Below are 60948 nucleotides of genomic sequence, written 5' to 3'. Positions count from 1 at the left end.
TAACACATAAGGAGATAACTACCCGATGTCTTGTCTTGCTGCTCCATATGCTCTGTTTTCCTCTGTTGTAGTTATGTGTGTGCCTTTTCAGTGTAGCCATTGAAGAGCAAAGAAAAATAAGGTACAATCTGGGGAAACTGGTTTCCTGTTTCTGTGTACTGCCTCATTCCTCCTAATGTAACTCACCCTTCTTTTCTGTAATGTTCCAGTCCTCCCCGTTCACAGGTTGGTTTTTGTGCCAGAGGCACCCTTGGGTTCTTTGTTGCAGAGCTGCCTCTCACTTACCTCGTCCTTGGTTTCTATTTATGAGTTAAGCCAAACCCTCACTTCATGTGGCTGGCTTTTTTTTTTTTCTAGCATTTTCTCCAGTTAACGCATAAGTTCCTTAAATGTGAACATAGGTGTGTTTGTCAGAAAAATTACTCAAATATTCTGCCTGCTGACAGTTTGGTATATGTATGGAGCTGAGAGGGTACAAGCTGAGGAGCTGTACAGGAACATCAGAGAAAAATAAAAATATAAATCAGATTTCCAGCTATTTTAAAAGCTACAGAGCAAAGGTAAAATATTTGTAATGAGGCAGGGAGTTTTTTCATGTTTTGCTTACCAAAACAAATCTATATGAAGAGAGATGTCCCTTAACATAGCACTGGGAAACTGTAGATTTGGGCTGCAATAACAATTAGCAGAATTACACCCATAAGTAGCATGGAAAGTTCTTGCTGGTTGTTCCTGAGAATGAGGTAACTGAGCAGCTGCACCAACATGCACTCAGCAGAGGCACTTTTCTTGGAGTTTTAAAGATTTACTAAGAGCTAAAATAAGCTTTTGGATCTAGTTGAAGTGTGGCTTGGTGAGGCTGAATGGAAGACAGAGCATGAAGAATGTGCTGATCTGCTCAAGATGTGTCAGTTGTTTGTTAACTTCCAGTGTGTGATTTCACTAAGACAAACTGTTACTTGTGAGTAGATGCATGTTTTCACGATGTGCATGTAGCCGAATATGTTCTTCCTGCTCAGAGATAATACTTTTTTTTTTTTTATAACAAACAATGTGTTTTTCTGTTATCTTTTTTTTTTTTTTTTTCCCTTGACCTCCAATCATTTCCTTGTCTTTCACTGTAGCATTTAATGTTTTCTTCCCAGCTTAGTAGCTGCTGTGTTGTCATTTTCTGAAGTTTTCTACCCTTTTAAAGAAGGTGTAGAGCGTGTGCTGTGATTTTATCCTCATGGCGGATAGGGCTCTGGCTACCCTTAGACTGGTTAAGAAGCCTAGGGTTTCCAGATAATCTTAGAAAAATAATTTATAACTGCTCTCAGCTGAACTGATCTATGCATGAACTATTTTGCCTGCTATTAAAATGGGGAAAGTCTCCAGAGTTAATATTTCTGCCTATATGGCATCAGATGCTGATAGCACGTACGACTGAAGGAGAAAAATTCTAATATTACAGAGGGAATTTTTAGGCAAATAGAACACACGTTTTTCCAGAAAGATTGGCCAAGGTGTGAGAGTTCATGTCACTGTTCTCATTACTTTTCATATGAAAATTCGTATGGTGTTATTAATAAATGATGATGTTTGCTTTGCTTTTTTCTCATTCAAAATGTGACACTTGAAGTTTTTCTGTACTTTGCTGACTTCCGTAGACATCGTATCATCCCTGACTTAAAGGATTGTAAATTGTTGTCTCTGCTGCTGTTTCCCATAGCATCTGTGTGTGTTTGTTTTACTTCCCATGTGATAACAATCGAGATTTAACTTGTGTTTGTTTCTCAGCACTAACAAGCTTGCTGCATGAGAAGTTATAGCCCAAAACGTCATCTGTTACGTGAATCAAAATTGTGCATGCTGGAGATGGAAAATTTACTATTAGAGGATTTATCCATCCCCTGTGTTAGTGTATGTGCTCTCATCGTTCTCCACTCTTATTTAAAGCTAGCCGCAGAATAATGCCACTAGTGATATTCCTGCCATTGGTGGTATTCCCAACACTTTCTAATGAGACAGGTTGCCTGAGGAGCACTGTGCTTCAGAGCACCACTCTGCTAGTCACAGCTGATCTTTGAGCTAAGGTATTGTTGCCCATAGCTTCTCCCAAACTCTGTTCCTGCTACTGTAATCACATTCAAGAGCAAGGAAAAATAAGCAATTTTTGCCTGATCGGTACCAGTGTGCAGTTTGTTCATGTGCAGAGGTATCCTGCAGCGTTGCCCATGTTTTCTTCCATGAGCAAGGAGACAAAGTGGTTACTCTACAGCAGTCTGGTGTGGGAACAAGATTGTTTAAATTGTGCTTGTCAGACCAACGTATGTCTCATGTGATTTTTGGTCTATCAGTCAGACTGAGAAGGCTGAAGACTCTTCCAGCATCACACCCTGACACCGCTCCAGACTCAGAAATGGGCCTTCTCAGATGGGATCCTCACTGTTTGTCCTGCTTTGTGCCTGAGGACTCATTAAAGCAATTCATGTAAAAGATTTATTATACCAATATCTGTACACAGATTTTTCTGTCTTCATACCTTTGGCTGTAAATTGCCCCAAATGTGAAGTTAAGCAGAAAAGTGTTTCTGTGAGGTGAAGCTCAGGCCTGACTCTGACACTTTGAAAAGCCATCAATTCAAGGTCTTATTAGAATAAAACTTGATGTGCGTTGCATGGGGGTGTATTTTGAAATGTGTGTGTGTGCCTCTTTCACACACTTCCTTATGTTCATATTCACAGAACCATAGAGTGGCTTGGGTTGGAAGGGACCTCAAAGATCATCTAGTTCCACCCCCCCATATGATATATAGTGTGTATATATTGTGCATGGTACTGCTCTCAGTTGCATTTAGGTGATTTAATGCTGATTCGAAACAGCCCATTAAAGTATATGTCCATACATACCATATATAATATATATATATCTCCTGTATTAGAGATTTTCTTTCATTACTGCTGGGAATTATAGTAACATACCATTGTATATACAGTAATTATACAGTATAATTATTAAAAATAAAAACCAGCAGCTTTGGGATTAAAATTGTTAGTTTTACAAGGCTCATGGTTTCAGCTGTAAGCCTTCCAAGACAAATAATGGTCTTGGTGACAGTTTTTGGTGTCATATTGTGTGTATTGTCCAGTAGAAGAGCACATATGGCATTAACTATCCTAATAGGTTTCTCTTGAAACATAAGCTTGTGTGAATGAAAGGAAATAGCCTGCCTTGCCTTTTCATGCCTGATTAGTTTTTGCAAACAAGTCTTGTGTATTGAGGAAAAGAAAACAAATTGACGTTAATAGCAGCCCTAGAACATCAGATAAATAGAGGCAATCTTCTGGATAGCTTGTTCTGTAGGTACAGGATTTGGTTTCTAAAACGTTATCTGCCTTTCTATTAGAAAGCAATTTGGTAAGACTGACATCTTGCAAATTAACAGTGCAGACTCCTTTTTTTGTGAGTTATTGTCTTTTTTTATTAAAAAAAAAAAAAAAAGCTACTCAGGCTCTGAGCACTAAAAGAACAGGACGGAAAGGTATTTCTGTTTAAGTACAGCTCCTCATTTCACTAAAACCCAGACATGAACCTCAGGGGCATTATAAACCAAATTAGTTTTTCACAGCTTGAATAAGGCTCTTCCATAAACACAAAAGCCGAAATGATGACAACAGTGAAAGAGCTCAAAATACATTTTCTGAAAGTTTATCACCAAGCTTTCTAGGTGAGGACAGATCAGTCTCTACAGCCCTGCTGCCTGCTTTTCTGGCTGCCTCTCTGTCGAGGAGTGCTCCAGTGCTGGGCTGCAGCTTTCCCAAGCAGAGCATTTGCCAACACCTTCCCAGGCTGTGACATCCCCAGCAGGGACCTACACTGGATGGCCTTGGTGCTTCCCCTCCAGGTGTGTGCAGGAAGCTTTGCTCTCTGTCTTGTGCCTGGGCACTGCTGGCTGTCATCAGCATCAGCATCGTAGTTTTCTCCAGAGGGATCCAAAGAGCATTAGTTTGGTACCTCCCTACTTCACCAGACCATCTCCAGCTAATCCAAAGAGGATTTAGGGATCCCTCTCACCCAAGTATAGAATCCAGTGTGCAGCATCAGTAAAAGAAGGCGAGAGCAATCATTTCCCCAGCTGACTGCAGCAGTCTGGGGAAAAAAACATCCTGTTCCCACATGTTGGTGGCAGCTCTGCGGCAGTGTCCTTTCTCAGGGCAAGATTTTCCTGAAGGTGGAAAAATTAATATACCAGATATGGGAAAAATGTCAGCTGAAGGCCACTTTGAGTAAAAAGCCTTTTCAGCATTTCCCAACAGTTATTGTCGTATCTTAATATTTATTCAGAGATATAATGATATATGATTAAGTGCCTGATCCAGAGAAATGCATTTCTGATTTATTGAACTGATAGAAATGACTCAAAGTGATTGGAGTATCATGTAGTTAAAAATTTAACTGTAAACAAGAAAGTTAAATAAAATATTTAGTCACCTTTAATGACACCTTAACAATCTTAAAAGGAAGAGATAAATGCCATGTAATTAGAAATCAGTTAATGTGTAAGTAATGGTGTAAACAAACAAAAACCTTCCACAACCATTCCCTACCCACCATGTGTTAAAAAAAAATAAAATATAGGAAATAAATATGAGGTAAGCATGGGGGAATTACTAGCATCAGAGAATTCTGCTGCTATCTTATGCTCCCCGCGTGTCCTCAGCAGCCCTTCAACGCCAAAACTTCATGAGTTTGTTGCAGAAGTTTTGTGCAACTGCAGTTGTTGGGCAGTAGGCATTGAGTATGTTATTAAGTATGTTATTAATGTTGCTCTTAATTGATATCATAGGGAATTTCCCTACCCCCTTTCCCTCTCCCCTCCCCCCCCCAAAAAAAAAAAAAAAAAATTGAAAAGGTGTTAAAGATGTGCAGAGCAGAGTATCCAGATTGATTCAGGTCCATTGTAGGTAGATATCTGGAAAAAGAGTGAAGCACATATTGCAATCTGCATAGTAAGCCTCTTGTCTTAACGTGGTGGCATCAATTAGAAGTCAGGTCGTTGGGTTTTGTTGTTGTTGTTTAGTTTGTTTTATTATTTATTTGCTTTATTTCTGGTGTAAGTCCCTAAATGAACTTTGAGGTGAGTGGTAACCATTTGTAGCACTGCTGGTGAGGTTATTGGGAAGTTGAATGCGTGCCTAGTTTTTATAAATACCCATAACCATCAAAATTTCTGTCTTCCACAAAGAAAATGTCAGTGGAGCAGTCTACCAATCTTACAAGGAAAGCGTTAACTTTGGCTTTATCTGAAGATTGGACAGAGCCACCTTTAAGCAGAGAAGAAAGTTGAGGCTATAGATCAGCAGCCTTGAGATGCTCAATGGAGTTATTTTTATTTAGGAACACAGGGCTGGAGGGGACCTCTTGGGTCATTTTGAAACAAGTCAAAGTCATAATCGTGCAATTCTTGATAAATAACCTCAGCTGAAGTCAAAACAAGCTGTTCCTTTCCAGTTAAATAGCTGACCCAGGGTGCAGAATGGGACAGCTCTTCATTGGAAAAAAATACTAGATTAGAAATAACCTTTGAATCCTAAGAGCTGTACAGAATTAAAGAGCATTTACTTCCTCTGTATTTAAGAACGTGGCGTTTAGCTGGCTGCCACACCACTGACTGAAGTGCCTACCATGGTATGCAGCTGCTGGGGGGTAAAAAAGGCAAAAGGAGGCTGAAAAAGTGCTATTCCCTACACTATGCAGTTGACACTTGTGCAGCTGTCAGCATCTTTGGTGCTCCTATCAAATTCTGTGTCCTCTTTGAATGTGCTCCACTGTGTGTGGTGACGTGTAGGAAATGAGATAAGGGGCTGGCAAGCCTGTGCTGGGGGGACAGACAGACGAACAACGTTGTTCAGTGGGGAAGGGAGGGTCTGGCCTCAGCAAATATTTAACCTTACACGTCTGGTGGTCCATTGTACGTGCTCTGTGACAATGTTTTTCTCTGTTCTTTAACATTTTTCTTTTTTTTCCCCTCTCCCATCCTTTGCTGCTCTTCCTGTGCCCTTTCTGTTCTTCTTTGGTTGTAGTTCTTCACGGCTAGCAAAGTTGTAGTTCTTCACGGCTAGCAAATGTGACGCCCATCTACAAGAAGGGCCGGAGGACAGACCCGGGAAACTACAGGCCTGTCAGTTTGACCTCAGTGCCAGGAAAGCTCATGGAGCAGATCCTCCTGAGAGTCATCATGCAGCAATTGCAGGGGAAGCAGGCGATCAGGCCCAGTCAGCATGGCTTTATGAAAGGCAGGTCATGCCTGACGAACCTGATCTCCTTCTATGACAGAGTGACGCGCTGGGTGGATGAGGGAAAGGCTGTGGATGTGGTCTACCTTGACTTCAGCAAGGCTTTTGACACCGTCTCCCACAGCATTCTCCTCAAGAAACTGGCTGCTCTTGGCTTGGACTGGCGCACGCTTCGCTGGGTTAGAAACTGGCTGGATAGCCGGGCCCAAAGAGTCGTGGTGAATGGAGCCAAGTCCAGTTGGAGGCCAGTCACTAGTGGCGTCCCCCAGGGCTCGGTGCTGGGGCCGGTCCTCTTTAATATCTTCATCGATGATCTGGACGAGGGCATCGAGTGCACCCTCAGTAAGTTCGCAGATGACACCAAGTTAGGTGCGTGTGTCGATCTGCTTGAGGGTAGGAAAGCTCTGCAGGAGGATCTGGATAGGCTGCACCGATGGGCTGAGGTCAACTGCATGAAGTTCAACAAGGCCAAGTGCCGGGTCCTGCACCTGGGGCGCAATAACCCCAAGCAGAGCTACAGACTGGGAGAGGAATGGTTGGAGAGCTGCCAGGCAGAGAAGGACCTGGGAGTGATGGTGGATAGTCAGCTGAATATGAGCCAGCAGTGTGCTCAGGTGGCCAAGAAGGCCAACGGCATCCTGGCTTGTATCAGGAACAGCGTGACCAGCAGGGCGAGGGAGGTGATCGTCCCCCTGTACTCAGCTCTGGTGAGGCCGCACCTCGAGTACTGTGTTCAGTTTTGGGCCCCTCGCTACAAGAAGGACATCGAGGTGCTTGAGCGGGTGCAGAGAAGGGCGACGAAGCTGGTGAGGGGCCTGGAGAACAAGTCCTACGAGGAGCGGCTGAGGGAGCTGGGCTTGTTCAGCCTGGAGAAGAGGAGGCTCAGGGGTGACCTTATCGCTCTCTATAGGTACCTCAAGGGAGGCTGTAGCGAGGTGGGGGTTGGCCTGTTCTCCCACGTGCCTGGTGACAGGACGAGGGGGAATGGGCTTAAGTTGAGCCAGGGGAGTTTTAGGTTAGATGTTAGGAAGAACTTCTTCACTGAAAGGGTTGTTAGACATTGGAACAGGCTGCCCAGGGAAGTGGTGGAGTCACCATCCCTGGAAGTCTTCAAAAGACGTTTAGATGTAGAGCTTAGGGATATGGTTTAGTGGAGGGCTGTTAGCGTTAGGTTGGAGGTTGGACTCGATGACCTTGAGGTCTCTTCCAACCTAGAAATTCTGTGATTCTTTTCTTCTGTTGTTTTTGTTTATTAAAGGTGTGGCAGTTGGAGAAAAAGGATCAGAAAATAAGAAAATTAAAGGAAGAGGTTAAGATATATAAACGTAGCAAAAGCCTACAAATAATTAATGCTTGGTACAATCTTAAGGATAAATAAGAAATGCAGTAAAACTATCCTAGTGAGCTATGTAAATAGGGTGAATGTAGGAAAATATTAAAACTGTCCTGGAGCTCGGTGAATAGGGTAAATGTAGCAAACATCCACAGTTCCATTACCTTTCAGTCTAAGCATTAACGGATTTTCTCCAGCTGTGCCTAGGCTGCTTTATATTTGTTCTTCATAAAATTCGTCTGCACGAATGTTCTCCAAGTGACTTTGAAAGCTGTGTATGTTTCTGTTCACAAGAAAACAGAGTTTAAATTCCTTTGTGTGAATAAATCTGCTCTGGGAGTGTGTCCTGGCATTCATATGCAGACTGGCACAAGTTTCTCAGGCTCAGGTAGTGAGTGGCATCTACAGAGAATGTATATGTATGTATTTCAACTTTGCATTGATCCAAAAAGAAAATTCTTGTGTTAAGCACATTTCTGTAATGCCAAACAGCTAAGAATTTGTTGAATCCCATGCTTATTTACAGTGGTATTTAGATTTGAGCCAACTCCTTTGGGATAAACTACACAAAATCCTTTCGTGCAGTTCTGAAAGGAATTGCGAAGTCATCTTAATGTGCAGCTGTTTTAACTTTTGTGGTGTAGAGGAGCAGGAAGCAGCAGGGGTGAGAGCCCAGGCTGGGCACAGGTGCTGCGTGCTCCTGCTGTGGGCACTGTCAGCGTGCCTGCGTTTTCGTCTGAATTCATTGCCTGATCAAAACAAAGCATTTTGAGAATATAAAAGACATAAAATATAAATAATATAAAATATATAAAATATATTAAATTATATATAATTATGTAAATCATATATAATTATAAATTATATAAAGAATATAATATAAAATAATATAAAATATAAAAAGTTTTTGAGTATAAAAGAATATTTATAAAAGGTTTAGAATGCAAGCAAGCAGAGCTGGGTGTGCGGGGAGTCTACACTCCACCAACACACACACACGAACATCAAACATTCTAAATATACAGAACATTGCTTTTACATACTAAACCTGAATATGCTTATACAATCAGAAAAGGTAAGAAACAATCCTTTAAGTTCCATGACTTAACAGTCTCCATTTTCCATTCCTTTTGAACAATATGTCTTGCTTTAAGTTGTCAAGCAACTCAGTCTTTGGGCCTTATGTATCCCATTCTTCCCGAACTGAAGAAAACCATATCCATCTCCTTTTCAAGGCCAACAGGGCCTGGGTCAAAAGGCACATCCAGGTCAGCAGGGGGCGTAACAGCAAAAGCCTTCGATGGCTGTAGCAGCGGAGGGGCCCATGGCGTAGCAGTCAGATCAGTAGAGGAGCCCGCAGCTCCCTCGCTGTCTGGCAAACCACACGTTTGTGATTGTGGTCCCACATGGCTCTTTAAGGCCTCAGAGATTGCTCGCCAGGTGCCGAGCAGTCCCGCTGCTACCTTGTCGTTTTTAGTAGCAGAGTCCCACACCTTGACCTCAATTTGGTCCCGTATTTCAGGATCATAAACTGTCTGACTGTTAATAAGGAGAATAAGCTGTAAGGTTACCAGGACGGTCTTTATTCCTAAGGACGTATGATTCCCCATAATGTGCAGCTGCTTACCAGCGAGGGGCAGTTGTATGCACAGGTCTGCTTCTCTCAGTTCGAGCTTCTTCCCAGCTCCAGTGAGCCTATTTCCAGAGACTTTCTGTAGAGCTTCTCTGAGCGGTTTGCTGAGTTTGGCCGAACCCATATTCATGAGGTGATCAATGTGCCTGTTCCCGTCCTGGTCTCCGTCCTGCTAGCCTGTTCCTTTTCATTCCTTCTTCCTACTTCTTTATTGATGACATAACTTCATCGTGTTGCCTTTTTTTGTTTGTTTGTTTGTTTGTTTGTTTTCTATCTTGAGGGCAGGCTCCCCTCTTATACCCGTCACCCCATAGCAGTTCTTTTCAAAACAACTTTTCACTGGTCAAACAACTTTGCATATAACAACAACAGCAAACACCCAGAAACTTCCATGCCTTAAAGGCTAGAGAACAAGCAACCCTGAGACTGCAGGGAATCTCCTGAATCACCCTTCTTTGTTCCCTCTAAACTCTTTTACATTCCTGATGGCCTCATCGATGTTATCATCAACCACGGGGCTTTCTGACCCCCGTGGCCACACTCCCACATCTCCCCCTTCTTTATTAATATCAACCATTTTCTCGACACGAGTTACCACTCCATATATAACAACGGTGATGCCCAGGTACATCAGACCTGCAAGTCACGCAGCTTGACCCCAAAGAGACAAGTGTGAATGCACCTGGTGCTCCTCGGAGCAGCAATGCTTCCTTGCTCACATCACCTTCATTTCATGCTGTAGCTATACCATTATTCAGCAAGTTTGTTTAAAAAAGGTCTTTGCAGTGGCAGGAGCAGTGGGCGGAGGGGGCAGTGAGGGCTTTGCTGTCTGCTCCCACATATGGTCAGCAGCAGCTGGCCATATGCAGGGCAGTTGATAGGCTGCCATGGATTTCTGTGCTCTCTTCCCTTGCAGGAGGCACCATGTGGCAAGGTGCAGGATTAACCTGGCACTTTCTCAGTAGCTTCATCCACTCCTTTTACTGCTGGCTGAGCAGGCACGGTAAGGGAGATGCTCTCAGGAGCAGTTGCTTTCTTTGCAGGGCTCTTGAAAATAGCAGCTGAAGTAAGGGATAGGTAATTTATCCTCCCACGTCAGAGTCTAACACGTTAATGTCAGAGGCAGTCACTGCTCTGCGAGCTGCCAGGGTAACTGAGGCTTCCTTAGGTATAGGCAGAATTGGTTGCCACCTTCACCCCACTGTTGCCTTCTGTGAACCCACAGCAAAGCACATTTATTCGGTGCTTGATTGAGCATCATCTGACAAAGGGTGCAAACAACAGAGCTCTTTCATGAGCTTTTCTTTCCACCCTGCTTTCTTTAGCAGGAGCTTTTATGCATGGATAAGGTGTGTTATAACAGCAGCCAGGACTGCAAGTGGGGATCAGGCCTTACAGTGCTAAAGGTTGAAGAGAGGGATAATTTGGGACTTAATGCTACACTAGAAAGCTTGAGGAAAGATGAACACAAGAGTGAACTAAGGTAGGGTTGGGAAGGGAGGAGGACATGGTTCCCCAGGTAAAGTATGTGCAGAGTCTGCAATCTGTACTGTCCATGGCATGGATGCACTTGGAAAACAGCATCAGGGTGTAAGCCAGTGAAGTTTTCTAACCTCAGCATAAATCTGTTAGGATGTCATACTAAGTGCTTATTACGCACGCACAGTGAGAAAGCAGGTGATTATTTAACTTACCAGTTTACCTATTAATTCAGTGGCTATGACAGGCACAATACTCCCTGAAGGGAGCGTGAAGTCAAGGAGACGGTTTTCACAGGTCCTGCTATGGGAGGGTTGGGTGGCCTGTTGTTGTGTTTGCCAGGCAGCTCCCATAATGGCATTGTTTTCAGCTGCTGGTAGCCTCATTAAGTGTTTGCTGTTCACGTGTGTGTGTTAGCAGGCAGGGATCTCTGAAAATAACAGCAAGTGATCACATAACCAAATACCTAATCTGTATTTGCTTAGCCTGATATGTCATCAAATTCTTCACAAGTATGCTAACATACACCGAAAATGCTAACTGGGGTCTCAGACCCTATTGAAGCTTGCCTGGGAAGTTGGGTCAGGGACCTAGGCTGAGGACCAAGTACCCAGCTCTTGCTGTACGTGCATTAAAAATAGCTAGGGCTTTCCATTTGGAGACTGTTGAATCCTCTGAAAGATTGTGTGTGTATTTCCACTTTATTACAACATACTTAATAAATCAGGGTTATAGTTATCTCATCTGACTTTTCTGGAACTTCCTCTTCCATCCTTAATAACCAAAATTTGAAATACAATTTTCATCCCTCCAGGAGGGGCAGCAAAATATATTGTTCAGATCCAAAATAAGAATCCCTGCCTTGCCAAGACTCTACAAAAGTGCTGCGGAGGTACTTCTGAATCGCATAGGATCCCTCTGCAGTGTATCATGTGCTTATTGCAAACTCCACCAAACTGCATTACTTGTGATCGCCAGCAAAACTTCAAGCAAAATCACTGGCACTTTATCAGTGTGCTATTAATTCAGGCAGCTGTCGTGGATTGTCATGGGATATTCTATAACCCCAGCATTTGAATGTAACATATTAAACCTGTAATAAATCCATCTTTGAGGCCCCTAGTGTTGGATGCAAAGTGTGGTTGCTGCTCGGTACTTGCTGTGCTTGTTCAGATGAGTTTGTCAGGGTAATGTTGCAATGGGAGGCTTTGTTGCCAAACCAGGATATAATCTATCTGTGACACTCTGGCTTTATGCTAGATTGGATATCTGCTTTTCTTGTGGCTATGTTAGAAGCAAATACCTACGAAAGTGTTGAATTTTGTTTCCCATCTGCATAGACAGGGAGACAGGGATGTGGTTGTTGCTTGCATCAAATTGTGCTGTTTTTTTTTCATGCCCTGGTCATTTACTGATCCAGAATGAAGAATCGTGTAATGACACAGCCTTCACTGTCAGACAGTTGCTGCTTGGAGCTATGCAGACAGGGATGCAGAATTGACCCTATTAGTTAAAAAATCAAGAATGAGTCATTCGTTCAAGTCAGCTCAGTCCAAAAGTAAAGTACACCCTGCAAAATTGTGTCATATGGATGGATTCAGCAATTAAGATGTATGGTCTGCTCACAAATCTGCAGTGCATGCTGGAAGGCAAATACAGAATGTGGGCATCAAGTAGCAAGTCCATGGACGTGTCCTCTGTATCATGCGCCTGGAATCCTCTAACTTCTGATTGCATACTTTTTCAGCTTCCCTAATGGACTTTTAACAAAAATTTTGTGAATAATGCTATACTTCCTTGCCTACACACATACTTCCTTATCTTACTACATTAACCCATGTGGTTTACCTTCCTTCCTCTATTTGTTCATATGCTGCCTCAAGGCAAAGCAAGTTTTGTTTAAGTCAGATTTTGTTTCAGAACATAGTGGCGAAGAAGGATGTGGGTATGCACTGGTTTGTGTAGTGCTGTTTGTTTGCCTTGAAGCAAATAGGTAAAGTCAAAAAATGGACTTTACACTTCAAGGAAAAAGCCACAAGGCTTGTGAGGAGGCCAGTGATGTCCTCTGGATCATGTGGGCATCTGCAAAGGCTGCTTAGAAAGCTATGTCAGCTACATAGGCAAATTTGGCTACACGTTGGAAAGTTGTGTCAGAAAACTATCCTGTCTCCACTCTGAAACTTTCAATGATCTTTTACATACCGGAGTCCTAGCAATTGAACACCTCGAAGATGTGGTTTGAAATCTTAAACTCATTTGGATCTCCTTTGCTTTGTGTGTTTTGTTCTTATCAGTTGTGGGAATGAACTTGTAAAGACTGCATCCAGCTGGGATCCTTTACAGTCACTTAGGAGCATGCATGAGGTACCAGGTTTGGAGCTGCTTACAAAAGCTCTGATAGTTACAGCTGTGAATTTGTTTGATCTTTCTGAGCTGCTGTGACCATTGCTATGTGATCCAAACTGTGACTATGTCAGATGTCCCATTTGAGATGTGACCTATTCTTTCTAAAAAGAGTGTAGCACTTTATTAATATCAATCATCTTCTCGACACGAATTACCACGAGGAAGCTGCGCTTCCTAGCCAGGCAGTGTGATTTCACAGCTCTGTACCTTGACACCTCTCTACCTGCTTTTCTTCCCTTTCTGCAGATGGCGAACAGCCCACAGGCTGGGCCACCCCAGCAAGCAGTGTCAGGAGGAGCCAGCCCCCAGCCCTGAGGAGGGGAACAGGAGCGTGGCCGCACAGCGCCATGGCCCCGCGCAGTGGCCCACCTGATGGCGGTTGGGGCTGGATGATCGTTGCCGGCTGCTTCCTGGTCACCATCTGTACTAGGGCCGTGACGAGGTAAAGGGGCTGCTGCTTGTCTCTCCGGCCTGCTGCGGCACTATCCCTTTCTTTTATGCCCTCAGAAATATTTCTCAACAATGGAAAGAAGAGGAATAGGCCACTGCCTTGCACAAAAATGATGTGTGTCTTTGGGGTGAGATGGCTTCCGCAGCTGCTGCTGGGCCGCTTTGCGGTCAGCTGGAGGCAGAGGAGCCTACTCCCTGTGAACATGGATGTTAAGCTATGTTAAGCTGAGACAGGCACCCTGGGGAGGGAGAGACACTGAGACAGCATCTTCTTGGACAGTCAGTATAATATAAATGGAGTGTTTCCCACTAAATATATATATGTATATATATATATATATATTTTTTTTTTTTCAATAATTTTTTTTTTTCAATAAAACTGCCAGGTTTAAGGATCTGAAGTCTAGGATCTTGGGATAAATAGCACAGAAGTGGCATGCAAACATCGACACAGTGTAATCTCTCTCAATTAGTTAAATCTATCTGAATTAGGTTCTAGATCAGCCTGATTCCCCTGTTAGGATCATAGCTGGGCGCCATTTTGTGATTCCATTGTTGCCAGTGCAAAGCAAGGGTTCTTCCCTAGCTGAATCACACTAACCAAAGTGCTTTATATAAAGTACTGTTGGGACTACTAAACTTGCATGTGCCATATGACGTTTTGTCTCATGTATTAATTATCTTCATTTCCAAAACCCTTTTGCAACTGTTTAAAAATGTCCATCCAGCTGGGATCAATACAAACCAGATTTAATTTTCCTGGGAGCTGGAGAAGACCTTCAAGAAGGTTCTCTTTACTGCTGAAGAATGAGACTGCTTTCTGTGAGGCACATATCCCAGGTTTAACAGATTGTTGTTCATGTTATCTTTCCTAGGTGCATCTCAATTTTTTTTGTGGAGTTCCAGGCATATTTTGGGCAGGATTATGCCAGAACAGCTTGGATCCACTCCATTGTTGACTGTGCCACGATGCTCTGTGGTGTGTATTACACTTTAACGACAAGTATGACTGCTTTTTCTTCAGCTCCATCTCGTTTTGGCACACCCGTCAGCCAGTGGAGTAGGCTGGGAAACATGGTTGCTGTGGACTCTCTGGGGTCTGGTATAACTGAGCCGCTTCCCTCAGCATAGTTGGGCAGGAAGGGAGTGTCTTCATACTACTGAAAAGAAACACAATTTTGTTTTGTCAAGTGATCTAAGTTTCCAGAAATGTACTTTTGTCAAGGTCTAGTGGGACAAGTTGTGTTTGAGAGCTGCTAACTGAGCATGTGTTTCTTTTGCCTATTGATTGGAATCATATTTGAGAGCTAGCACAGTCTGTACTTCTAGCCTTCGAATCATGTCACATCATCATCATTTTAGCAGACTTGTATTTACAAATATTCTTTTCCCTTAAAAGGAACTTCTGTGCTACTAAGAATAATATGCATCAATTCAGCAGCTGCACTAAAGTTTCTCATGGGTTTACTTCAAAATTATACAATTTAGGTGAAAATTCAGGCTTTAATCCTGACATGGAGGAGTTAATCCATGAGAATATCCATGAGGGTTTAGGAACACAGCCGAATTGAGACATAGCAACTCTCCTGCATCAGCCAGGTTATGTCTTGAAAAAAGATAGATGAGGATAAGCTTGTCCTGGCATTACAGGTAGCAGAGAGGGAGAGGGCTGGAGATGACATCCCCTGGTAGAGGCAGGGTGACCTGGGAACTGTCACTGTAGGAGAAGGTCCGGACAGGTTTGGTGGCTCTGGAGATGGTCCTCTGGAGACCTCTCACACCTAAGTCTGGCACAGAGCCTGCAGGAAGGACGCCTGAAGTTTCTGAAGTCTGAAGAGCAGATTGCGTGTTGGGGAAGGCCTCTGCAGTTGTAAGAATGGAGTAAAGAACAGCGTGGGCTGTATCCGGTTGTTGCTGTGGCCTCTCTTGACCCTGAAAACTTCAGAGTAGCTGTGTCCCATAGTGACTTTGATCTGCTGAAAAAGCTACTGTAAACTTTAGCTTTATCCTGACTTTCGGGAAAATAATTTTAGAAGGTTTTTGATTCTCACACCATTCTGATAGGAAGGGTTGCTGAAAGACCACCCTGCGTAGCTGTGATCACCGCTTTCCCCTGCTTTCCTGCTGTGTCCTTTCCCTTGATGTTAGTTGCAATGAACTATTTTTGAGGACTTGCTATTAACTACCAGCTTTATTTGTTTCGTTGAAGCCCCACTTGGGAGTTTAATAAGTAATCATGTATCCTGCCAAGTTGGTATCATGCTAGGAGGGCTGCTTGCATCTACTGGACTAATATTGAGCTCCTTCGCCGCCAGCCTGGAACATCTCTACTTATCATTAGGAGTCCTTACAGGTAGGAGGCACTCAGCTCCTTTGGTCTAGTCAGGAAAGCAACACGGGAATGATAAAAAATTACAGCCTTTCCTTTAAAGAGGGGTGATCTCTTCTCCATGTCATATTGCCACATCCGTGGTCAGTAGAGATACTGAGGCTTGTTCTCCTCATTGTGAAAAAAGGGGTTCTGGCTGAAGTCAATGGGTGAACAGCCCAAATATTGCATGCTGCTACAGCATCTCTTTAACGTTAGAGAGAAGACTATGGAAAAAGCTGTGAAATTATGGGAGCTCAAGAAGGACTTCCGCTACCAGTGATACACATAAAATTTTCTCTTTCACCTGTGATTTGTGAGGATTTTGTTGTGGTAGTGGTTCTAGAGTGCCCCCAGATATTTGCATATTAAAAAATGAAATTTAAATCAAAACAAAAGAACTAAGCGGGCAGGGTAGCCCTGGGTGAATACGTAGTACTTCAGCTGTGCACTTTATCTGCATTATATTCCCTTTGAAAAGCAAACACATCCCTGGCTGATAGTATTGCTGTAGCAGCAACTCCATTTGCATTCAGGTATGTAGATAGCAGATATTTTTGCTCTGTCCAATTTTCCCATGTTTTCAGTGAACTGAGGAACATTAGTGGTGCCCATAGTCACACTGACATTCCTTCATTATTAATACTGACCTGGTAGCCACGGTGATATAAGCCCTTGTACTTGGTCCCCTGCTGTTTAGTAAGGAGGTGGTGGAATTACTGCAGTTCACATGCTGCCAACAGCTTATTTAAAAAAAAAATAAATCCGTGTTGTAGTGCATGTAGCTCCTTCATTACAGTGTTAATCTGTTGACAAATGTGTTCATAACAAATAAAAAGGTTCCTTGTAACTCAAAAGGGCTGTGCCACATACAACGCTAATGCCACGGAGGCTTCCTTAGTGAAAACCACAATTAATATTGGGGTGGAAAAGCAATTGCACTTCATAGATGGGGCTGTAAAGAGTCCATTCTGCAAGCAGTTAACTTCTAGTCTGTAGGGAGTGATTAATGTAGAGATAACTGTTGGTAAATGCTAGTGGTGATGCTCCAATCCAGAGAGGAGGCAGGAACATAACTGACAAAGGTCCATAAAAATGCAGGACTTGAAACTGTGAAAAGTGAGACAGAGATGAGAAAGGGGACTGACAACAGGTAGCAGAGCTCACTCTAAGAGACATGGAAATATTTTCAGTCACAAACTTTGCATTTCTACTTTTCACTGGACATTTTTGGCTTTTGGGGACCTATTTCCTCTGCCAACTCATTCGAAATAGAGTATGCTTGTCACAGCTGCTCTGCCATCTCCTTCCCTTGCCCCCTCTAATCCACTTAGCTCAGCACTTGCCCAGCACAGAGGAGGCCTTTGAGGAGAACCTTGCAAGCCGGTTATGGCACAGATGATTACCTCCCTGGCTGGCAAGTTCTGCCGGAAGCCATGGGGACCCTTTTAACCTGAACGTAGGATGTGTTCCAAAACCCTAGTCAGTAACACATTTCAGTGTCTGATTCAGAAGTGCATGTTTAGTATTGGGGCGAGTAATTGATGGTTAAAATTGCTCTGGTTTCTGCAACAGAGACCACAGTCTTTTCCAAGAGATGGATTTTATTTGTCTGCTGACTTGGGCATGGCTTTTTCTTCTGAGGCTTTTTTCCCCTCCTTACTTGTACAAAGAGATTTACAAATGCTCAGGACTCCAACCAGCTGCTGCATTGAGTTAGTTTAGCTGACTAAAACACGTTTAGTGCAGGATATCAGTGACAGAGTCTAACTCCTTGTGCTGCCTTTGAGACCTGAAAATGAATAGCTGGGTTTGCACCAGACTGAAACACAAAGCATTGCCTCACCAGACCAGTGTGCCCCACACTGGTGTCTGTGTGGGCTCTGGGATGAGACCTCATGTGGTATCCAGGAGACCTCATCTGGTATCCAGGAAAAACTGACATGCTATTTTTCTGATGTTCATTGATAGTCCTTGTTCTCGTTATTAAACGCACCCCATCACTCCTGTCTGAGCCTTGTTATCATAGATTTATAATGATCCATTAGATTTGTCGAGTCAGTGACCCTGATGGTGGAAGAAGGGAATCATCCTGGTTTCTTTTCACACTATGACTGGGCTGCATGTCAGGAAGAGCTTCCTATTCATTCGTGCTGATGGAAGTAGGCTGTGTGGTTTAATTTAATGTGTTCCTTATGTTCGTGCTCAGAATTAAGCCATCTGCACTGTGCTTTCTCTTCCAGGACTTGGGTTTGCACTCTGTTATTCCCCAGCCATCGCAATGGTGGGCAAATATTTCAACAAGAGGAAAGCATTGGCTTATGGAATAGCCATGTCTGGAAGTGGAATTGGTACCTTCATCCTGGCCCCTGTGGTCCAACTCCTAATTGAGCAGTTTTCCTGGCGTGGGGCATTACTCATCCTGGGAGGTTTTGTTCTAAACCTCTGCGTCTGTGGTGCCTTGATGCGGCCCATCGCCCTTAAGGAGGACCGTAAAACTGCTCCGGGGCTTCTTGAACAGGAGTATGTCCCTGAAGCACAGAAACAAGACTTAAAGCGAATGTCCATCTGTTCACCTTTAATCAAAGCATGGTCGCACGAGTGTTTATGCTACTGTTCATGGAAGGAATATGACTTTTTGCTCATGCCAGGCTTCATGGTGCTAGCAGTGTCGGTCTTATTTATGGCGTATGGCTGCAGCCCTCTCTTTGTCTACTTAGTGCCTTATGCCTTGAGCGTTGGAGTGAGCCATCACCAGGCTGCCTTCCTCATGTCCATACTTGGTGTCGTTGATATCATTGGTAACATCACCTTTGGATGGCTAACAGACAGAAGGTAATGGCGTACGGCTAAGGAAATTCAAGCTTTAGCCAGTGGGAGGCTAGATGCAAATGGGGTGTAATGCACATAAAAGGTAACATTATGTATGTTGTCTGTAGCACCTGTAATGTTTCTAGAAAACCAATGAACAAACTTTCAGAAATGCTTGCTGTTTAATGGTTTTGTCTCTTTGGAGTTCATTGGCATCTACTGGACCCCGCCCAACCCCAAGAAACGATGTGTTTCTGAAAAGCTAAAAGCTCTTCCATTTGACCATGGAAATGTAACCTCTTTCCTAAGGTATATCAAGCATGAACTTCTGTACCTCATCCCTAGAGGATGATGCTACTTGTGCCTTTCCATCTCTTTTGTGCTGCTGGAGGGATGCAGAAGTGATGGAAAAGGACCAAGTACATGCCTACCACTGTCAGGCATGTACTTCAGGGCTGACCTAAAACTGTTATACATCTCCCAGTATAAGAGAACTCACCATGCTTTATTAACTCAGCCATTCGAGACATCTGTGTGCAGCATCTGGCTAAACTAAGAGATGTTTTGGTTCTAAGGAGCACATTATTCTTTGTGCTTACTCAGTTTGTAGGAAAAATCAGTCATTGGTTTTGTGGGGCAGGGAGAGAGGAATTGCCATCTCACTTGGCTAAACTAACTCCAGTGGGGTGCTGCTCTCCAGGTGTTTCTGCAACTGTAGCGGGGTATCTTTCCTCAGCCAAGCACCTCACTGGTTGAGCTTTTCATCTTGAAGATGGAGTAATAAGTTGGACTTAAATTTGAGCAACATGAAAGAGAGACTGAAGTGCTGCACAGTGACTGCGGTGCTGTGTCCAGTGATACCCTTTCCTGTTTTGAATTTGCAGGTGTCTGAAGAAGCATCGGCACTTTTGCTACCTCTTTGCTGTGGGAATGGATGGCCTCTGCTGCCTTTTCTTGCCAGTTCTCCAGACCTTCCCCTTGCTTGTGCCTTTCTCCTTTACCTTTGGCTACTTTGATGGAGCTTATGTAACGCTGATCCCTGTTGTGACGGCAGATGTCGTGGGAACTTCTTCCTTATCTTCAGCACTGGGTGTTGTGTATTTTCTGCATGCCATACCGTATCTAGTGAGCCCGCCTGTTGCAGGTCAGTTCACAAATGACTTTCCTATAATCTCATCATTACTTTGATTTCAACTGTTGACCAAAGCATTTAGTCTAGAGCTTGAACAAAAATAGATATCAATGTGATAGTAAACATTTTACTGTCACTTTCAATTACCATTTTACAATTTGATGGAAGATTTCTTTGAAAAAAAATTTTTTTTTTCTTTTTCCTGGAAGCTTTTGAGCATCTCATGTTTTACCCTCTGACAGAGCATTCTCTTTCTGTGGAACTGTGCACTGAAGGGTGAAGCACAGGCATGCACCCTGTGGTGTCCAGGTGAGGAGGGCCTGGCTCCTGGCTCTGGGCTGCTTTCCTGCAGCTTGTTTCTCTGTCGCTAGTGACTAAAAGCTGTGGTACAGTATTTACTCTAATTTTCAAGCTATAGGTTTTTCAGCATTTTGAGTATATTAGTAACAGTCCCCATTTTTCCCTTTGAATTGGTCAAAATGATATTCCTCTGGTGTGTTTATTGGACTGGTGGGAAAAAGGTGCAAAGTGCCTTGTCATCTCCTTTTCGGATTCCCAGGAAGAAATGCAGGTGGGCTTTGGTGGGATGTAATAGGAAAGGATAGGAAATACACACTGAATGGGAAGGTAGCCCCTGGGCAGAGAAGCAACACACACAGACCTTCATAAGACTTGAGATCCACTTAAGCTCTGTCTTGATGGAATGATTTCTACATATAGAGTAAGCTGAAATTAAAAAACAAAACAAAACAAAGAACAGACAAAAACACTATGAAATTGGGTTTCTAAGAGCTGTTACATTATCACTTCACATAGGTTAGAAATTGTGTAAGTAGATGGAAGAAAAGATTTCTCTGAAATCATACAGTTTTGAAAATGATAGCTAAAGAGATTCATTGCAAGTTGTTGTTTTTTTTTATTTTTTTGATCTAGAGGACTTAATCTTTTTATCTCTGAACTGCTTTGAACAGTGGGTGAGTCAGCTTCACTGCTGTTGGTCACAGACTCACAAACTCATCCCTGTGGTATCAAACCATCTTTTCCCCTATCAGTTTCATTGCAGTGAAGTAATGATGAGAGCTGTACTCCTGTTATTCTTTAGAAAGATGTTGACACAGTTTTGAATATTATAGAAGGTCAGAAATCTTTTTCAAATGTATAAATATGTCTTGCACATCTCCGCTATTCACATCAATTTCCAATTGGACTCTATTTCTGAGGCTTTTAATTTAATTTTCTGTAGCAAAAGATACTGCAAAAAGGAATACTCTGAAGTGATGCGCGAGCCTAGGGCATAGCTCACTAGCTTCAGTCAGAGGATCTCATATACACTGTATTTAATCCTGTGGCTCTTCTAAGCATGTCTAAAGACTTCCAGTTAAATCCACATGGTTGAAAGATGTCTGTGCAGTATTGTGGTGATGACTGCTGTGCTTTTTCTCATGGGTTTGACTTCCAAACAAAGGCACATAATAAAATTATCTGCCTGCTGATGTTGTGGACAAATTTCCCCCAGCCCCAGGAGGTAAAGGTATAGTGATGGCAATGTAAACCTGTCTTGTTTGATGGCGTTTGTCTGTGATACAACTTCAGAAGTGCTGCTGATCACAGGACTTGCAAATTACAAGAATTCTGTCAAGCCTGAAAAAAAAAAAAATGACTTGTCTTCCTACAGGTTGGCTTGTGGATACAACGGGCAGTTACACCGCGTCATTCCTCCTGTGTGGATTTTCTATGATATTTAGTTCAACGTTACTGTGTTTTGCAAGACTGGCAAAGAAAATCAACAGAACGCATTTAAGGTCACTCACCAATGACACCCACAGCAAACATCACATCTGGACAAATGGAGCAATAGCTTACTCTGTCACCGGAGAATTAGACCAAAAGGATGCTGAACTTTTGTCTGTGGATACAAGCAGCTATAGCAACAGATGACAAGCACTGTCAAAATTCAGCGCTGTGCAGCCATGACTGAGACAGAGGGGGCTGCATTGTGTTGCACTGCTGAAGATGCTACTTCTGTGAAACAAGGCATCTCCGTTAGATTTTTATGTCAGGTTTTGGTAGGCTAAAATCTACACAGAAAGTTAATGCAGTAATAGAACAAAGCTAGACTGAAAGTGAAGAGAGTTGGTAGATACAAGTGTCGACAGATTTATTTCTAAGGAAATATGTTGACTCCAAAGGTAATCTCAAAAAACATAATTGGATATAATGAAAAGAAAAATACAAAGTAATCAGTCAACAAAGCTGAACAATAATGTTTAAATTATTTCAAAAATAGTATTAATGAAATAATTTTTTTGGTGTTCCAATCAATTGTTTCAATGGAGTAACACATGCCACTGAGAAACCTCTCCATTTATCAGTCTTCATTAAACTCTTTGTCAAATGCCAAAGCTATTTGTTATAAAATCTGCCAGGAAGCTGTGATTAATGCTGAAAGCATCTCTGAAGCAGCTTTAATTTTTACAGCATGCCTGAATCTTGTACATACATTGCAACTTCATTTCAAATGTGGTTTTAGAGCTACTTTCCTAGTCCTCCTACAGCAAAGTTTTGAGGTGGCTGCTGTTTTGTTTTTTTTTTTTTTTTTTCTTTTTTTTTTTTTTTCTTTTTTTTTTTTTTCTTTTTTTTTTCTTTCTCTTGGAAATCTCTAAAGGATGAATTTCTAAACAATGACATTCCAGGTATGATACTCCAGCTGATCTTTTCTGGGTGGATGGAAGAGTTGCTGTGGCTGCTCAGCCATATGAAAAGGAGTGAATCTGTACCAGGAGACTAGGTGTGCTGGTAGACAAACCTGCTCTAGCTTCATTAGTTGGAAGAAGTCCAAAGGCAGCCCAGGAGACTGGGAGGAGAAGCTCTTGTTTTTCCAAATGCAGAGTCTCTTCCTCCTGCAAAATCACTAGTTGCTGAAAAAAAATAATTTTTGTGAGCAGATGACTGAGAAACTCCCACCCCAGATGCTCTACCTAAAGAAGATCTCGGCAGACAAGTTGCTCATCCTGCATATTGCAATGGCAAGCCTGTCCCTTTTTGGATCCAGGAGACATATCTTCAGGTGGTGCAAATTACTCATTTATACTAACTGGAGAGCTGATCGGGTCACTTGTCCTGGCTGGCCAGACAGCAGCGGCTGTGATTTGCTGATGATTTCCTGCTAGTTGTGCTAGGGGTGTACTACAGCTGGCTGATTTGTTGAACTTAGAGACTGAATGTAGCTCATGGCAGTAAATTACTGATGTGATGGTTTATTGAATAATGAGATGCTTCTACATTTCCAAAGTGAAACTGTTAGAGATGGAGGAACTTCACATTCTGAAGTGCAAATATTTTCTGTTTGATGCTGTATAAAACTGTATTCTGTTCACTAGCAAATTGATCAGAGTCCAGATAAGTTTTATTAATGCTATGCTAGTAATTTTGTTAATCACTTGCGGTATATTTGATGTTTGCTATTGGTGTCCTATTCCATTCTGTGCCTCAGAAGGGAAAGCAACACAGGCTGCTGTTCACAAATTTGAATTAGATCAGGAGTACACCCACAGGGTCATAATGTATTTTTATATATATATGAATAGTATGTGTATCAATTTCTTCTATTTTTCATGCATATTTCAAATATAACATATTAAAATTGTTTGACTTCAGTTGTCTGCACTCAAAGCATTTACCACTACCATGCTCCAGAAGTACATTTAGAAGTACAGTTAAAGATTGTTTTATTAAGGGATGATAATGTTCAGGCTGTTCTCCATACAGGGTAGGCTGGCATAGCACAGTGCAGCAGTAGGCACAGACACCTCAGAAATCTGTGAACAATTTGCCAGGATAACGTGGTGCTTTCAGTGCAGCAGTAGGCACAGACACCTCAGAAATCTGTGAACAATTTGCCAGAATAACGTGGTGCTTTCCCACCAGCCCACTGAGCACTGATGGATGCAAGCTTGGATAGAGCACTCAGATGAATCCTGTCCGTGCTAATGCTCTGCTCCAGGTGTTCCATGCAGTGCATGAAAATACACTGTAAGTGCAGAATATGATCTTTAATTGGTTTTATTTTTTTTTCTAGGCCTTTGGACAGCTCTGCCATTTCAGCTTTGTGCTTAGTCTTGCATTGTACCTTTGGAAAGTTGAATTTTCATGTTAGCAAAAAGTACATGTGGGCAACTAACACACCCCTAGGTGGATTTAGCACTTACTCCCCCATGGAGTGAATGAGTAGGTCCTGAAGAGCAGGGTATTTAGGGATCCAGTGAATGGGGCCCAAACAAACGAAAAAGTGCATAGGAGCAATTGCATTAAATGAAGTGTCCACAAACAAGCCCCAGTTTTGCAAAGGTGAGCTAAGCGAAACCACCCTGAGGCTTTTTGTTACTCTATGGAAACCTCCCACTGCTGGGATGTCACTTGCTACAAACCCCAGCTGCCCAACAGCTCCGGGTCTGAATTTAACCCCAAACTCCCAGTGTTGAGCAGCGCTCAGCTGGTGGGGCCTGCAGAGCTACTCTGTCCTGGGTGGCAGCCGGACACTTGCTTGCGCAGATGCAGGATGCTGTCAGGGCTTCTTAAAGAGTAATGAATGACAGTGGACTGGAAAGGCAGTGGGGGACTCAACTGCTGGAAGCACAGCATTTGTTTCTGTCCCAGGAGGTTTGAAATGGAGCAATCGTCATTCTTTTGGAAGTCACAGAATCACAGAATTTCTAGGTTGGAAGAGACCTCAAGATCATCAAGTCCAACCTCTGACCTAACACTAACAGTCCCCACTAAACCATATCCCTAAGCTCTACATCTAAACGTCTTTTGAAGACCTCCAGGGATGGTGACTCCACCACTTCCCTGGGCAGCCTGTTCCAATGTCCAACAACCCTTTTGGTAAAGAAGTTCTTCCTAATATCCAACCTAAAACACCCCTGGTGCAACTTGAGCCCATTCCCCCTCGTCCTGTCACCAGGCATGTGGGAGAATAGACCAACCCCCACCTCGCTACAGCCTCCTTTAATGTACTTATAAAGAGCGATAAGGTCACCCCTGAGCCTCCTCTTCTCCAGGCTGAACAAACCCAGCTCCCTCAGCCGCTCCTCGTAGGACTTGTTCTCCAGACCCCTCACCAGCTTCGTCGACCTTCTCAGGTCTTTTGAGCACCTCAATGTCCTTCTTGTAGCGAGGGGCCCAAAACTTAACTCAGTACTCGAGGTGCGGCCTCACCAGAGCCGAGTACAGGGGGACAATCACTTCCCTAGACCTGCTGGCCACACTGCTTCTTATACAAGCCTGGATGCTGTTGGCCTTCTTGGCCACCTGAGCACACTGCTGGCTCATATTCAGCCGACTATCCACCAGTACTCCCAGGTCCTTCTCCACCTGGCAGCTTTCCAACCACTCATCTCCCAGCCTGTAGCTCTGCTCAGGGTTATTGCGCCACAGGTGCAGGACCCGGCACTTGGCCTTGTTGAACTTCATACAGTTGGCCTCAGCCCATCGGTGCAGCCTATCCAGATCCTCCTGCAGAGCTTTCCTACCCTCAAGCAGATCAACACACGCACCTAACGTGATGTCATCTGCGAACTCACTGAGGGTGCACTCGATCCCCTCATCAAGACCATCAATAAAGATATTAAAGAGGACCGGCCCCAGTACTGAGCCCTGGGGGACTCCACTAGTGACTGGCCTCCAACTGCATTTGACTCCATTCACCACAACTCTTTGGGCCCGGCTATCCAGCCAGTTTTTAACCCAACAAAGCGTACACCAGTCCAAGCCACGAGCAGACAGTTCCTTGAGGAGAATGCTGTGGGAAACGGTGTCAAAAGCCTTGCTGAAGTCAGGTAGACCACATCCACAGCCTTTCCCTCATCCACCGAGCACATCACTTTGTCATAGAAGGAGATCAGGTTCATCAAGCAGGACCTGCCTTTCATAAACCCATGCTGACTGGGCCTGATCACCTGGTTGCCCTGTAAGTGCCGCGTGATGACACTCAAGATAATCTGCTCCATGAGTTTCTCTGGCACTGAGGTCAAACTGACAGGCCTATAGTTTCCCAGGTCTGCCCTCCAGCCCTTCTTGTAGATGGAGGTCACGTTTGCTAGCCGCCAGTCAACTGGGACCTCCCCCGATAGCCAGGACTGCTGATAAATGATGGTAAGCAGCTCGGCCAGCTCCTCCGCCAGATCTCGCAGTATCCTCGGGTGGATGCCTTCTGGCCCCATCGACTTGCGTATATCCAAGTGCCGTAGCAGGTTGCCAACCATTTCCTCATGGATAGTGAGGGCCACATTCTGCTCCCCATCCCCTTCCACCAGTTCAGGGTACTGGGTATCCAGAGAGCAACTGGTTTTGCCGCTAAAGACTGAGGCAAAGAAGGCATTAAGCACCTCTGCCTTTTCCTCATCTTTTGTAACTAAGTTCCCCCCGCATCCAGTAAAGGCTGGAGATTCTCCTTAGTCCTCTGTTTTTCACTGATGTATTTGTAAAAACATTTTCTGTTGTCTTTGACGGCAGTAGCCAGACTGAGCTCCAGATGAGCTTTGGCCTTTCTACTTTTGTCCCTGCACTGCCTCGCAACATCCTTATAGTCCTCCCGAGTGGCCCGCCCTCTTTTCCAAAGATTGTAAACCCTCTTTTTCCTCCTAAGCTCAAACCATAATTCTCTGTTCAGCCAGGCCATTCTTCTTCCCCACCAGCTTGTCTTTGGGCACATGGGAACAGACCGCTCCTGTGCCATTAAGACTTCCTTCTTGAAGAGCACCCAGCCTTCCTGAAAACTCCTCTGCCCTTCAGAACCGCCTCCCAAGGGACTCTGCCAACAAGTGTCCCGAACAGTTCAAAGTCGGCCCACCAGAAGTCCAATACAGCAGTTTTACTGGTCCCCTTCCTGGCTTCTCCAAGAATGGAGAACTCTACCATTTCATGGTCACTCTGCCCAAGACAGTTTCCAACCACCATATCTCCCACCAGCCCTTCTCTGTTTGTGAAGAGAAGGTCTAGCAGGGCACTTCCCCTGGTAGGCTCACTAACCAGCTGCGTCAGGAAGCTATCTTCCACGCTCTCCAGAAACCTCCTAGACTGTTTTCTCTGGGCTGTGTTGTGCTTCCAGGATGTATCTGGGAAGTTGAAGTCCCCCACGAGAACAAGCGCTGATGACTTCGCAACTTTTGTCAGCTGCCTCTAGAATTCCTCATCAGTCTCCTCATCCTGGTTTGGTGGTCTATGACAGACCCCCACCAGGATGCTTCCCTTGTTGGCCTTCGCGCTGATCCTAACCCATAGGGACTCCACCTTGTCATTCCCAGCCTCAAGTTCCACGACATCAAAATTCTCTCTGATACAGAGAGCCACACCACCACCCCTTCCATGCTGCCTGTCCCTTCTGAAGAGCCTATAGCCAGACATTGCAGCACTTCAGTCATGAGAGTGGTCCCACCATGTTTCCGTGATGGCAACCAAGTCATAGCCTGCCTGCCGAATGATGGCTTCCAGCTCCTCCTGTTTGTTACCCATGCTGTGTGCATTACTGTAGATGCACTTCAGTTGGGCCACTGCCTTCTCTCCCTGCCTTGCCATTGTTCCCCCGGCACAGCTCTAACAAGCCTTGTTTCAGCCCCATCCCCCCTCTTACCTAGTTTAAAGCCCTCTCAGTGAGCCCCGCCAGCTCCTGGCCTAGGATCCGTTTTCCCCTTAGAGATAGGAACCCATCTGCGGCCATCAGGCTGGGTGCTGAGTAAAGTGCCCCATGGTCAGAAAAAAAAAAAAAAATTCTGTGTTGGCACCAGCCTCTGAGCCATGTGTTTATCAGGTGGGCTTTTCTTGTCCTCTCTGTACCCCTCCCTGCCACCGTAGGGATGGATGAAAACACCACCTGTACTCCCGCTCCATCCACTAACCGTCCCAGTCCCCTAAAGTCCCGTTTGATGGTCTTCAGGCTTCTCTCTTCAGTGTCATCACTGCCAGCCTGGACTATTAAAAGAGGACAATAGTCAGAGGGGTGAACCAGGTTGGGAAGCTTTCTGGCAATGTCCCTGACCCTGGCCCCAAGGAGGCAGCAGACTTCCCTACGGGTAGGGTCAGGCTGACAAATAGGTCCCTCTGTTCCCCTGAGAAGGGAGTCGCCCACAACAATCACCCTTCTTTCTGTCCTGGTGGAGGCAGTCCTGAGGCGTGGAGTCAACTTCCTCGCCCTAGGCATCCTCCTGGGTAGACTTCCTACCTCTTCCTCAGCTACCAGTCTCTCAAGCTCCAGGGCCTCAAACCTGTTGTGTAAGGGCACCTGGGAAGGTGGGGCCGGTGGGGGGGGCATCGCCTGCGATGTCGAGCAGGGACCTGTTTCCATTCCTCCTCAACTCCTAGGCCCCCTGCCTCTGCCCGACAGCAGCAGGGCAGGGGGTCCACCCCCATCTGGGGGGTCTCACCTTGGTACCTGCCCTTCAGGCCACTCAGGGAGTTGCTCCACAAGTCTATCTCCTGCTCACACTCCCCGATATCCCTCAGCCTCTCGACCTCCTCCTTGAGTTCTGCCACGAGGCGGACCAGGTCATCCACCTGCTCGCACCTCACGCACACAGTCTCTTTGCCCCCCACAGGTGGTAGCAACAGGCTCAAGCACTCCCTGCACCCGGAGACCTGAACTGCCGCAGTTTCGAGCGGGCAGTTGGTCTGGGTGTGTGCAGACTTCCTGGAGAGCGCACTGTGCCTGGTGTACACCACTGCAGCTGAGCTAGCGGCAGACCGCCGTTAGAGGAGGTGTTCGTATGGGCGGGGGGGAACGCTCTACCCTGCCTGCCCTAACTGCCGCGCCACGCCCTAACTGCCGCGCCTCACCCTTGTGACGCGCCACGCTCTGTTTGCCCATCCTGTTCGCTGCGCACGCTCCAGGTCACTCGTATTCCCTAGGGGCAGCTTTTGAACGGCCGGGGAGGGGGCGCTGCTGGCTCCGCCTACGCCTCCTTCTCGCCTCGTTCACCTCCCTCGCGAGGGCTGCCGGGTCCTGGTGGTTCCCTCGAGTGGGCTCGGTGCCGGAAAAATTAGCCCTGCCTGTCCGATCCTCCGCTCCGCTGCAGAACGCGTCTGCCCCGGAGCCGATCACCTCGGCAAGTGGCCTCAATAAATAATGCCTTCTGCTAAGGGACTTATGGTGTATTCCAGTGCAGTCTCCTAGATGATCTAGGAGGTGATTTGGCCTCATAAACGAATGCCTCGTGCAGGGTTATCCCCCCTCCTTTTTCCTGCAGCGAGGCCGTTGCGTTCACGCGCGGATCAGCCGGCCTCGCTCCGGCGCCGCTCCGCTTCTGCCCGCTGGGCTCGGGCGGCGCGGGTGGCGGTGCCGCAGCACCACCCAGCGGGACGCGACGCAGATCGCTCACGGTGATGAAGACCGCGCCTTTCAGGCTTGCGTTTTTTCCCTAAATAGCTGGCTGGCTCTCCGTGTCTCCCGGGAAAGGGGCGGCAGGGTGTGGAGGGGAGCAGGGGTGTGCAACCGGGCCTTCGGCAGCCTGTGCCACCCGTCCCTTCGTCTCTTCCCTGCTGCCCTCAGGAAGGCTTGGATGGAAATTGCGCTGAGGTGAGAAACCTCAAGACTGAGCAGGGTAGTGGGGTCACCTCTTGTACCGTTATGCCCCACAGCTGAGCCCAACACCACAGGTAATCACCAGTTCCTGACTTCAGCCCTGCTGTTGTACCTACAAGCTCTGAGCACCGTGTCTCAGTCCCGCTCCCATCCTTCCCATTCTCCTCCCTCCCCTTTCCCTAGGTAGGGCCACTGCTGTTTGTAAGAGGAAAAGCTGGCAGGTGGCTAGAAAACATGGCCAGATTTGGTTAAGTTTGTGAAGTTAGCAGTCCCAGGTGTGGTTGAGTGTGCAGTGCACACTGTTATGCTCCTGGCTGCTTTTGCTCATGCTATAAAAGATTCTTAGAGAGCTGAGAGGGGACAGGTTCCTTGATGCATCATTGCCTGGCACCATGTTTTACGCTCCTGTAGGACACCGTCCTGTCTGCGCATGGGGCCTGCTGCTGCTCAGGGGGCAGGAAGGCTGCCGGGGGCTGGGAACAGAAATGCCCACCCTCCCACCCTCTCAGGGGCACGTGTATGGTCTGTTTAAGTGCTGGCAGCTGGATAGCGTTGCTGCCATATGTATGGCTGAAGCTCTGACATCTTCTGAAGCTTGTCAGACTTCAGTGTGCACCTTAACCTGGTGTGTGGGCTCTGTCACCGGCTGGCTTCGTTCTACATGACTGACTAGGGCTCAGGAGTGTTCTGGAAGTGCAGTCTTAATTTTCCCCAAGCACCATCATCTATTATGCCAAGGTACGTAATGTGGTATTAGACTGGCAAGCTGTGAATACCTTTAGTGATCTGAAGACAATCACTTCCTTAACCTAGTCACTGTCCTTTCAACCCTTTCTTCCCTTCTTGCGTGCTTTTTGTTCACCCAGCCCTTCTCCCACCTGCACCTTGCACTCGGGTTTCCATTTCTCTGGTTCTCCAGCTTCACTCCGTGCCCCAATTCCGGTTCAGTACATTGCTCGTGTTTTCTGTCCCTTGTTTCACCACATAGCCACAGACAACCGTCTCTCTGGCATCTCAGACACTGCCTTTCCTTCCACTCCAGACGTTTGCTCTAATGGCTCCCAAGAGTGCCAGTTTGGGTAAACTATATGGATGCTATTTTCTGCACAAATTGATTCTCTGGAGGAGCATCTGTGAACCCAGCCTCTCCGAGAGTCTGGGAAAATAAATGGGGCTATCTCCTGACCTTTCCATATCCCGCCCAAACTTTATCCCTTTTACTCTTTTGAATGGATGTTTCCCTTTCTTTCATCTACTAACATGAGCATTAGTCAGCGAAGAAATACTAGAAGCAGCAATTGGACGGTGCAATGCTCTTTGATAGTTCACAACAATGATACATGTTTTCAGTTCCAAGTAAACTAGACAAACAGTGGTTGTTTAAACAGTGGTCATTTATGTTAAACAGCATACAAGGTGGTAATCTGAACAACTGTTCAGCACAAATTTATTCTAAATGACACGAAAAGAATCTTTCCTTAATATTTGAAAATGCACCAACAATCTATATTAACCATCAGCATGCCTTTTAAATTGATAGATAAAATGTTACAATATCATAATTCGCTGATCTTTTTCTCAGTAGAAGGTAAGATCTGGTTCCAGCTGTGTCCTACAGATCATCACTCAAAGACAACCTCTATACTAGTATTAGTACGTAAGGCTAAGATAGCTTAGCTATTTTTCTTTCTAAGCATGCCCTTTAATAGTGAACAAGCAAGCAAATGCACAATCATCATCCAGTCACCATCTGCAGTTTCTGCATCATCACCAGAAGGTGGTGGTGGTACCAGGTTTTTCATCAGGTTATAACTTCAACCTTAAAATGTGCTTTTTTGTGTGTGTACTTTTTTTTTTTTTTTTTTTTGAGAGAGAGAGAGGGATTTTTGGGAGCTTCAGCTTGAGAGGGAAAGTCGTAGCTCACATAATGCACTCAGATATTCTTCATTGTCAGGGTTACGTTCAATGGCTTTCTCATAGCACTCAATTGCTTCACGGTTCTTACCATCTAGCTGGTAAATGAGTCCAAGTGTACCAAAATCTGCTTCATCTTCTAAACCTTTCTGAATTCTCTCTCCCAACAATTTTTTGAGGGCAGTTTTGCACATTTGTCTTCCGTAAGAATCTTCTTCAATTTTCAGCCCTTCTTTGTAATATCTAATGGCTTCAGATTCTGATCTCTTACAATACTGATGAAAATATCCATACCGGTAGCATAGGACTTGTTTGTCATCGTTACTCAGAGTCTTTATCTGAAATGCTTTCTGATATGTCTCTTCTGCTTCTTTATACTTCTTTGCTTTTGCATACATGACTGCTAAGTCAGTATAGGCAGAACAAAATTTTGTTTTTTGGTCAATCACTGCTTTAAAATGAAAAATGCATTCTTGAATGAGTTTTTCCACTTGATCTTGAGGTGGATTTCCTGTCCTTTCCAACTGCTTCAGCTTTGCTCTGTTGCTGACTCCCATCTGGTGATGCAAAAACGTAGATTTTGGTGTCACTGTTAAGGCTTCTCTCAAAATCTCCAGTGCCTTGTCCACTTCCCCTTTCTTTCTATAAAATATAGCAGCATATCGCAGGAAATAAGGAAGATTGGGGGTTTTCTTCATTGCTTCTTCAATGTATCTCTCCCCTTCATCATCTTGATGTAACTGCTGAAGTTTTAATGCAAGTAGTGCCATAAGAACAGTGTCCATTTGATTCAGTTCCACTGCACGCTTCAGGATCTCCACAGCTGAGTTTGCTTCTTCATTTTTTCCATTACTGTGTTCTTCCAAACGATACACTGCTATTGCATAGCCAGCATTAAATTTCGGGTTGTTGGGTTCTTTGCTCAGAGCCTTTTCAAAGCACTCCTTTGCTCTGCCATAGTACTTTTTCCCAAACTTTAATAGTGCCCACCCTTGCTCAGCATAGATTTCTGGAAGCTGAATCTTCAACTGAGCAGTACCTGAAAGTTTTTTGCAGCTGTTTTCCACTTGGCTTACATAAGCTTGAGCTTCTTTGTATCTGTGCATGTGGTAATAGATCCAAGCATAGTTTCCCCAGGTAACAAGACTTTTCTTGTCGATTTCATTTGGATGACATTTTTGAACAAATTCTTCAGCTTTCTGGAGATTTTCCAGGGCTTCCTTGTTCAAGTGCTTTAGGTGATATACATAAGAGAGTAGATTGTAATTTGTGAGATTTTCATAAAATCCAATGTCAATCAGATCAATTATTGATTTTTCTAGGTTATCAAGATCTACATCCTCCTTCAGCAAAGTCCATGTAAAATGACATTCTAGCTGCAGCAGGGACTTCTTCAAGGAATTCTTGGAAATGGTACTAGAAGAAATCAAAGAAAAGATTACTTACACTCAATTTACTTTTTTGCTACTCGTGTTTTTAAACTGGGCATGATGTACTTCAAAATCAGCCAATACCTCACTTGGTGCCACTCGTCAACAGTAGTTCAAGTAAGCCAAAGCTGTGGTGCGCTGTAAGTCTAGAGAGCTCTGCAGTTCTTTCACTAATTCTCTTTGCCAGTGGAAATGGGGGCACCTCTTACACAGCCAAAGAGCTGGTGGGCTAGATGCCATAAAGGAGGGCTGGTCTCTACTGTAAGGTTGGCACTCCCCTGGGCCTCAGAAATGTATTACCCTTCTTGGAAAGTTTGCTGAAGCCCACCTAAAAGAGGTAATCATACAAAAGTGGGATGCCCCCAGCTGCACTGGTGTCCCTGGGCTTCTCTGTGTGTGAGGATACAATATCAGGACCTTAGATAAGTCATGCAGCAGCTGAGGCAGGGTATTTGTCAAGTCCCCTTCCTACCACCATCTACCTGTCCCCATTTGTGGGTGTGCAGACAAGCTTTTATCATGTAGCCTATCAATGATACACGTTTACTCCATATTAGGCCCTTCCTTAAAGAAGTACTGGCTCCTTGGTCAGATCCTCCTTTGTTAGAAAAGACAGCTCTGCTCTCCATTTTGTAAAACCAGGAGGATCTACAAACCTGCACAGTGCTACATGCACTGCTGTGCCACTGCAACGTCCCATAAAAAAAAAAAAAAAGGAAAATTCTGAGGAGACAAGTGAAGGAGGAATTGGGAAGCAGGTATTGCTGGTTTTGGAACAACATGCAGGATGCTGGGGAAAACAAAACAATATAAATTCCTACCCAAACCACCTGGAGTACTACAGATACTGGAGAAAATAGGTATTTATAAATGCTGTTAATGTCTAAGTTTGTCTTACTGACCTCCTTGCCCTTATCAAGTAACCTTCTCCAACTAACTGATTCTTTACTGGTATCAACAACAGTTCTTAATTAGAAAACTCCATGTAGGAAATTACATTTTTTTCTAGGATGAAGGGGAAGTGAGAGCAAGTTCCTGCTGTGATCACTACCTTGTTATAAACCTTTGTCCCCTGGGCAACACCAAGGAAGAACAGATACTGGCTGCCAAATCAGCAAAAATAGTCCAGGAATAGCTTGAAACATTTAAGTAGTCCCCTTCAAATCAAAATTGAAATGTATTGTTCGAATTGTGGCACTAAGGAGCATGACCTAGTGATGGGACTTGGTACGTCAGGTTGATGGCTTCACTTGAATGACCTTGAAGGTCCTTCCCAACCTACATGATTCTGTTAAAATGAAATAAGTGATTATGTGATAAGTGACCTGTTGTTTTGTTGCCTCAGCTGAGAACACAGAACATTTCCATGGATGAAAACAACAGCAGAGAGTAATTTCATGAAAAGACATTTGTTGGAAATGAATGTCCCCAGAATGGATTTGTGATGCAGATTAAACACAGTTTAGCTCAGTTCAATGCTTAGTTTGTAAGTGCAATTTCCTAGGTTCTCATAAACATCCTGGCTCTGCCCTATTTGAGTGTCTATGTGTGCATGACAGTCCTCAGCAAATGTTATAACTTTTCTTCTGCTTCAGACTGCAATCCAGAACTGTTTGCTGGTCCTCGCAGCAGTAGAGAAGAGAAAGTAAATTGTCAGCCTTAAACAGTGCCAGCCATCCTTTTGGCTGGTCAGAGGCTGCTACTGCAGCCTGCATTTCATCCATGAACTGCCTGCACACTGTTCCTGACTGTCAGTTCTGAAAAAAGCAGTAACATTACAGCATCCAATGGAATCCTCATTTAATTTTCATTTCTCCAATAAATATTCTATAAAATATTTTCTGATGCTTGAATTCTCCAAGTCCCTTACTACTTTCTGTTACGCATATTATAAGCCTACATTCCCATAGCATAAGAGCACAGCAAAAAAGCAGCAATCAGAGACTACGTTGCTTTCTTACCTCATGTTTTTCCTTCTTTTTCCTTGCTTTCCTTTCTCTACCCGTTTGAAGGTAGCTTGGAAGCCAAAGTGATCACTGTTGTTGTGACTTGCCTTTTATGTGCTCCAGCCCTTGTGTTGTGTGAGTGAAATAACGGGAACCAGAAAGTGAAACCAAGCTCACTATCTGAATCTGCAAGACGAAGCGCAACCACTGCCAGCTGGGGAATAGAAACTTAGGAGCAGTTTCTATTATCTTGGATTTATGGCATTACTATTCTTGAAGAGTAATGAATGACAGCGGACTGGAAAGGCAGTGGGGGGATACAACTGCTAGAAGCACAGCATTTGTTTCTGTCACAGGAGGTTTGAAATGCAGCAATCGTCATTCTTTTGAATGTCCTTATATTGAAGTGAGAATCATTTATCAAATCTGTTTTGGAGAGGGAGGCATCTAAGAAATTGCACCTTGAAAACCTGTGTGAAAACTGTGTTAGAAAAGTAAAGCCCCTTCTGTTGAAATACCAGGAGGAAAAAAAAATCTACCACGTTGGATACTTACTCCCCTGAAAAATGAAGGTGTCTGTGCTATTATACAGTGAATATATTTTATTTTGCCACACTTCCTTGTCTGAGAGTGTTGTCCAAATGCTTCCTGAACTCCAGCAGGCTCAGGGCCATGACCACTACCCTGGGGAGCCTGTCCCAGTGCCCGACCACCCTCTGGGAGCAGAACCTTTCCCTAACCCCCAGCCTGACTCTCCCCTGTCCCAGCTCCATGCCATTCCCTCAGGTCCTGTCACTGTCCCCAGAGAGCAAAGCTCAGCACCTGCCCCTCTGCTCCCCTCGTGAGGGAGCTGCAGGCCACCATGAGGCCTCCCCTCGGCCTTCTCTGCTCTGGGCTGAACAAACTAAGGGACCTCAGCTGCTCCTCACACATCTCCTCTGGACCTCACCCCATCTTTGTAGCCCTCCTTTGGATGCTCTCTAATAGTTTTATGTCCTTATATTGTGGTGCCCAAAAGTGCACACAGTGCTCGAGGTGAGGCCAAGCCAGCGCAGAGCAGGACAATCCCTCCCCTCTGCTGGTTAGCCATGCTGCGCCTGAAGCACCCCAGGGTACAGATGGCCCTTGTGGCTGCAGGGCACGCTGGTGACTCCTGTTCAACTTTCTGTCAACCAGAACACCTACATCTTTTTTCACAGGGATGCTCTCGAGCCTCTCGTCCCCCAGTCTGTACATATAGCCAGGGTTGCCCTGTCCCAAATGCAGAATCCAACACTTGCTCTTGTTAACTTTCACGTGGTTAGTGGTTGCCCAGCCCAGTAATTTGTGTTTGCAGATTACACTAAATTGGGAAATCTTAGTATACAGTTGAGTCCTGCATCCAGACTGTTTATAAAAACACTGAAGAGAATTGGCCCTAAAACAGAGCCCTTCAGAACCCCACTAGTGACTGGCTGCAAGCATGATGTGACCCCATTTACTAGAACCCTTTGAGCCTGACCTGTCATCCAACTGTTCACCTACCACATTATATATTTATCTAGCTCTACTTCTCCTTGCTGTCCTGCAGTCTAGCATCCTCAATAGCTCATGCTACAGCAAGCAACTGCTTGCTCTCTCCCAGAAGAGAGTGCTGCTGCTCTCTCCCAAAAACTACAGTTGTACCACACAAAGAAACATCATAGTACCTATCTCCATTCTTGAATTCATTCCAGTTTAAAATGTGAACCAAAATAAAGACATATTTTTGATACACTGTCTACTGTCCTTTCATATTGATATTTGAGTCCTCCCATTTTGTGAGAAAAAGGTTATAAAAATACTCCCAGGGCACCTCATGAGACTTTTCATGGTTCCTGGTACACATAATCTGCCTTTACGCCTGCGGCTTGGCCAGGAGATGGCTCTGCCTGACCAGCTGTGTAGAGCATGAGGTTGGTGCATGGTGCACTCAGCAGCCTGCAGGAGAGGCAGCACTTCAGTTGGTCTGATAGGACAGCAGCAGGGTTCAGCCGTTCAGCCCCAGACGATATCCAGCAGGCAGTGAAGCTGTGGTCAAGTCTGTCTTTTCACTGTCAGCCTGCCCCAGGTGCAGGTTTTGCCTGCTAACCGGATTATGCTGCAGGTCTGGTGGGAATATGACAGCTTTTTATTGGAATAAAAACAAATTAAGGAAGCAAACTAAAACAAATGAATCAGAATCGTCATTGACTAATGGTGCTAAATTAAACTATATGCACTGTAAAAGGCAGTTTTATTAATCTTCCATTTTAATACATCTTTTCTGTCCCTTAGGATTAACTCCAGGATGGCTGGAAGAACAGAGCAATTCTCTTCCCGTGGTACTGGTAATCTATAAACAGGAGTGTTGGTACACTTGTCCTTGAGATGTGTCTTCCTGCAGCAGTTGTTGGTCATGCTATCTGTGACACTAAGTGGGAAAGTGGGAAAAGAGCTTGAGCACAGAAGGTTATCTGGAGTTTGAAAAGGTGCAAATAAGATGGTGATAAAGCACAAAACATAGATAAACCAAGCTTTGACATCTTTGTTAGAAAGGGAGATAGTGATCTAATTGGTAATTATATGATCTCCTCGTCAATTTGGGAAACTGTCCATGCTGAAGCTTTTTTGTCAGATTCTGATTGTACGTTTTCGAAGCTTAGTCCATATATCAACAATGCTATGTAAATATAAACTGGCATAGAGCTTCCGTGTTTGGAAGCATGATGCACAGAAATGCTGATTCTTGCTTCAATATCTGCACCAAACGACTTTGCTAAGAGTGAGCATGACGTTGCAAATTAAGTTGTCAAAAACTGGAAACTGAGAGCAACAAAGCAATATAGAGAGCTACAGGGATGTGAAACCGCAATCTCAAGTGTCCAAAAGCATGTACAGATATAGTCCACATGTGCAGAGTGGAATCAATCCAAAACTGCCTGTGAAATATCTGTGCACCCTGTACAATGCAGGTATTTTCCATCTGGAATGCAAAAATTTGCCCTAATGGTTTGTATTTTTACAGATTTAATTACATCTATGCTTCAGTTTGACACAAATGCTTGTCGAATAAAGTAAGTGCAGAAACTGCTTCAAATGAAGTAAAGTTAGAAGAATATATGCAATGTCTTTCTGCAGCTGTCTTTGTAACTTTTTTGGCACAACACACACACACACACAAAAAAATCTGAAATATTTCTTCAGTTCTGCTACTCCGTCTTCAAGGAAAGCTGCAGAAGTTTTGATGAGATCTGCATCTTTCAGTGAGAGCTGGATTGTTCAGCAGCAAGTACTAGAGATTCTTGGAAAACATGCAGAAATGGGCTGGAAAGAACAACTGTGTTCATATTTTTTATATTACTTATTTTAATGTTCTGTACATATACAAGAATAGGGAGTGTCTTTAAAAATATCTACTCATTGTAGAGAGAAAACTCATGTCTGTATGTTTCCTTGGAGCTGAAATGGATACCTGCTGTGAAAGAATTCTCCCCCAGTGTAATTAGCTCAGCCAAATAATTGCCAGTGTTCATTATTAAAATCATGTGTATGAAGTGTGCTATTGTAAACATTTGGATCACTTTAATATCTAGTTTCAATTTAGCCGAGTTTAGCATGCCATTACTACATTTGAGAGCAGCACTTGTGGCATTTTATAATTTAGGTTTTCCTCTGGAGAGAAGAGTACTCTGTAATTAATTTTGCAGAAAACCCAGGTGAATCACTGAGCAATATTTTTACTACCCAACTTCTTTAAAACAAAACATGACCCTAAGAAATGAGATCTAGGAATCCAAAGGGTTGCAGAACATCACTTTCACTGAGTGCACAGGACACCTCGATGTATCAAAACAAGTGCAGACTATGATGCTGAAGGGCCTGAGATAGCTCTTCTAACATATTTCCCCAAAGGCAGTTCTTTTGTGGTCTTACCACTTCCATTGTTGAGAAAGATGAAAGAAAAGCATATAAACTTGTTAAAAGAGCCTTAAAAGAGCCTTTGAGACTCCACATTAGTATTACTTTGTGGTATTCTGTTTCTAAATGTCAGACATTTTACCCTTGCACTTTTTATAGCACTTTTTATCTGATAGTTTACCCTGTAAACTAACTGAATTCCATAACATCCCTGTAAAGCAGGAAAATCATATTTATAAAAATATCCACCTGTGTTGGAAGTAAAGAGGATGTGTAACTGATCCCATAAAGCTGTGAACTTCCAGTTCCAAGGGCACAGGTCTCCAGGTGTCCACCACTGGAGAGACAGACAGAGGGAGATGGAAACATATCATGTTGCACAGGAGGTAATGATTCCCTCAGACTTAAATCCTACAGAGGTGCCTAAACTGCAGTCATTACTGGTACTGCAGCTCACAAAGATACATCCAAGCCCAAATTTTAACCTCATTAAGTAAAAACGAGACATGTTTATCAGTTCACTGGGTAGAAGAACTTCATCCTTTCTCATGGAAAGCCACAGAACTACTGCTCTGAAACCGAGGTGCTGAGTGAGTTAGCTCTGCATTTTCTTTCTCCTGCACATGGAGCGCACACAGGAGCATCACAAGTGCACGCAGTGTGAGGACCTGGCCTCCTACATGGTGCTCTGTGACCCCAAGTGCCAGGGCACAGCTGGGTGGCGTGTAAAGCAGGAAAAGGACCAACACACAGGACTGTGGAGAGCCTGATTGCCTAGTGGTGTCAAATGGTCTTGTTCACAGTCTTGTTAAAAAGTGTGCTCTCCAGCTTCTCAGCTACACCCAGGCACTGCGGCCCTGCCTTGCCATACGAACTTTTCTGCCTCACAGCCCCTTCAAATGATCACTAGCTGTGACCTCACAACTTGGAAGAAGAAAATTGAGGATGATGTTAAGGAGAGTGACTTTTGAAAATGAAAACATCTATGAAAGTCTTAATGCTCTAAAAAAAAAAAAAAAAGTTTATTTTGCTGACATATTACTGCCCTACTACTGTGTATTTCAGGTTTTGGTATTATTCTGAGGATATTACTGTGTACCAAGTAATATGAATATTTATGTTTCAGGATTGAATTTGGCCCAAGGTTTTGCAAGCACGGCCACACATCGCCTGCCCACAGGCACTCTGCTCTGTGGAGCTATAGATTATCAAGTGCGGTGCCAACTGCCTCAGAGTGCAAGGACAGACCAGGTTCGCAGGGAGATGTGGTGACAGCACTGCTGGGACTGTGCACCTGCATGTAATTTAGGCCTGTTTGTATTAGATTTGATGTACTTAGTTTGTGGTCAACAATTGATTATTTGTGTGAGAACAGTGCTTGTTGACAACGCCTCGTAGTCCTTAGGAGTGACCCCCTTGCCCTTCATGGCGCTCAGCGCCCAAGCTCTGAGGGGGCAATCGGTGCAGCAGGCGGAGCTGTGAGGACTAACATCTCAGCCAGATGACGAGCAGGTGCAGGAGAGGAGGAAGCAAGAAGAAGGGGCCAAAACACTGAAAAACGGAGCTCGGGGGGGTGGGCTGGGCGGCCGGCCGCTACCGCCGCCGATAGGCCGCGCCGCATCGCCTGAGCGCCGCCGCCGCCGCCCAGCGCCCTCCTCCCGCCGCGCTGCGGGGAGTCGGGGTGCCGCGGCCGGGCGGAGAGGGGCAGCGGCGGGGCCGCGGGGCGCGGCGGGGTCAGCGCCTTGCCCGCCGGGCTCGGCCGCGCTCCCTCAGCCCCTCGGGGCCGGACGACGCCCGTCAGGAGGGCGGCCGCCCCCGCCCCGTCACGCGGTGCCGTGCCGGCCGCGGGGCTCGGCGGAGGCGGAACATAAGCCGGCGGCTGGAGAGCCGTGCTCCGCTCCGCTGCGCTCCCATCGGCTCCGAGCCGTGCCAGGCCAGGATGCGGGGCTTGGTGCTCGCCGCCCTCCTCCTGCACAGCGCCGGCGTTGCGGGCGCGTTCGCCGGCGGGCGGGGGAACGTGGACCCCGAGACCAACATGAACATCGTGAGTCCCGGGGGGCGCGGGGCGGCCGGCGGTGCCACAGCCGGGCCTGACAGGGTGTTCAGTGTCATCCGGATCGCGTTTGGGGGCTTTGACCTGGGCACTCAGTCTAAGGTTAATGGAATTCGAATGGAGTTTAGTTTTAAAATCGCTTTGGAATGTTAATGTCACTGTTAACTCCTGAAGATTTGGCTAAGAGACATAGCGTGGTTTGTGTAAGTGCCCCTCTCTTCCCTGCCCGGCAGCCTGCCAGTAGACTTCCAGTCGTGTCTTGCATTTCTGACATTCTCTCAAAGCATAATTGGAGTCAAAAACAAATAGCAAGTTCACTGGCCTAATGGAGTTGCAGATGGAAGAAGTGAAATTGACATAAAGCTTGAGACAGAAGAGATGGGGGATGCATCTGTTAATGAAACTACAGCATTAAAAAAAGTGCGGTGGTTTTATTGTTTTCTTCTTTGGCTTGTCAGGAAGTTCAGTTAAAAGCTGTGCAATACACATAAGACTTTAGGAGAACAGTGAGTAAGAAATGGCACACGAAACTGCGGGTGGAGGCGGCAATATCAGCAGCTCATGCATGTGAGGACTGTGATCTTAGTGCTTTAAAGCAGCTCTGTTGGTGGGTTTGTTTCAGCACATTGCCTAAATGTAACACAGAGAACATGATAACACTAAATTAGCCATAAAGTTTGTGTATGAATCTGCAATGTCTTTGAGGAAGTCTTTCTCTTCAGAAGAGAGATGAACTCTGCATGGAATCATAGAACCACACAATACACCGAATTGGAAGGGACTCACAAGGATCACGGAGTCCAACTCATGGCATTCTCACAGGACCACCCAAAAATCAGGCCATGTGTTTGGGAGTGTTGTCCAAATGCTTCTTGAGTTCTGGCAGATTTGGTGCCGTGACCACTGCTGTGGGGAGCCTGTCCCAGTGCCCAAACAGGGTTATTCCCTCTTTCTCATCCCTCAGTGTTCCACTGTGATACCAAGTGTTGTGAGAACTTGGTTCTTATTGGAAGATACTAGTTTTCTTGAGAGCAAATTTTATTTTTTTGCCTACCATTTCTGTCTCAGTGTTTTGTCCTGTCACCATAATTGCCTTTTCAACTTCGCAATCTCCTTTATCACTGGAAGTGGTGCTCAGGGTAACTAACCTGACAGATATGGATGGGGACAGGTTAGGGAGTTTGCCTCGGTTAAAGTTTGTGCTCCGACTAGTTCCTATGTGGGGTAAGTTGCAGAAGAGAACCTGTCTGCATTGAGTAGATTAATGGTTATGGCACATTCCTACCACATCCTTTGATTTCACTTTGCCGTCTCTGGAAGGAACACAGAGTACTTTGAACATGTTAATGAGTGAAGGAGGCTGAGAGTCTGACTTCAAGGTGGTTTCTTTTCTTTCTTCAGAGTCAAATTATCGTCTTCAGGGGATATCCTAGTGAGGAGTATGAAGTGACGACAGAAGATGGCTATATCCTTTCCATTAACAGAATTCCTTATGGAAGAAAAGGTCATGGGTTGAGCAAAGGTAGGGTTGATTTCTGCTTGGAAAAATGGAAAGTCATGAAAAAGCTTTCCTTCATTTACAGAATTTCTGTTCCTGTAATGGTCCAGAAAAATTAAAGACTATAACTTGTGTGGTTAGATGACTGCTGAATGTTACGACCAGAATAATTCGGGCACATGTAGAGTGACTTGAGTACAAGAAGGGAGAAGAAGTTAGAAAGCTATATTTTCCTGGTGCTCACATTTTGTGTCAGTAATACACACCCCTTAGTGTTTGATTTTATTTGCGGGGCTCAGAGGCCTGAAATTTCTAGTAAGTGGAGAATAAGGGTTAAGATTTTATTTTTTTTAAGTAACAAAGTATGTTGAAAAGAGATTGTACCATTGTTGCACTGTTTCAAAACATATTAAAAAATACCTTTTCATATTTCATATTTTCAATATTTTTGTTTAAAATGCCTGAGAGTTTTCAGAAATAAGGGCAGTTAGTATGCCTCTTTTTATGATATATAAGTGAACTGTAAGAGTTCTCACTGGAGTGTTCACAAAACTTAATTACTGCCTGATTTCTGGAAAAAACTATTTCGTTAATTATAACGTTCGAAGTTGCCTTTGCAGAAAGTTACAAGCTAGAGCAATTCTGTCTACTGTTGTGGTGTCATTTTGTACACAGTACACGGCTGGTTAAATAGATAAAATACTATTATAAGAGAAAATCCCCTGAGAGCATCTTGAGGACAATACTTTTAAAAATATATTGCAAACAGGTGGTAGAGGGGAAGTGTAAAGGGAATGTAAGCTGAGACTTACAGGCATGATACAGGTGAAGGTTTTTGCAAAGACAGAAGGATGGAATGCTTTAAAAATGAGAGAAATGTATTTGGAAGAAGAGAGATGGATGACCTTTGACTTGCTGTTGTCTTGCATTGCATACAGAAATAACAGTACATCTGAACAGCAGTCATGGAATTTGGTATCATGTCACCACCCATTGTAAAAGATCTTACCAACAATTGCATGCACGCAACACCAGCCAGTTTGTATAGGAGTTGTACATGTCCTAAAGACTAACTGAGAACTTTTGAGAGGTAAAAACATGGCGCTCGCAAGGAAAGGAGTGACTGCCCTAGGGTGCGAACAAGACCCGTGGAAAAATCCTCTCCTCTGCCAAAGGCTGAGCAGCAGTCTTCCTGACCTTAACCGTTGGTTTTGCACGAACTAGGATGTTTGCACTACACGTTGCCACTCACAAGGTTGGTGCGTAAAGATCGGTGCATGGATGAGGCCAGTCAAATCTGGCAGGTGTCTCTGTTGTTAAAAATTTTAGAGAAGCTACAGGAAAAAGACTGCCTTTGAGCATGCTGATTTTGTCAAATCCTTCATCTATGACATAAGCAAACAGAAGTTTCCTGACTTGTGGGAATTCTCCACATTCCCCTTGGCACACCCTCGACCCCAAGTTCATGTTTTGCAAAGTGCTTTAATTTTAAAAACAAGGATTGCTGAGCACATTTGGGGAAGTATGATCTCCTAGAAGAATGAAGATTTCAAAGTTCATGTTGATCTTCAGTTTTTATAGACTTGGTATCTTTTCCCAGAAAGATACCAATGTTGTGTTACTGCTGACTTAGCGTATGTATGCCGTAATTCTTTTGCAATACCTGCTTAATGTGAATAGGATCCCTTGTAGTTACGTATCACATGATGTTTTGGAACAAGACCTACAGTTCCTCAGCTCAAAAAAAAATGGAAAAATGACTGTAGATCCTAAAAGCAAAAAATCTGACTTTTCCATTTTTAGTAGGAATTAGTTTTAACTGTCTTAATGAAAGATGTTGTTGATGAAACACTAAAAGAGAACATGATGGTAAGAATGAAAGGGATTAAATTTGGAAATATATTTTCCATTTACTTCTGGGGTTGTGTGTGACGAGAACAAAATAATACATACACGAAATGGTAGTTTAAGTCCTTACCCTCTTTATTCATTCTATTTTATTTTTTGGATTAGAGGTGATACAAAATTGTTATTGTCCAAGTCATTTTGTCTTGTGATGGTACAAGTCATGTGCTTGGTGAAGTGAAAGAGGAATTGGCAGAAATTCAGCAATTGGTGGCAAGTAGGAGAACAGTTACAACATTAAAGGATTTAAACAGTTTCTCCTTCCTGTGTTATGAAACATGCAAGTAGTGGTTTGAGAAGAGCCTCTTCTTCAAAAAATAAGAAGTTGGTTGGCCTGAGTTCAGTAAAAAGGAAGAAAGTATAAAGCAAAAGTGACCATTACAGAAAACAAATTTAATGTTAGGCTTGAAAATCACGCACTCTGTTCCTAAAGCGATGTACTATTACCACAATGCAGTAAACAGTGGTGTGGAACTATACTGTCTCTTGTGCTAGTCTGACACTGCCAGAAACTTGCTGTGATTCCATGGACAGTGCACCACAACTTAATTTTTTTTTTTTTTTTTTTTAACAAAATGGGAAAAGCAGGCACCAAAAAGCTTCATTGTCACAGCTATAAAGGCTGCCAGCAGGGAGGAATCTTGTTAATTTGGATTTATGGAACTCACAACAAACTCTTATGGCCATGACAGAATGTAGGGTCTAGTTGTGACTTGGATGTTTTTGCTGAAAGATCTAAGTCCACTTTACTAAACTGACTCACTGTTTTCTCCGTTGAAATTGTAGTAGAATGATCCATCACTGCAGGAGGTAAATTCCCGAGTCATTTCTGTCATTGAGCTGAAATTACCACGTATCAGATTTTAGTTATTAATGTGGGAGAAATGTCACCTTTGATACTGTGTGATCTTGAGCTAGGTCTTTAGAATTTCTGACCTTCATTTTCCTCCTGAAGGATAATATGTCATTTTATTTTCCTTCAGCAGGAACCTTCCATTTTTTAATCTGTATTCCAGGTAAAGGTTTCACTTCTCTTTTGCAGTAGGAGAGTCAGGAGAGAACCTTCCTAAATTTCATGTGGGTCTTCACTGCGGTTCTTTTAACTGCTTAAGTTAAGGGCAAAAAGGCCTTTGGAACCTGGGTGTCCTTGTTGTCTATCCACACTGCTCTTCAGGTTCTGCCAGAGCTTTGCTAACAGAATGGTGTTGGATAGAGATAATGTTGGTACTGCTAACCTTAGTAGATTAAATCAAGTAGATTAGATATGTCTGCTTCAGATTTGAATAACTCACCTGAATTTCTCTGAGGCGTTCAATTCCAGATGAACAGGAAGCTATAATAAATGCATTGTTTTTCAGGTCCAAGGCCTGCTGTGTTTCTGCAGCATGGTTTACTTGCTGATGGCAGCAACTGGATCACAAACTTGGATTACAATAGTCTTGGCTTTATGCTGGCAGACGCTGGCTATGATGTATGGCTGGGAAACAGCAGAGGGAACACCTGGTCCAGGAAGCATATACACTTCACAGTGAAGCAGGACGAATTCTGGGTTTTCAGGTATCCTCATTTTTGTAGAGAAACTTCAAGTGCTGTTTGTGAGCAGGCTTCTCTTCCTGTCTTTGCCCATCATTTGAGCTCAGTCACGATGTGAATGTATGTGATATGGTTACGTGTGCTGTCTCATATGTAGGGGTAGCAAAAGGGAGTTCTGTATCAGTATGGTGTCCTGGGACAGCTTTCATAGATGGTCAGTAGAACAGTAATTGCTTTCAGCAGTCCTTGGTGTGTTGACTTAATCACCAGGTGTACTGCTTCATCCAAAGGCAGCTGTGCTTTATGTCCAGACAACTGATCTTCAGTGCAGTAAAGTTCCATGCAGCCATAACACACTGATATTTTTCTTTGCTTTGTAGCTTTGATGAAATGGCTAAATATGACATTCCAGCCTCAGTGGACTTCATTTTGAAGAAAACTGGCCAGGAACAAGTATTTTATGTTGGCCATTCCCAGGGCACCACCATGGGTATGTGAAGAGATGCATTCATTAGAACATGCTGTAGTTGAAATGGTATCAAGTTCTACATGTGTGGGTTAATGAGGAAAAGAATAGAACTTCAGAAATACTCATCAACATTAAAAATAAAAGAATTAATTAATTCTGTGCTTGCATAAAGTGGGAAGCTGTTGAAATGAAAAACTGAAGTCACAGGTAGCTGTCAGAATAGTTTCTGTTAAATACTTTGAGCTACACAATAATCTAGAATCATTATGTATGTGTAGAATAGAAATTGTCATTTACTGTATGTAAGGTCTGCATCAGGTGCTTTTAGACCTGCATGCGGGAAGAGTGTTGGGTTAGTTAGCATGGACTTGTTTTTCAGAAGAGAAGAAATCCTCCTAATATGTCTAGTTTAATTTGTGTTCTGTAGTAACTAGATTAATTTGAAATACCTAAACAGTCAATATATTAATCTAAAAATCGTTTTGTACACTACATCTTAAATTTTGTAGAATCACCAAATAGAATTCTTATCTATCTTGTGTTATTGCTAATTATTCTCGTATTATTTACAGCTTTCATTGCTTTTTCAACTTTGCCACAGCTGGCTAAGAAAATCAAAATGTTCTTTGCCTTGGCACCAGTAGCTACAGTCAAGTTTGCCACTAGCCCTCTGACAAAACTGGGAGTGTTTCCTGAGCTGCTTCTGAAGGTTTGTGTTTGAATGTATAAATTTTAAGGTGAATGAAGGGCGTCCCTCTCTGGTTGAAAACAGCATAGCAAATAATGGTAATAGTTGTGGATTAAAGATTAGCATATCCCACAAGAATGCTGGGCCAGTTTTTCCAGCATAATGCTGTATTGCTATGGAAGTCAGCAGTGGTTTCTCTGGTTTTACTACTGTCTAATGAGACAATTTGCATCAGTGCGAAGTAGTACTTAACAAGCACAACTTAATAGGTGGAATAAAGTTATGTTTTTCCGGTTACAAATTTCTAGAATTCAGGCTACAGAAAGCACACAATTACTTAAATAGGTTGGTCTGTTTTAGAAGAGTCATGTGTTAGCTTTATATAGAATTCTTTTTGAATTGTCATGAACTTTAACAGATTTATTTCTCAATTAACCATTTAATATTGGAAGAGGATCCACCAGAGCGTGATTAAGTGCAGCAGCTTTATTTAGACGCTACGAATCATTCTCTGAATGAGTTTACCTTTCACCATTATTAACAGCAACTGGGACGTGGGCAGATTGTCAGGCTGCAGTTAAGTGCCTGGAGTCAGACATTGTGAATGTTCTGCTGTGTGTGTTACTTTTAACGCTAGCATTTCTTTACAGCACCCACAGAGCTTTCCACACAGACCTGTTTGTCCTGTGAGAAAAACCTTTCCCTGATGTGCCTTGTACAGATGTAAAGCATGTCCTTGTGCGTTATTTGTTCCCCTCTCCAAAGGGAGTTAAGAGAAAAGTGGTGCTAACAGTTGTGATCTCCTGTTGCTTGTGTACTGAGCTTTGTCTGATGAGGATGGTAGCTGATCAGTGCCTTGTGCAGATGGTCATGTTGTGCTGGAGAACTTGATTCTCATGATGACTTGCAAAAAAAACTGCAGTGTACAAGTGCATGACAGCTTGGGGGTCAGTCATATCCTTGAAGAGCTGTCACTTTCTACGGAAGTGCTCAGTCGGCTGTTTTCAAATCCTTGGCTGTTTTTAAAAATACCCACCAAAGGGAAGTGGCCGCCACAGCTCATGCATCTGGTTTTTCTTTCATGGTTTGAAGAGAGGAAGTTGCAATACAGAGCCATTTAACAGCAGATGCAGCTTAGAATATTTTAGCCTTAAACAATTCTGATGACAAGAAGCTCTACAGTACTCCTATAAAATACTGAATTTAAAACAGATTAGGTTTGAAATTCTTGAGTGATTGCCCCAGTTCCCACATATGTTTCGTGGGTGGTGATTGACTGCGTCATTTGTAGCAGAAGTACTAACCCTGACCTTCCCATTGGACTGTAAACAAAGGTTGATAAGGAAATACGTCATGAAAATGACTTAACTTACCTATCACCAGTGCAAATGGAAGTAACTGCCTTAAGAATGCTTTAGTATGAAAAGTAAAACCAGGTGATTCTATACAATTACATGTTTGTCTTATGTGTTTGTTGTTTTTCAGGACATGTTTGGAAAGAAACAATTCCTTCCTCAGAATTTTTGGTTGAAGTGGCTTGCTACCCATGTTTGCACCCACAGAATACTTGATGACCTTTGTGGCAACATATTCTTTCTTCTGTGTGGCTTTAATGAGAGAAACTTGAATATGGTGTGTTTTGGTCACTTTGATAGTTAACTTACTGTGGATGCAGTATTGATTGTATGATTGTACTGATGTCTTTATGTGTAATTAGTAAAAAAAAAAAAAAAAAAAAAAAGCCTTCTTCACTGTACCGAGTTAGGTTGAATATCTTTCTTTGATGTAGATGTAGTTGCCCAGTTGGAATGGATAAAATTAGCCTTTGAAAAAGGTACTAGAAAACAAAAATTAATTTAGATCTGTTGGAGCAGTGTTTTCTGCTACTGTCTGTAGAACTGTTGAAGTTTTTTGGTCTCTTGGTGGGCATATAAAATTACTTTCTCTGGGAGCAGTTTCTGTCCCTGCTGATACCTTTATCTGTGGTCCTAGTTTGAGAGGACTCGTCCATAGGATTTGTTCTGTTGTCTAAAAGCTAGTTAACAGCAATTGGCAGAGACTGCTTTTTTTTTTTTTTATGATGATGCTTAGTGTTTCTACATCCCTGAAATCATTAGAAGCTGGTATCAGCTTACCCACAGGTGGAAGAAGGCTGAGGATTTTTTTAATTGTAGCGAGATAGAATTAGCATTTTTTTTCACTATTCACTGTGTGCAGGGGAAAAAAAGTATATATTTTACATCAACGTGATAGTACTTCTTTAAAATATATCTTTTCTTGCCCAGCACATAGTTTCCATGGTTTTGTGTATTTTTTTTTTCCTGTCAGGATTTAAGTTTCCCCTAGGTATCATGTACTTCTAAAGTCAGGGTGTATGAGGTTTTGAATCACTGTGAACTGACAACTTCTAGTTTAGATGTAGAGTAGGGTCTAGGTTTCTGTGGAGGTCCATCTAACTATTATTTACCATGTTTCCAATTCTTAAAATATTAGCACTTTAAAAAAAATGGTCCTTAAGTATTTTTATATATTTATAATGTCATTGTTAGGTTTAAAATTCATCTTTAAATTTCTGCATTTAATTGTAAACAGTCCCCAAAACATTAGAACCTTTTACCTCATCTGTATTGTGGCACCAGTTAACTTCTTGTTCAGAACAGTTTTAAGAGGAATGGAAAATTTTCTTAGTTGTTCAAGAAGCAAAATTGGGTAGAACTGTTGCACTGTGAGGAGTAAACAATGTTAATTATCTTGTTGCAGAGTCGTGTGGATGTGTATTCAACACATTGCCCTGCGGGAACATCTGTACAGAACATGATCCACTGGACCCAGGTAAGCTTCAGGATCTCAGATGTCCATGACTCTATCTTGTAAATATCAGAGATGTCAGTATCCTACAAACATGGAATAAAATGTCAAGATACGTATCTAGTGTAGCCCAAATGAAATTCTGGAACTGCTAATTGTCAGAATGGCAGCTGTTCACTGCAGCTGCTTTGATGATACTGACCTTATGGTGGCTCACCTCTTTCCTACTGCTGTGAATAAATGTTAACATTAAGTACTTCAGGAAAAAAAAATTAGAAAAGGAATAATTTAACACAGATGCTGTAACAAGTATTTGTTCCTCTTTCAGCAGACCTCATTTTCATTGTAAGTTGTATTTTTAGCCAGAGATAAGTAGCAGGCTTTCTATTTTCTGTTTGGCTTCATTTTGTATTTTATTAGTATATTGTGAACTTAACCTCAACGCACAATTTTATGCCTGTGATGATACCATGTCCGAGGCTTGCTCAGAAGGCACATCTATATGCTGGCAAATAAGGGGAGACATTTGCCATGAAAAGCAGTCATCAATGCTCCTTGTGATCTTATAGTGGAACTTGTTCATCCATTTGGAAACAATCTGTTGTGCCGTACACAGCTGTTTAAGTGTTGGCTGAGAGGAAATCTGTGTGGATCTATTTTTTCCCATTTTTCCAAAACCCTACTATATAGACTGCTGTTTCAGGGAAAAAAAGTATGTGGTGAATTATACAGAGTGGTATTTATAAGAAAACTCCATTGCTGTGTTCTTATATATTTAGACAGCTATGTAAATATTGCAGAAGTAAACATGAAGCTGACGCATTCTGGATTTGAATTCTGGAAATTGTTTTCCTTAGTGTTTCCTACTGCTGTTTCAAAAGAGTGTGGAATCTTAAGGGATGTGACATGGTACTGAATGTTAATGTTTCCCGATCCTGTGATGCTGGTAAAGCAGTGATACTTCTTATGCTAATACTTGGCATTTCAGTGGTTCTTGTGTCAATTGCCTTTGCCAGTTCTCCAGCTGACATAGGCTTTTTTGTTCCTTTGACAAAAGTGTTCTTTTTTTTCTTTGTGTGTGAATATTTATTGATTTCTAGGCTGTGAAAACCGGGGAACTCAAAGCTTATGACTGGGGAAGCAAGGCTGCAAATATGGCTCACTACAACCAGGTAAACATCTTTTATGGATCTGTTAAAATTTTTGAGTGACACACAAGAAAAAAGTCTTCAGGCACTTCTCTTGAGTGTATTTTTACTATGTGCATAAAGGATCATGAAGCTCTGAGGTAGTCCTAAATATGGAGTCCGTGCTCAGATACGAAGTTGTGGTGGCACAGTGTTTCTTGAGGGTGATCCTTTTGCTAAGATTTAGTTCAGGTCCTGCCTGCCTGGGTCATGAGGTCCCTATGCACTTCTCACAAGAAGGAACATACTGTCAATTCATGTGTACTGCTTATCTTCATCTTGCTTAATCTCCACCTGTGTTTGTTTCTAAATTGCTGAGTGCAGTACTAAAAATATTTTGCCCCTTGTCACTTTAGCGATGGGGAAATATTGCTGTATCATCCTTTCAGAGGAGGGATCATTCTTAGCGTTTGATTAGGGGTTAGAAATACCTAAATGCAATGCATTCTCTGAGACCTCCCACTACACAGTAGTCCTTCCTGCTATCTTGTAAACTCACCATCTTTACTGCTGTGTGTGCTACGGTATTGCAGAACTCTTTGGAATTACATTTTTTCTTGAAAGTCAGGACTCTGTCTACATCTCTGGTTGTCAAAGAGCAAAAGAGAAAATGGGAATCTAACACATTCTTCCTGCATTTGCTAGTATATTGCACTGCAGTTGAGTGCCATGCTGGAGACTTGTTCTAATGCTTTTGTTTTCACTTTTTCACTCCTCAGTCTACTCCCCCTTTCTACAAAGTAAAGGAGATGACTGTACCAACTGCTGTGTGGACTGGTGGACAGGACTGGCTGGCAGACCCAAAGGATGTTGCCATGCTGCTCACTCAGATCACAAACTTGGTTTACCACAAAAACATTCCAGAATGGGAACACTTGGATTTCATCTGGGGCCTTGATGCACCTTACCGCATGTATAATGAAATAATTAACATGATGAGGAAATATATCTAAACCCGCATGGTATTTCAGAGTATTAGTTCATCAGAAGTTATTTTTTTCTGAAGCATATGCTTTTCTGGCAGTAATGCTACATTGCTTATTTATGATGCATTTTTGAAATGCCAGCATTGACTACTGAATTGGATTCGTACGTGACTTGTTTTTCTCAGTATTATTTCTCTCTCCTGCACAAATCCTCAGTATAGCCTGCTGATTTTGCACACAGCGGCTTGGTACCCCAGAAAAAACAGCAGTGTGACTCTGCACAAAAGCAGTATTTCATGTGCATATAGATTTAGTGACATGTCTGAAAGACAAGTTAGTCCACTGAGCACCTCAGGTGCTTGACAATAAAACTGGTTTGCTCTGCATAAAGCACTGCCATTTCTTAGTACATTGCCATTTCTGAGTCCTTTTCAGAAGTATGCCTTGTACTGACCCTATTTGGTGCTGGTACTTTAAAAAGCACTTAGTGACTTCCTGCTGCATTATTTTAGCCATCACTCACAGGCTAGCTATATCAGATTACTTTTTTTTTTTTCCAACATTGCGCAGAAGAACTGTCTTGAAGCCAGAGAAGATCATCACTGTCAGTTGAAATCTCCTGTTTTGGAACTGATTCATTACTGCGTTTTTCTTGATTTCGGCAGTATCCCTGAAGCCTTTCATGTTCCACATGACAACTGTGGATAAGGATCATTATTTGCCCTTGAAGATTTCTGGAACAAGAGAAGCAGTTAAAAAAATACCACTTATTGTTAGCTTTGTCAATAGGTTACGACTTTCAAGGAGAATAATGTAACATACTTGTGTTTTGTTTGCACTGACCGCTAGAAAACAAGCTCCCCCAGTATACTACTGACCAGGGAAGGGCCAATGCATTAGTTTTATAGCTTGCGTGACTTAATTTGCATGAACTCTTCCCGTTAATCTTCTGCTGCTTTGCAGATCTGTTAACTTTTTAGCTGCTTATATGGTGCTTGCCACCATTGTGTTCACCGTACAATAACCTGGAGAAGCCTGGCAGTATTTATGGTGATTTCCATTTGTCTCAGCTTCTACTTTAGAATGGGGCTAAGCCCCCATTTAATGGGGGAAGAGGATTCACATCTGCTTTAGGGGCCTGACTTTGGAGCTATAACTTTCTCTGGTATAGGTGCCTTGCTCACTCCATTGACTGCACAGGGGACTTTGGCTCCTCTGAAGTGCATGTAAGTTCAATGCCTAATGTAGGTGTATGAACAATCTCCAGAGTCAATTGCCTCAGTCCAGATGAAAATTTCTGTGCCAGAGTTGGAGTTCAATCCAGATCTGTCAGTAATACTAACGGGAACAAAAGACTTTTCTATATGTAATAGAAAATAGCACAGTTTAAACTGTGGCAGCCTTTTTTTGTAAGAAAAAAAAAAAGCATAAGCCATAAATTAGGAGTTGAAAAAGGAAAAAAAAAAAAAAAAAAAAATAATTCAGACTCAGGGAGTCCTCAGGCTGTAAGGAAAAAGTGGTTCATGGTATTGCAGATGTGATGCCTAGCAGGACCTTTAAGTTTGCTTTATAGCAGTCATATTTGCTCCACATTGCTATACTGGAAGGAAGACTGTAAGAATCCAAAGTGGTTAACTTTGCAGTTGTGATGGTATGTGATACAGCAAGAGCCATGTGCATTGTGTTTATTAAGCTTGAGGTATTTCAATAAATGAGAGACCTGTTTGGAGTGACGTGCTCTGTTTCACTTCTTGTTTCCTGAATACATGTGAGTCTTTGGGACAGAGTCCAAAGAGCCAAGTCTATTTTTCACAACTATTCATCCGTAGAACAAGTACAATAAAAAATGAAATAGGATTTTACTTGGTGATTTTACTACTTTCCTGAAAGAAGCTTTGCCTAAGCCTAAAAGGCCATTTGTATTGTTTCAAAAGATTTTTCTGAGACTTCTAGGTAAGGTATGAACTACAAGTAACTGCTCACAAGACTGAGGTATTTTCTAAGCCTCCAGGTGAAGGGTTCTGGTCAAACTACTGACATGGTGGAAAGCTGCTTGGATCACATTCTTAAGCCTTGGGTAGTTACTGTCTAGTAATCTCATAAATAGCATGTAACTGCATTGTACGGTAGGGAACTAATCTTTTCCTTTGTGCATTTGGTGTGAAGCCCCAGCTTTTGACCTTTTTCATCTTCAGTAATAAACACTCAGGCCATACCTTTCTGTCCATTCTGGATACAGTAGATGCGCAATTAAGATAGCAGGGTGTATTAAATCCTGTTGCCAGCTTTGTTAGCTGCTGAATCCCCAGTGTGCCTGGAAATACTACCAGAATAGCAGAAGCTTTATGCAAAAGCCATTGTGGAGCTTCTCTGCTTTGCTGGAGCAGGCATGGACATGGGAATTAAGAGCTGCTGTGCTGTTCCTGGCCTGCTATGTACAAGCACTTAAGATGCAAAGTTGGAGAGGCATCAGTGGAAAGAAATGTGCAAAATAACACATTCTGAATGTGGAGTAGAACAGTGAGATGCTTGATCTAATAAGGAGCAGTGCTGTGATCAAGCTATGCTAGAAAGCTGGAGACAGTAGTCCCCATGCATCTGGTGAATTGTCAGACTCACAGACCTGTCTGCATCTGAAGCGAATGCACAGTCCAGGGTGTTCACTCATGGATCTACAGCACAGACAGGGCACCTGTTTTTGCCTATGAGTTGTGAGTAGAACCTAAACAGGACTTTGAATATACAATCAGACTTCATCTCACCCAGTAAGGCCTGATGATAGTAGGGTGTACGTTCAGTAGTGGTGCTTACTGTGTTCTAGCTCAATGGTGATGGTAATGGCCTTCTAACAGTACATAGTGATTTGGTATCAGGTGGTAACACTGGCAGAAGCTCACACATCAGCTCCATCAACATGGAAGTGAGGCAGCATAGCACGTGGTGGTAAAACAGCCCTACTCCAATGGGACCCCATAAGCAAAACAGTTTAATCAGCTTGGGAACAAACTAGTTTTGTATAAATTACTCTTTATGGTAAAGGTGCCATACAAATATGAGAAACACAAATACTTTATTAGCAGAAAGTTGCAAATTGTTCTCGTAAGATATGAAAGGAATCTTGATGGAGGAATAGATTTTGTGATCACTAATAAAGCATGGCTGTCAGTAGAAGATTGTACTGTAATTAAAGCATATATTTTGATGTCCTATAAAATACAAACCCATGTGGCAGTATTTAATGTCATGAGTGCTAATGGCCTCTCTTCTCTAGTAGCTTATTTTCAGATAATTTTGTATATATACAACATGGCTGAGATTGCTTCCCTGTAGTCAGATTTCACTGAAATCATCAATGGAATAAAAAATTAAGGTTGTATGAGCAGTAGTCAGGATGCCTAAGATGATTGCCTAAGTCTTATTTTCTGAGGATAGCAAGCTGAAAAATGCCTTTATTTCCTGATTTCCAGAGAAATCAAAGTGGATGCAGGTAGTGCTAGAGAGTGTGAATCAGTTTTTCACAACTGAATTACAAATTTTGAATGAAAGAATTTTAGGATCTTTTCCTAATGGTTATTATTTTGAAAATTCATCCTGGTAAAGCTTTAGAACTAACAATTTACTTTGCTGGCAGTTTTCTCTCCCTGAGCATTGTTAGGAATTTATTAAAAAATCCTTAATTAAGCTTTCCTTCAATACTGGCTGGAGAGGTTTTTGGGGAAGCTTGGTTGGGACAGTGGAATGTTGGTATGAAAATATGTTGATTGGGAAAACATGTTAGCTCTGTTAAGTACTTTGTGTTTAGGCTGAAGCTCTTCGTCACAACAGAAAACAGAAGAGGAATGCGTGTGCGGGATGCGTCTCGCAGGATCCAGCAGACGTCGTGGCCCTGGGTTCTTGCTGCTTTACCCGGGACGTGAGGGCGGAGGCTCGTGTCCCTTGGGATTCGGCTCCAGAATCCGAGTCTCGGCGCTCCCCCTTTTCCTCCCGTGTCCCATACCCACGCCCCCAGCCCTGAGAAGTTCCCGTGCCCCTCCGTGGGCTGCTGTCCCTGAGGTGCGGGGACTGTTTGCGGGGCCCGGCCCTGGAGAGGCCGCGGGCACCGGGGGGCGCTGTGGTAATGGCGGCTGCGGCCTGGCCGCCCTGCGGCGCCTCGGCGGGGGGAGCCCCGGGCTTGGCGTGCCGTGGCGCCGCTTGCTCGCCAGCGGGAGGAGGACTGGTTGTGCTCAGCTCCCCAGCCCCCTTCCCCGTCACTGTCCTCCATAAATTATGGGCTCTGTTCCCGGCACCCGTCTTCTCTAGACAGGGCTCAGCACGCACCGGGAGCTGCCTTATCTCTGTCACATAGTGGGGGGGGGGGAGGGAGAAGAGCAGGAGGGAGAAGGAAATTTCTCCCCTTCTGCTCAGAGATTAATTTCAGCCTACTGACCCTGGTTTTCCCTCGTCTCAACTTTTCTTTATTGTCCTAACCACTTGTTAGTGTTTTGCCGTTTACCTTGTGCAGCCTGGGGTAGGTGCTTGCGTCCTGTGCTCATGTGGAATCTATTTGAGACCCTTTGCGGGGCCTCATTCCAAACTATGTGCCCTTCAACCTAAGCTCCAGAGCAGCAGGCTTGATTTTTTTAAGAGACCCATTTAGAGTCCTGTAACACATGGGAGAGTTTGGCAGCATTGTTAGCTGAGTGAAAAAAGCTGGGGCTGTGTTGCTGAATTAAATACAGAAAGGATTTGCATGCACTTTGTCTCTTCTTCACCTTGTGCTGACAAGGAAACCTGAGTTGGAGGAGTGAAAACGTGTGAAATAAATGCTTTTTGGTGGCAAAGGCAAGGAGCTTGAAACCAGTTTCTGGAGAATAAGGATTTGCCATCTCTGATGCATGACGATCCACTTTCTGGAGCCTGAATCAATACCCGGCAGGGCAAAGCTTGTAATGGAGCTCATCCTCCTGCGCACCAGCAGATGGGGCGCAGCGCCGATGGCTTTGGCCGCCTGGGAGCTGCAGGCAGTCACCGAGGTAAGCTCTGCTTGCAGTCCTCGATTTGCTTGGACTTCACGCTGCAGGATAAACAGTAATGCTGCAAAATTCTGTAATTTTCCTTAAGGGATTTAAGAATATTTTTCTGTGACATAATCTGCAGGCAAAATGCTGATTTTGTACATTTTAGCTGATAGGCACTATTGTTTCTACAACTTCTTGAGAATTCAGCGTAGTTATTAGGGATTAGTTGGAACAATGTCTGTAGGGCAGATGAACAATTTATGTCAATCTCCCTTTTGGCAGATTTGAAATACGTTATAGGAAAAAATCAATCCTTGCATAATCCCAGTAAAACAGAAATCATGTATCACATCTGGAGGCTTAACATCTGATTGTAACTCTATAAATAAACAGAAATCATCTTCTAGAAGAAAATTTTCAGTCCCAGAGAGTGAATGAGTTACAAATGCATTTTTCACATTCTTATTGTGAAATGGAGGTCAGGTTAAAATATAGTCAGGACTGAAATTAATTTCTTGAATATAGGTCTTCATCCATTAGATTAGTATATGTCACAAGTTTTTAGTTTCACTACATTCAACAGTCTGAATTCATTGAGTTCAACAGCACAGTCTCACACTGGCAGAACATCTGAACCTATTTCTAAAATGCCACAGATAGAGTCTTTGAAGGCCATACCAGAGCTGTCTCCAGCAAATAACTTATGATTGCCTGAATAATAGCACACATTATAATAATGTTACTGTTTCAGTAAACTTGAAGTCTAAAGAGGGAGCAAAATCTGTATTTACTTGAAGGACTTTCTCTTGAAGATGAAATATCAGAGACTGAAAACAAATTTAAGGATTAAGAGAAGTCTACACATAGATCAGAAAAGGTCACTGCTGTCGCATCGTTACTAAGATGCAAGGAAATTCTGTCTCCTGTATCTCCATCGGGTTTCTTTTCTGAATAGCAAAGAACTAAAATCATCTGAACAAGCTAATAAAGTCATCCAGGAAGTTGAGCTCACTTCCAATATTAGAATAAATGCTGTACCTACAAAAGAGGTGAGTTCATAGGAAGCTGATGGCAAACTCTGTTTCCCTAAATATTCAAAGCTTTGTTCGTCATTTTCAAAAAGCACAAAGAGAAACAATGTCTTAGAATTAAATCAAGACCTCCATCTTTTACCCCTAAAATACTTTTAGCAAATTTAAAATGCTGGGATTCAAACCTGCTAGCTTTTATTCTGTCCAGTGATTGCCTACGGTCAAAGGAAGATCATTTAGAGGACACTGTTCTAACCAGTGGATCTTTGAATTGCATCATACTTGGGTGAAGGATGATATCCTTATCGTATTACTCAAAGAGTTCTTAAGTTGTGGAGCAAATAGGAAAATAATGCAATTATAATTATCAGTAGGTGTCTGTTTGGAAGGAAAATGACACTGTAACTAGCATTCTTCCCAGAAAATGAGGGATATTCTGTTGGCTCAGTTTTGCATCTAGTCAAGTGGATTTTGTCATGTCAAGTGGTTAGTAGAGAACAGGACCTCAAACGTGGATGGAGATAAATCACAGCTACTACATTCAGGCTGGAAGCATGGTGTATGTTATTTCAACTTAGCCTATTTTAAACCAAAGAGCTTGTTAGGAAAACATGTGTTTGCACACATCCATTAGCCACAAAACATCCATGGGTCAGACCTGGAGCTTAGGTACATAATGCATCTTTGGTAGCAGAAAAAATCAATGGTAGGTTAAGTTTCCTCACATTTAAGGGCAAAAGGATAACAAAGGATAGGAACTTAAATGAGTAAAATACCAGTTTTTTAAGTGGATGTAGTAAGTGGAGTGGAAAGTATTCCTACCCTCTTTCTCTGAAATCCATTGTTGAAGAGTTCTGAATTTCTAATTTTTTCCTACCATGCAAGCCTTTTGTGAAGTCTCAGTGATTACCCTGGCTGGCTAATTCTGTTCTGAGACTGTAATGCATTACACCGCTTCTGTACAACAGGAAAGGGAACTTCCTCTTTAACGCTACGTATTACCAAGCTAAGTAAGGAGAATTTCTGACTGGGCGGAGTTTTCCTTTGAGCAGCCTAGATAAAGGCTTGCAGGACTTAGAGAGTCTCAGACAGCAATCAGCATGAACTGCAGCGTGCCGGACGGAGTGCTGCACTGCTACGCAATGGACAGACAGCAGGACAGGCTGTGCCTTCAGTTTCTTTGGGACTTTGTCACAGCAAAAAAGCCATTGATCAATTCACCGTTTTTTCCAGTACTGTTTTCTTTTACAGCATACATGGCTTTCTGTCTTCCATATATTGCACTGGACTTTTTCAGCACTAGACTGCCAAACTTGAGAAAATACAAAATCCAGCCGCAGAACTATCCAAGTCTTGGAATGATGGTGCCTTGCATTATTCAGAGTGCGTATCACCATGTGGTTTGGATTTTCCCCGTGACATTTCTTCACTGGTACTGGAAACCAGTGAATCTACCGGTGATAGCTCCAGAGCTGCCCGAGGTCCTGCTGCAAGTAGTAATTTGCCTGCTGCTGTTTGATTTTGAGTATTTCCTGTGGCATTTGCTTCATCACAGAGTGCCCTGGCTCTACAAGACCTTCCACAAGGTGCATCACAAGCACATATCAACATTTGCTCTTACTACACAGTATTCCAGTGTGTGGGAACTGCTGTCACTGGGATTCTTCGCTGCCATCAATCCATTGCTCCTTGGATGTCATCCTTTGACAGAAATGATTTTCTTCCTTGTAAACATCTGGCTGTCAGTGGAGGACCATTCAGGATATGACCTTCCATGGTCAACTCACCGACTTGTGCCATTTGGTTGGTATGGAGGAGCACCGCATCACGATCTCCATCATCTGAAATTCAAGTCAAACTATGCTCCTTACTTCACCCACTGGGACAGACTCTTTGGGACATTCACAGAGTCACATTCTAGTTAAGAATATTCGCCTGTGGATGAACTCTTTTTTTTTTTTTTTATGATAAACTAAACTGGGACATTAATTTTTCAATGACATACAGAAGATTGTATATTTGAAGCTACTTATAAAGTCCATAGCTATTTATAACAAATCCTTTTAATATATATGTATTTGTATGCATACATGGAACTTCCTATGTTATATGACTGTAAAGCCATAGTAAATATGTTACTTAAATTTGTTTGAGTCATAGGTGTAAGGGAAGCATTAAGAGATGTACGTTCTCTCTTCTTTCCTTCTTTTCAGCTTTCATAAAGCATGTATTGTATTATGTATGATGTTTTATACATACACCAGAAAAAATTATCTTACTGCTGTAAGATGTAAACAGAGAAGGTACACAGCATGGATTTTGTGGAGTTTAACCTGCCAGAGCATATTATTGTACACTGATATTGTAAAAAAAAAAAAAAAAAAATGCTGCCAAACAAAGCTAGTTTTCTGACTGTGTGATAATTTTTATATTTATATTATAAATCCTGATGTGCTGTCTGTTTTGAACAGGAAATAAATATGCTCATTCTTTTAAAATTGTGTTTCATTTCATGTTATTCATTCCTCTGTTCATATTACGAACATGTATGATTTCTTTTGCAGAGGTGTAGTTTATTTCAGTTTCAGACATCAGGGTTTCTTATTAAAATGTTGTCATATTGTTTCAAAAGTGAGTCACTTTTTTTTTTTTTTTTTTTTTTCCCCTCCAGAATCATGTTATTTTTAAATAGTTCTTGATTTGGTAGAAACTGAATAATGCAGTTTTAAAAGTCAGGGAGAAAATTTGTTATTTTTAAGAAGCTTGAATTATTTTCACTGAAGTTGCAGTGTGAGAGCAGAACATTACGCAGCCCTTAAATGAACAGGAGCAGGTTCTGTATTGGTCCTTTGCAACCGTCGTGTCATTTAATTGGTACTAGCATGCAAAAGCCTGGCAAGAAATATAAATAAAGCTTCTACAGAATAGAGGAATATTTCATACAGATTTCAGGGGAATGCAATCAAAACTGTGAGACTGTGGATACATGCTGTTAGAAGAGGAGTTCTGTATGAAACATTAACCATGAAGTCTCAGAGAAATCACAGCGAAAAAGAAAAAACACAATAAAAACATGTGAAGAGATAAGCAGGTCTTCTGCTCATTCTGCTCATCCAGCAGAAATTCACATGGATTTCTTGTGTTCACTACAGAACATTTTAATGCTGATAATGCTGATAGC

At 43.1% G+C, this 60948-nt stretch overlaps 4 protein-coding genes across 4 annotated transcripts; 3 read left to right on the top strand and 1 right to left on the bottom strand.

Moving 5' to 3' along the window:
- Positions 1-13476: 13476 nt before the first annotated feature.
- Positions 13477-21828, top strand: SLC16A12 (solute carrier family 16 member 12; the record flags this gene model as incomplete). The annotated part of the gene is made up of 6 exons (XM_084290377.1): positions 13477-13571; positions 14455-14558; positions 15789-15932; positions 18191-18782; positions 19643-19902; positions 21566-21828. The coding sequence occupies 6 exons, from the start codon at positions 13477-13479 to the stop codon at positions 21826-21828; spliced, it is 1458 nt and encodes a 485-aa protein (XP_084146503.1).
- A 9531-nt stretch (positions 21829-31359) lies between these two features.
- LOC311211456 (interferon-induced protein with tetratricopeptide repeats 5-like) lies at positions 31360-34774 on the bottom strand (the record flags this gene model as incomplete). Its single annotated transcript, XM_084290189.1, has 2 exons — positions 31360-32794; positions 34770-34774. The coding sequence occupies 2 exons, from the start codon at positions 34772-34774 to the stop codon at positions 31360-31362; spliced, it is 1440 nt and encodes a 479-aa protein (XP_084146315.1).
- Positions 34775-40355: 5581 nt separating this feature from the next.
- LIPA (lipase A, lysosomal acid type) lies at positions 40356-53468 on the top strand. The gene is made up of 9 exons (XM_084290030.1): positions 40356-40716; positions 42127-42247; positions 45487-45685; positions 46042-46151; positions 46703-46839; positions 48304-48450; positions 49579-49650; positions 50727-50798; positions 51533-53468. The coding sequence occupies exons 1-9, from the start codon at positions 40612-40614 to the stop codon at positions 51764-51766; spliced, it is 1197 nt and encodes a 398-aa protein (XP_084146156.1). The 5' UTR covers positions 40356-40611; the 3' UTR covers positions 51767-53468.
- Positions 53469-58867: 5399 nt separating this feature from the next.
- CH25H (cholesterol 25-hydroxylase) lies at positions 58868-60131 on the top strand (the record flags this gene model as incomplete). The annotated part of the gene is made up of 1 exon (XM_084289949.1): positions 58868-60131. The coding sequence occupies one exon, from the start codon at positions 58868-58870 to the stop codon at positions 59690-59692; it is 825 nt and encodes a 274-aa protein (XP_084146075.1). The 3' UTR covers positions 59693-60131.
- Positions 60132-60948: the final 817 nt, after the last annotated feature.

The sequence above is a fragment of the Netta rufina genome (genome assembly GCF_964035555.1).
Source record: "Netta rufina genome assembly, chromosome: 7".
In the NCBI taxonomy this organism is placed as follows: Eukaryota; Metazoa; Chordata; class Aves; order Anseriformes; family Anatidae; genus Netta; species Netta rufina.
This window is presented reverse-complemented; position numbering and strand designations above follow the sequence as displayed.

Excerpts from the sequence above, each read along its gene's own strand:
- LIPA (XM_084290030.1), top strand. The coding sequence starts at position 40,612 with ATGCGGGGCTTGGTGCTCGCCGCCCTCCTCCTGCACAGCGCCGGCGTT. Across the intron at positions 45,686-46,041 it reads GACGAATTCTGGGTTTTCAG|CTTTGATGAAATGGCTAAAT; the intron begins GTATCCTCATTT and ends TTTGCTTTGTAG. Across the intron at positions 49,651-50,726 it reads ACATGATCCACTGGACCCAG|GCTGTGAAAACCGGGGAACT; the intron begins GTAAGCTTCAGG and ends ATTGATTTCTAG.